The sequence below is a fragment of the Lampetra fluviatilis genome, chromosome 62 (assembly GCF_964198595.1).
Source record: "Lampetra fluviatilis chromosome 62, kcLamFluv1.1, whole genome shotgun sequence".
Classification (NCBI taxonomy): domain Eukaryota; kingdom Metazoa; phylum Chordata; class Hyperoartia; order Petromyzontiformes; family Petromyzontidae; genus Lampetra; species Lampetra fluviatilis.
This window is the reverse complement of record NC_136336.1, coordinates 5,386,416-5,439,300: the sequence shown is the minus strand read 5'-3', so window position 1 is coordinate 5,439,300 and position 52,885 is coordinate 5,386,416. Positions and strand designations below refer to the sequence as shown.

Here is a 52,885-nt window from a genome sequence, read left to right as displayed (position 1 = left end):
CTACACGTGTAGTAGTAGCTAGCTAGTAGCTACTACTACACGTGTAGTAGCTACTACAAGTAGCTACTGCATATGTAGCCACTTGTAGTAGCTACTACACGTGTAGTTGTAGCTACTACATGTGCTGTAGCTATAGGCCCCGCACTTTCAAGGGCCCCGCGCTAAATGCTTTCAAGCTGTCAATTCCGGTTCAGTGATTCCGCACTTGCTCTATTACTATAGTACCATGCCGCCTTCGACTTGTATGAACGACTGGGTGTTAGAGGTTAGCGATTTGTCGTATCATCTGGCTGTATAGCGAATGAAAAAATACAATTACTTTACTATGCAAGTTAAAAATGTGTGTTTTAATATGTATGTGTTTTGTTATTTCGGGCCCCTTTTTAACATAATATTCTACAGGCCCCACACTAGCTTAATCCGGCACTGCTGGGATGTGTTTTTTTTTACTTTTCTCTTGAATCGATGCAGCTTTTACACCTTCTCTTGCTAGGAAGGATAAAAGACGAACCTTATTTTTTTCCCCTCCACCCTCCATCGTTGTTTGATGCTGGCAAAAAGGTCCCAACGATAGATTCGTCGCTGAAGTTACATGACACTTCCCAGAGGGCCGTGTGGCCGATGGCTTGTGAAAGGATTATTATATTATTGGGTCTTTCGGTAAAGTCACGTAGATAGGTTCAAAGAAAATAACAAAAAACTACGACGTTTCGATCGCAACACAAGCGTTCGAAACGTCGTAGTTTTTTGTTATTTTTTGTTATTTATATTCTTAGGTTTTTTCGGTAAAGTCACGTAGGTAAAACATCAAAATTAATGAAAATAAAATAAAAACAAAAATCACGACGTTTCGGAGGCAACACAAGTCTCCGTCATCAGGTGGGACCGTCATCAGGTGGGACCGTCACAGCCGAATTAGCTGCATCAAGATGCATCAAGATGCAGCTAATTCGGCTGTGACGGTCCCACCTGATGACGGAGACTTGTGTTGCCTCCGAAACGTCGTGATTTTTGTTTTTGTTTTTATTTTATTTTCATTAATTTTGATGTTTTACCTACGTGACTTTACCGAATAAACCTAAGAATATGATTCCTTGCAGTCACGAAAGCTTCAAATCTAGAATTTTGTTATTTAGTTTGAACCAATCTACGTGACTTTACCGAAAGACCCAAACAATATGAATTCCTGCAGTCACGAAAGCTTTAAGTCAAGATTTAAAGGATTATTATGATTTACTTCGTGGAGAGATTAATTCACGGAGGAGAGACGCGTCATCTGCTTATTTGTTTTGTATATTCAAATTGTCCAACACGGAAAGGAACGGCACCAGCAGTTATTTTGTGACGGTGTGGAGGGTCACTTGTAGAGAAATATTTCTTAAACTTGGCTTGATCACGTGGTTGAATGGCGCCTGTTGTTGTTGTTGTTGTTGGTGCAGGCTGCTCACGGCAACCTTAACACGATCAATATTAGTCATAATACACGGGGGGGGGCAGTTTAGATCGCGTAAATATAAAATGTTTCCCAGATGTTTTACTCAAATTGTTAATGTTGTGGGTTTACTCTCCAACACAGCGGTGTGCTGAAGTAGCAGAGCTGTCAACCCATCACGGTGTACCCCGTGTTCTTGTACAGGGACATTGGCTTCTCAAGCTCACACGGCGTACAGCCGTTTCAGTCCGGGCAACAAAACGAGTCTATTTGTTTGTGTTTCTCCCTTGTGATGTGACTTTGTAAGATGAACGTTGAGCTGTATAAGGGACACGGGGTGACCAGTGAGGTCTGACTTGGTCTGTTTAACACGTAGGCTGGCAAATTGCCCGATGATGCTGGATGCAATTACCAGCGAAACGTCGTACTACTCAAAAATTGTAAATGTTGTGGTTTCACGCTTCAACACACCGGGTGGGCTAAAGCAGTGAACTATTTGTATTTTTCTTCTTGGTTCTTTCGGTAAAGTCACGTAGACTTTATGATGAATCCCTGCAGTCACGAAAGCTTTACATCGAAATATTTGTCTTTTATCAACGTGACACTTTTTTTGCTGATCGGCCGTGTCGGGTGGTGGAGGATTACGACACATTTATAAATAACGCGATCTAACCCAAAAACGTTGATTATGAACTGACTTGGTCTGTAATAAGGTTGGAGCACTGATCAGGGTTTGACAGCTATAAATTAGCCACTAAATTTGCGCGTTTAGCTCACGCGCATGACAAACCTTACTAATTGTCCGTGCCGGGTGGCGGTGGGCAAACGACACAACATGCAATGTGCGGGATCCAACCCATGCAACCTCTGTGTTGCGATGAGCCTTCGACGCTTCACGTGGCCTCGGAGTGCACCTAGCCTGGCACAGGAGCCGTAGCGACGTGACGGCTTTTGCTGTTGGTGGCCGCAGCGGTGGTCGCAGCGGCTAGCTCGCCGCTGCCACCACGAACTCAGCGACAACAACAACAACCGCCATTCGCCACTAAGTGGCGGTGACGTCACCACGACGCTTGTGCCAGGCCAAGTGCACCTTGAGGCCACGTGAAGTGTCGAACGCCCGCTGGCAGGAGGTCACGGGGCAGACCCAGGTGCCACGGGTCGACTGACTGAGATGACTGGCTGATGCACCACCTGTGCCCCCTACTGTGCCAACTTGCTGTGCTTTAGCCACCCGGCGCTCCGCTCGTTGTTGTGAGCGTCGCTCCTCCGCCCTCCGTTGTTGTTGGAGGGCGACTGCCTCCAACTGCCCAGTAGCGTCCTTCACGAGCCTCCTCCACTGAGGCCGATCTTGACACCGCTGGTACCAGTCATCGGCAAGTCCACTCAGCTCCACGTCCTCCTGTACCACATCACTCCATCTCTTCTCTAGCCCGTGCCGCGCCCGTTTAGCCCCCTCAATCCGGCCGAACAAAAGCTGTTTAGGCATGCGGTGGCTGGGCACTTAGCGACACCACCACCACCACCACCACCCCCAGTTCGATTCCCACCCACGACCACCGATACCACCGGTGAAGGTGATCTGAAGCGGGCCCGGGGACCTCCTCTAGGTCCACTCGGCCTCAAGTGAGTCGCTGCTGCGATGTGCGGTGAACATCGCCACTGGGGGGCGGGGGGGGAGACAAAGGCGGCCGGGCGTGGTGCCGGCCACCCACCCCCCTCGTGTGCCGTGCCGGCCTTCATAGGTGCTCGCTAACAGCACTTGCCTCCAAATAGTCCATTGCGGCTATACGGGGGAGCTTTGTCTTTTGTACAGTACACACACGGTTGTCTGAACCGGTCCTAGGCATCACCTAGGTCGACTCAGCCTCAAATGAGTACCTGGCGTGCGGCAAACATCGCCACTGGGGGAGACAAAGGCGGCCGGGCGTGGTGCCGACCACCCACCCCCCTCGTGTGCCGTGCCGGCCTTCACAGGTGCTCGCTACTCGCTAACAGCACTTGCACCCAACACTTTTTAAATCCTTTATATTAAGTTCACTTGCTTGCTTGCTTAGGACCGTGCAAATCTTTCAGTCGTTTTTTAACCCACTTCCCGTGATCCAATCGAGCTGACATTTTGCACACATACTCGTTGTGCGTGACAATTTATTTTCGTGAAATTTTTTTTCCAAAATTTTACACTTTTTAGGACATTTTTTTTTTATATTTAATTACCAATTGCTTAATGGTGTCAGGCATTCATCTGACCCATAGGTGACAGCCATCTCAAGCCAGAGGACGAGAGGACTCTAGCCGCCACGCATATAAAGGATTTATAGTGAAAAACTTTGTTTTTACGGGTTATACTTGTTTTGTTTAATGAATGCTACACGGCGGAGGGGGGGTCAGAGTGAAATGTCACCTTGTGTTCGCGTACGAGGCTGCTCAAGGGGCACCCTTTCGTTTTACCTCGCGGATGAGACTCGCCTCCCGAGCCGGGCAGGTGGAGCAGCCGATGTCCCGCTCGATTCGGCGAGAGTCGCACCGGCAGCTGACGCCGCTCGGAGGTTCCCTCCGCCTCGGGACCACGTGTACGTCCCCACGACTCCGTGTCCCCGTTGCTCGAACCCGGGCGCGAACCGCGAACCGCGAGCAACGCAGCGAGCAGAGCGAGGAGAGGGCAACGCAGCGGCATCGCTGCGGCGGTGGTGGTGGTCGCGGAGAGCCACGTGCTGCGAGGGGGACCTCTTCCAGGATGGGACGGCGAATTATTGGGTTCGAGCGCTGCTGTTATCCCTTTTGCTAAGGATGTTTCACTCGAGGGCGACGATGTTGAAGATGATGTGGTCACCCCCCTTCCGCCGCCCGCCCTCCCGCCCGCTTTCTGTCACTCCACTGCTAGACTGAATTCGCTGAGAGTTTTGAGTATTAATCACCGGTAGTAAAGCTAATTTAGAGCCTTCTTGGGGTGGACTCAAAATATCAGAATGTTCCGAGAAGTCGATGTTATATTATCGATTTGTTCGTGCTAAATATCCGATGTCTCGATGGCCGTGCAGACGAACGCCTTTCGAATTTGCATCGTGATATCACGAGTCGGGTAACGAATGCGCATTGTAGATGTGGAACAGAATACGCTCTAGAACGACTCAATGAACATTATCAATACTTGCTCTATGTGTATACAATACAGCCCATGCACACAGTGCTCTACATCAGATCTCTGTGTGTACAGGGGTATCTACGCAAACATTACTGCAGGCTGCCAACAATCAGTACTCGCCGTTTAAGACGCAGTCGTACATGGACACAGTACTCTACGATACCACGTAGTACATGAACACCATTCTGCAGTCTACCATATACATGACAACACGACTCTATACTGATAAATATGTAGAACTACGAGTACAATACATCACTCACAGAACACACAGTACTGTCGAGTACTCGGAAGAACACACCACACTAATCGCAATGCTACATGGAGGTCACACAGTACTCTTCAAAAAAAATCTATACAAACCACAGCCTATCATGCATCGAACAGACACAAAAGCTCTCTGTGTACGAGAGAGAACACGCACACAGTCACACAATCTACATCGAACATAGAACAACAATGCTGCTGCTGCTCCTACGACGACTCTGCAGTCTGGCTAATGCAGGATACGCAGACGACACAAGAGACACACACACACAGAGTTTTCTCTTCGCTAGAATCACATCTCTCCCCGCCTCCACCCCACAGTGCCTACTGCCCCACCAAGGCACCGGGGCTTGGCTGTATAAGGGGCCTCGTTAATTGCAGGGGTGGAGAATGGTTGCGGTTGGGTTCAGGGCTTTGCGAAGGGCAGAGTGGGCGGACGAGGTGGGGGGGGGTGAAGCGACGGCTCCGTGTGGAGTCGTGGGATTTTTTTTTCTCCACAAGAATTGACTGCCCCGAGGTGGCGATTTTGGCTCGCAGCGGCCATGCGCGCCAATTACATGCCAGGGCAGTGAGACTGGTGTGTGTGTGTTGGGGGGGGGGCCCATTGGAGCCTCGAGCCAGACATTCTTAATTTTAATGTAAACACTCATCAAGGAGCTAAAAACCATCGTCATGTGAGCTTTGGTCATCCTTGCAGCAGCAGCGGCGGTTTTTGGCTCGGCCATCGAACAAAGACGCGCTGTTTCACCGCATCGCACGGCGCTTTCGGATGCGCTCCCGCGGCCGTCTGGAATGCTCTTCCTTCCGAAATTAGGGAGTCACTGGGGCTGTGCAACTTTTAAATCATCATCTAGAAAGAGAGCTCATTTCATGAGAACGATTTTCTGTGTTTAGTTTGTTGTCCTAGCCCGCTCACGGTTGGCTACGTACGGTGCGAAAGAAGTTCAATGTGCATACATAGAGGAGATGCAGACGAGGTATCTAGAGATGGATGGAGTGAGATGAGAGACGGGTGATGTGGATACATGAGAGAGATGTAGACGAGAGACAGAGATGGAGTGAGATGAGAGGAGATCGACGCAGAGAAGAGAGACATGAGGAATATGCAATTGTTGTATTTGTAATGCTGGATTGCACTCAGTCGGATTTAAATTCGGGCTCATGTTTGGTTCACCGTTATATTCGGGGCTGAAGCGTTTTGCGAAGTTTTCTTCTGCCCGGCGCCGCCAGTGAGCCCAAGCGACTCCACAGAGGACAGGGGCCAATTTTTAGCTGAGCGATTTGAGCCCCAACTCAAAAAAATTGAAATCCATGTGGATACTATACAGATCACTCCTCTACTTACGAACGAGTTAGGTTCCAGAGGTCTGTTCGTAAGTCAATGTGTTCGTAAGTCGATTCCAAACATGTTTCACGGCGTGCACACTAAACACAGGAAATGGCTTTAAAAGTTGTGTAATCTCCTGTAGATTTAGATGCCACCGGTTCTTCATGTGCTGCAGATGTAGATGCCTTCACCGCCATCTATTGCACGGTGGTTGAGCGTACGACTCTTTGTCCGAACGAGCAACTGGACATATGGACAGGTTTGTTCGTATCTCTGAAAGTTCGTAAGTCGAATGTTCGCAAGTAGAGGAGTCCGTGTATTTCACACAAAAAAAAAAACTTTTCACGTTTGTCATTAATACTGTGGCCTTAAAATGAAAAATATATAATAGGCAACGTTTCGGGAAATGACCCTTCTTCATAGCATGCCCAGAGAGATGGCATATATTATAAGAATTGGAGACCAGTTTTTAATTAGACGTATGAAGTTACTTATTAGTGGTTATAGCGTAGCAGACAAATCCTTAAATAATCTGCGGACAATGGACAGCCGAGTGGCTCAGTCGGATCGCTGCTGAGATCCTATAATTGATTCTAGATTTGAAGCTTTCGTGACTGCAAGGATTCATACTCTTTGGTTTTTTCGGTAAAGTCACGTAGGTAATTTTTTAAAATTAAAATTAATAAAAATAAAAGAATAAAAATCACGACGTTTCGGAGGCAACACAGCACAACACGGAAGCTTGTGTTGCCTCCGAAACGTCGTGATTTTTATTATTTTATTTGTATTAATTTTAATTTCATTTTTTTACCTACGTGACTTTACCGAAAAAACTAAGAGTATGAATCATATAATTGAGTCCAGGCACTCACCATTATTTAGCCGCAGGTTTCTCAAGGCTAACGAGTGGATAGTGTCAGCCCAGTGACAAACAATTTATCACCATAATTGTGGCTTGCCACTAAACTCGACACATTTCTGGCTCCGGCTGGGGTTCATGGAAATTAATTCTTGGCTTCATTGTCACGCGACAAGCCACATCGACATCGAGTGTTGGAACAGAAGCCATTTGATAGGACCTCCCATCTAGTTTCTGTGATATGACACGACACTTTTCGTTGAAACTCGGACCCAGTTCATCTTCTTGGTTCTTTCGGTAAAGTCACGTAGAATGGAAATGATAAAATAATTAAATAAAGCATAATAAAATAATTCTCACGACGTTTCGGCCACAACGCAAGCAGCCGTCCTCAGGTGAAGACCAGGTCTGTCGGGGAGACAGATGAATCCCTGCAGTCACGAAAGCTTTAAATCGAAATTTAAAATCGGACCCAGTTCTTGCAGAAAGGGCCCCACGCCCTGTAAACATCGGGCGGTGTCACCAGCATTCGCTCAAGGAAACACCGAATGGCAAAACGGGTTCGAGTTTGCTCGTATAAACAGGCGTTGTTGGGCTGTGTCACGAAAGGGATTCTTTTACGTGGATGATGGACAGATATTACCTTGCAAGAGGTGCCTCTCTGACATGACGCAGGGTTACAATGCTGTCCGCGGGACCTCAAAGTGTAGCTCCCCTTCTTCACGTGGCCTGGCGCTAATAGCACAATTGGAATATAATTGATGGGGGAGGGGGTGGTGGGTGGGTGGGTAAAAAGACAAACAACATTCACCGCCATCGCCCCACTGAGCAAATGGGACCGTGGGTAGCCAGTGTTTAGAGAAATGTGTGAGCAATTAGCTCATTAGACTCTGTCTCAGGCGATATATACCGTGCCCAGTGCACTCACGGTGTAAAGTGTAAGCGATGTCGTGGCATGCAAAACAGAGATATGTAGAAATTTCCATTTGTCTGTTCAAACTAGTCATGGGCATGTATGCATGTATGTTTAACTTCTTTCGCACCGTACGTAGCCAGTCGTGCTGATCGGAGGTGCGGGTGGTACTTGTTTCCTGTTTACGCCACGGAGTCAGTTGTGGAAATTCCACATTCCCATGGCGAGAGTAGATAGGCAAACCACGGTGCTGTAATTTGGACTTGGAACGCACACGCTGGTTTCTGCAAGTCATTCACATTGAAAGATATCATTGTTGTCGATCTGTATATGTGCTTTATAATGATTTGTGTATTCCCAGAAGTTTGACTATATCTCAAGGCTGCAGTCGGGAAACAGTGGCTCCAACGGCAGCTTTGTGAGCTCCAACACCAAAAGTGAAAAGAATGAAAGCGCCAGAACTTGTCTGTGGTGAACAGGGACAACTCCAGATTCGAGCCCTACCACAAATAAAAAACAACCTGCCTCTAGCACTAACCCTACCCATACCCCTAGCAACGTAGCCAACCACCCCTAGCACGAACCCTACCCCTAGCCATAGCAAAGTAGTCAACCAGCGTCTAGCACTAGTTCAGGGTTGGGCAACCAAAATAACGAGAGTATTTTTTCGAACTTGATAGATAACGCCTCGATATTTCTAGAGCCACAATGCAATGTGGTCGCCAGGCCGTTCTTAAAGAACCGCATGCTGCTCCGGAATCATAGGTTACTGACCCCTGCCCTTGGTAAACTGGACTCCTATGGTAAACTGTACTTCCATGGTAAACTGAACTCCCTTGGTAAACTGAACTCCCTTGGTAAATTGGACTTCCATAGTACACTGTACTTCCATGGTAAACTGAACTCCCTTGGTAAACTGGACTTCCATAGTACACTGTACTTCCATGGTAAACTAGACTCCCATGGTGAACTGAACTTCCATGGTAAACTGGACTTTCTTGGTAAACTGGACTTCCATGGTGAATTGAACTTCCATGGTAAACTGGACTTTCTTGGTAAACTGGACTTCCATGGTGAATTGAACTTCCATGGTAAACTGGACTTCCATGCTAAACTGGACTCCCATGGTAAGCTGGACTTCCATGGTAAACTGGACTCCCATTGTCAGGGTTCAGCAACCAAAATAACATGGAGAGCCATTTTTTTTCAAATTCGGTAAACCCCCCCCCCCCCCTCAATATTTCAAGAGCCGCAATGCAGTCCTTGAAGAGCCACCGCATGTGGCTCCAGAGCTGCAGTTTGCCAAACCCTGCACTCGTTCTACCCCTAACCCTAGCAAACTATCCAGCCAACCGATAGGACTAACCTTGCCCCTGACGAGCCAACCATCTCCTAGTTCTACCCCTAACCCTACAAATTATCCAACCGACCTATAGGACTAACCTTGCCCCTGACGAGCCAACCATCTCCTAGCACTCCCACGAAAACGAACAAACCAGCCGTCCAGCCAGGAACACTGTCCTCTACCCCTTGACCTTAGCCCGAACACTCCACCCACCTCTTGATAATATAACTTAACTCTTTAAAACGTCGTTGCTCCAATTTCACGTTTCACTTTTGCCAACGCTCTCCTCTTTGCGCGATGGACGCAGCGGGGGGGGACCGTGGAGCCCACAAATCCAGCGATCGGAAACAAAAACTTGTTTTTTTTAATTCTTTAGGTCCTTCGGTAAAGTCACGTAGATACAAATGTTTTATAGAAATGTCACGACGTTTCGATCGCAACACAAGCAATCGTCATCAGGTGAGACATATCGCGGGAGAGCTGCTGAGAATATAATTATTTTGTGTTATTTTTACTATCTTACGTGACTTTATCGAAAGACCCAAAGACCATGAAATCCTGCAGTCACAAAAGCTTTAAGTCAAGATATAACTTGGTTTTTTTTGTTATAATGACAAGAATAACATGCCGTTCAAGTCCCCGCGGGAGGTTAAAGCTTCCACCCCTCCTCGCGATGGCCCCTTTCGTGCGTGTCGCTCATAGCGTCCCCGGATGGGGTGGTGGTGGGGCAGAGGGTTATGCCCAGGTCTTTCCTGTTGCCGAAACAGAAGAATAAGAAAAATAATACGACAATGGAAAATAATTCTTAGCACATAGCGATACGCTTGCAATAGAACACAACTTATCGTCTGAATCCTCGAATAGCAATCCATCGTCTGATGCATATTGCTGATATAAAGTTAATTGCAGTCGGTCTAATTCACTTCCTATCCCATGAGGGCACGTTTGATAATATTACCATAATAACAATGTGCGGGAATTGCACAGTAAAGAATTGGTCAGCTCAATCAGATTGCCCTTGTGGGGTACAGGGGCAGCAGTGTGGAGAGGTGAATCACGGAGCGGGAGATGGTTTGCACAAAATATATTTTGGCGAACAAAAAAAATGTCCCTTGATTCGTTGTGTGTTTGGCCAATCATCAATGTAAATTTTAAAAAATGCAAAACTGAGGGGAATTTCCAAAAAATATTTTTTTAAAGCAATCAGTACCAGACATTTCAGCTCTGTGGGCGAGAGGTTGATGTGGTATTTCGTTTGCATCGAGTTGGAGTTTTTTTTGTATCGCGTTTTAATTTTACAGAGTGGTTCTTGAGGTTTTGCTACTCTGCTAGAAATCACAGCGGTCACGACGAAGTGGTGAGTCGCGGAGCGGGAGATGGTTCGCATGAAATATATTTTGGCGAACAAAAAAATGTCCCTTGATTTGCTGCTTGTCCAATCATCAACGTAAATAGCAAATTCTAAACTGAGGGGGAATTAAAAAAAAAACTTTTTTAAAGCAATCAATCCCAGACATTTCAGCTCTGGGGGAGGAGAGCTTGATGTGGTATTTCGTTTGCATGAAGTTGGAGTTTTTTTTGCATCCCGTTTTAATTTTACAGAGTGTTTTTTTTTAGGTTTTGTAACTCCGCTAGAAATCACAGCGGTCATGGATGGCATTGCTGTATGACTAAAGACATCATCATCGGATTTGTTGATTTCGTTCCACAAAAGTTAAGTTTGGTCAATGACTTCGTCAAGGAATTGGTCTCTTGCGAGTAAGTGGGTTACATCATCAATTCCATCCCAGCCATAGGAATGTGGAAAGTTTAGCGTTGGCTCGAGGCCACCGGCAAAACGTATCCCTCGTATCGCGCCGATTTTGACTTGGCATAGCAGCCCCATTACGCGTGGCTCTCTCGCCAACTCAAACGGCCTTGGGGCATGAGCGAAACTTAAATGCCGTACTTTCAGTGGCTTTTAGAGACCATTTTTTTTATCAGTCAAACATCCGTGTCTAATGACATGACAAGCCGTTTCCAGGCACGGGCTTTGCCCAACAATAATGAGCTCGACGATGACATCCAGCCGTAAACAACAGTCGCCTCGGGCCAAATGTTTACGGATGTAATGTACTTGTAAGGCATTGTAGTGCAGTGTCGGAGTCCTCTGGACCAAACGAGAATCTGCAGGTGTTGCGATGGCTTTCTCATCCATAATCCAAGATCGCATTGCACTGAACATGGATGGGGTGATGCTCATCTTCTGTTTAAGGTCATTCATTTTAAATGTCTCTCCAGAATTGGATCATGTTTATTATTTAACTTAGGGGCCGTCCATAAATGACGTCACGTGATTTTTGGACGATTTTTGACCCCCCCCCCCCATCGTCACACGGTGTCACAAAAAGTCAGACCCCCCCCTCCCTCAAATATGACGTCACAAAGCTCTGCCCCACCCCCCCCCCCCATTTTTTTTTAAACATGCTTCAAATCGCTTTAAACTATTGTCATTGTAGTGCGTATTTAATGTGGCGCTGCACTCTGATGTTGTAGGAGAAAACATTTACGAAAAAGCCTATTTAATTAAGTAGAACGTGTTGTCTACATTTATTTAAAGTTGCGCATTTTGATGTGACGTCACATTTCTCACCCCCCCCCTCGTCACACATCGTCACAAATGTCTGACTCCCCCCCACCCCAGGTGTGTGACGTCACTTATGGACGGCCCCTTAAACATGTGTTTTTTTTCACGTAATGTTCAACATTCGGACCATGATCGATGTGGCTTTTTGTCCGTGTTTGGACCACGTATTCCTCGAGAAATAATTGTGTTACCCGTTGTCTCCCATAAATTAGCTCAGTTTGAATGGGCTCTCGGCCGGGTTTACATTTCGGCTGTCCGCATAACGTGAGCGATACAATCCACGTACTCTCAGGACGTAAATAACTCTAAAATAAGACGCCTTTTCCACCTGAGATGTTTTAGGCCACTGCTCTGTTTGCTACTCGAACACAATTACAGTGGAACATCGATCATTATCCGGCCGCTTCAGGGGGTGTCGGATTTTAAAAAAACGTCAGATAATAACTAAACTATTATTTAAATAGCTTATTTTTGCAAATTCTTGATTGACATGTGTTTTAGGCGTTGTGTGTGTGTGTTTTTTGCGCTTAAAATGTGTTTATTCTATAAAATTGGCATAAATAAACATACGAATAGACAAGAAAAATATTGTCAAAAGTTACCGTTCTAGATTTGAAGCTTTCGTGATTGCAAGGATTCATACTCTTAGGTTTTTTTCGGTAAAGTCACGTAGCTAAAAATAATAATAAAATAAAATAATAATAAATGAAAATAACTCAATTAAATCACGACGTTTCGGAGGCAACACAAGTCTCCGTCTTCAGGTGGGACCGTCACAGCAAAATTTCACTTGATACAGTAAATTTAGCTGTGACGGTCCCACCTAAAATAAAGAAATCACGACGTTTCGATCGCAACACAATTGGTCGTCCTTTTTTTTGCCTGATGACGACCGCTTGTGTTGCGATCGAAACGTCGTGATTTATTTTATTTTATTTCTACCCACGTGACTTTACCGAAAGAACCAAAGAGTATAGATTCCTGCAGTCACGAAAGCTTCAAATCAGGGAAATTGAATTTGTAGGTCCATACGGCGTACAGCCGTTTCAACACGGCAAAGAAAAAAAATCATATTTTTGTCGATTTGTTTGTGTTTCTCCCTTGTGATGGGACTTTGTAGAATGAACGTTGACATTTTTAAGGGATACGGGGTGACCAGGTACGCAGGATTTAACACATTGTCCTGCGGAGGAAGCTGGTAGGAACGTTGGGTTGCTCGGTCAATGGCCTGCAGGGTCAACGGCGGCGTGGTGTATTCCGCAAATATGCCCGACTGTGAGGGCGGGCACAGGCCGGCGTGAGTAGGTTAAACGTTGAGTTTTATAAGGGCACCACGGGGTGACCAGCCCCTCCCCACCCAGCCCCCACCCAGCCCCACCCTCCCCACCCAGCCCCTCGCCACCCAGCCCCTCCCCACCCTCCCCACCCAGCCCCTCGCCACCCTCTACATAACAAAAGGCTCAGTCCCTTTTACACGCACCTTTACATCAGCCGCACCCAGTTTACACAACAAAGGCTCATTCCTAGCAGCGTGCTTCAGCCGCACCGAACCTCACAATAATAATATCCAGGGCCTACCTTGGCTCCTCCCACCCTCAACCAGTATATATACAAGGACTGTTTTCTTGGAATTTCTCTTACTTGATACAGCTATCGTGCTGTGACGGTTCCACCTGAAGACGGACGCTTGTGTTGCCTCCGAAACGTCGTGATTTTTATTTTACTTTTATTAATTTTAGTTTTAATTTTTTACCTACGTGACTTTACCGAAAAAACCCAAGAATATGAATACTTGCAGTCACGAAAGCTTAAAATCTAGCCCTCATGTTCATTCGTGGGTTTACACATCTCGGTGGTTCGATACGGTGCATCGCCCTTTTCCCAGCCGAGACGGCTGACTTTTCACATGGGGGGGGGGGGTGATGTAATATGAGGATGCACCCGGCGGTAACTGGACGATGGTGATAGGTTCTGCCAGCCTCAGCCCACAGCCAATGGGACGTCGAGCCAAGGGCGTGGCCCTGGGGCTGCATAGCAACATCTAGAAGGTTCCAGGGGTGAGGCTTATGATTGGCTGCGTGGCATCACGTGAGCCAGGTTATATAAGGGGTGGAGAGTGACAGCTCGTGGTCAGTGTGGAGAGGTTCGAGGAGAGAACACATCTGCGCCTCCGGCACGCCAGTGGCCACGTGGCAGGCCGGAGGCTGTCTCCCGAACGCCGTTAGCCAGCGGTGTGAGGGAGCGAGGAAAGCGAGCGAACGCCACGCTCGAGTAACGGGAGTAACGGGGAAAAGGAACCCAGCGGTGTGAGAGAGCTGTGTAAATGAAGAAAGAATAAAGACAAGACAAGAGATACGATATCGTCCGGAGTCGGTTTATTACATATACATACCGACTTTCTACTGGCACATCCGAGACAACGAGCCGTCGACGGACAAGCCCCCCCCCAATCCACCCGGTGCAGCTCAGTTGTACGGTGAAAAATAGAGGTACAAGTGTGGCGGGGGGTGGGGGGGGGCGGATAATCAGGCGGGTGCCATTTAAGAGGCAGGTCGACGGGCAGGGGGGGGTGGTGGGGGGCCTCGGCAGGGATCGGAGAAAAGTCGAGCGATGGGTGCGAGTCGGTCGCCACTCGGCTGGCGGAACTCGTTGAACCAGGCCTCAAGCGAACGTCTCCTGACAGACGGCCCTGCCCCCCCCGTCCGCGAGCTTACAAGGGGCGTGTCACGGCGTTGGTCTGCGTTCCGATCCGGCGGGCGTCGCCTTCGACTTCCCAAAAAAAAAACTCAAATCCCAGACGGGAGCGGCAGCCCGTGGAAGGAGACCTCGGAGTGGTTGGAGTTCGGGAAGAGCGGGTTGGAGCCCTGCGAAAAGGGGGAAAACGCAGATGAGCGGCGAGTTCGTCGGGGAAAACGGGACAAACGGCGCACAGTGTCGCGCGATGAAAGAGGCCGGTCTGTGTGCGGGAGTGAGTAAGCGTGGGGTGGTTTCGAATGCCGAGCTTGTGGACGGCAGGATGTGTCAGCGGCCGACGCTCGTGTGTGAAAGGTACTGTCCGGGCCGAGCGAGAAGCTTGTTTGTTGTAAACACTGCCGCCTAATTTGAAAAAAGTGCTAACGTTAAGAAATTGTCTTGCTGTGGTTTTCACACCTGATGATGATTGCTTGTGTTGCAATCGAAACGTCGTGACAATTAATAGTTTTATTTTTATTATTTTATTATTTCCCTTCTACGTGACTTTACCGAAAAAAACAAGAATTTGTTTACCACCTTTCTTGTACTTTGCACCACTATCGTGTTTTAATATTGTTTGTTGTTGTAACCTTCTTACCTGCCTCAACTGGCTCATCGGATTCCTCCAGCATTAACCAAAGATTCCGATTCGGATTCTGATACGTACCGCGCCCCACTCGGCGTGCATGCGGTTGTTCTGGAAGCGCGAGAACGCGCGCCGGTCCTGCACCGTCACCATGAGCTTCCACGCGAGCAGAGCGGCGGCCACGACGCACAGCACCGCGTTTGGCCTCGCTCACGCCGTGGGCGCACACTGCGCGACGACGCACCGGGGTCGACAACACGGGAGACAGAGGAGTTTATGAAGTCGCACGGCGGTACTGTCGCGACGGGATATTAACTGCCTCGCCTGGTATGCGGGGGGTCGTGGGTTCGATCTCGACCCTGACGCCTGCTGCTGTATATTTGAAGTTTGCGTGTCTCTCTCATCATCATCATGGTGGCTAGGGGATGTTAACTACCTCGCCTGGTGTGCAGGAGGTCGCGGGTTCGATCCCGACCCTGACGCCTGCTGCTGTATATTTGAAGTTTGCGTGTCTCTCTCATCATCATCATCATGGTGGCTAGGGGATGTTAACTACCTCGCCTGGTGTGCAGGAGGTCGCGGGTTCGATCCCGACCCTGACGCCTGCTGCTGTATATTTGAAGTTTGCGTGTCTCTCTCATCATCATCATCATGGTGGCTAGGGGATGTTAACTACGTCGCCTGGTGTGCAGGAGGTCGCGGGTTCGATCCCGACCCTGACGCCTGCTGCTGTATATTTGAAGTTTGCGTGTCTCTCTCTCTCCCCGTGTTCACGTGGATTTTTCTCTGGGTCCTCCAAGATGTTAACTACCTCGCCTGGTATGCAGGAGGTCGTGGGTTCGATCTCTACCTTGACGCGGAGTTTGCGTGTCTCTCTCTCTCCCCGTGTTCGCGTGTATTTTTCTCCGGGTCCTCTGGTTTTTCCCTCCACGTTTAGAATCAACGTGCGTTCAGAATATTCGGCTGCTGTTATAAATTTCCACGCGATAAGCCACTTCGTTGAGCTATCATCTGTGATAGCTAGGTCTCTTCTGAACACGCCCTATAAAGCACTGTGGGGCCTTACCTGCCAAAATAAAATTAGTTTAGTAGTTTATCAGTAAGGGAATCAGGCAGGTGTGCGACGGTGCTTGCGGTGCGACGTTGGTTGGAAATGTGCTCAGTGGCGGTCAGTGGCTTCCTTTTCACTCTTATATCACTACTACCGTGGTTATCATTCCCACGAAAATCACTCCTTGATCGCTCCGCACATGTTGAGGACTCAAGTCCACCAGACTGACTGGTGCCCCATCAACCCACGTCTATGCTCCCAGCCCTTCAACAATACCCGCACTGACCAGCGTGCCGCATACGGTCAAACAACCTCTACGACCCGCTCGGCATGGCGAGGCCCTCATCCGGTAGTGGATTGGTAAAAAAAACTTCCGTATACAGTAAAACCTTGGATTGCGAGCATAATTCGTTCCGGAAACGTGCTTGTAACCCAAAGCACTCGTACATCAAAGCACTCGTACATCAGTTGTGATCACGTGACGCTCGGCAGACAAAGCGTACACACGTACTGCTCGTATTGCAAGACCTCGCTCGTTTATAAAATTCATATTTATTTTAAAAAATGTGCTCGTCTTGCAAAACACTCGCAGACCAAGTTACTCGCAATCCAAGGTTTTACTGTATATATATACACGCACATGTACCGTAAATACGAGTACGATCACATGGTGAGCGCTCGTGAAGACTCCGGACGGGTTTACCTGGCTCCTTGAGCGCAGCCAGGACGGACTTCTCGTCAGAGTCCTCTGTGTAAGTGAACGACATGATGCAATCGTCCTGAGTCTTGTAGCTGCAGGCCACGGCGTCCTTGTGACTCTCATCTGCATCACCAACACACGGGGGTGCGCAGACGCGCCCGCCCGCTGCGTGAAGTCAACGGCGCATCGCAGATCGCCGCTGCGCAAGCGACGCGTGGACGAACCGTCGCGACGCGAACTCGACGGCCACCCTCGCGGCAGGGAGCGGCTTTTGGCTCGCCCATCGAACATGAAGAAGGTCACTGCATCGGGTGGCGCTCTCAGATGCGCTTCCGCGGCCGTCTGGAACGCTCTTCCTTCCGATATTAGGACCCCACTGGGAGCTAGCTATGCACTTTTAAATCATCTGGATCGAAAACGAATTTCTTTAGAACTGCTTTTGGCGTTTAGTTTGTTGTCTTTCGGCCCCGGACCTCCGATAAGCACGGTTGGCTATGAAATAAGTTAAAATATACGTACGTACATACGTGCATACGTGTGGTTACCGAGCAGTCTTGGGTCTTCAAGACAAGTCTCCTGGGAATCGACACCCGCTCGAGACAACTTTCTAGGCTCTCACATCCCTGAGAGTGACATCCGGGGTGTGGGCTTGGGTCTGAGGACTTGGCTTGGAGCCACCAGCCTTGACCAAGGCCTAAGCCTAGGAGTGGTCCCCAATCGCTTGTCCACAGACCACCGGGGGGGTCGGTCTGAAAGGTCGTGGGGGATTGGTCCGTGGAACTGCCCAACGATTCGCAGACCGCATTCACGGCTCGTCAACACGGCTGGCTCTCGGCTACATCTGCCGATTCCTGGCATTCATCAAGAGTAGGTCTAAGTTTAGAAATGTGCGTTATCGGTGCACGGAGGCATGCGGAAATATTTTGAGGGTTGACGGCGGTCCGCACCTCCAATTAGCACGGTTGGCTACGTACGATGCAAAAGTTCAAAGTACGTACATACATGCGAGGCCGGGAACCATTGGTCTAGAGCAGGGGTGGGGAACCTTTTTTCTGAAAAGGGCCATTTGGATATTTATAACATCATTCGCGGGCCATGCAAAATTAAATTCACGTTGCTATGAAAAAAGCGCCTCGATTTATTGAATTTCGAGTCGTGCGGTTGCCTTGGCAGGGCCAGACGAAATGATTTCGCGGGCCTCATACGGCCCGCGGGCCGGACGTTCCCCACCCCTGGTCTAGAGCACGTGGCCTTGACTGGTCTTGACACTGGCTTCGGGCGCACAGTCACCTGGGCCTTGGCTTCAGCCTGAGCCTTGTAACCCCTGGTCCTTGATAGGCAAGACTGTGTACTGGGGCATGCAGCTCTGCCTATAGCATGCAGCCCAGCAGACATTACTCAGCATTGTCTTCGTGTTGTTCGTCTTTTGGCATCCTTTGGTCTAACACTGTTTAAGAACTACGCTCTCAAGAAAGCTGTTCTCTGGTGTGGACCAATCAGTTTCAAAGACAATGCATAAACTACCAGAGCAGGTTTTATGTTTGCATGTTCACTACAAGTTACATGTGAGACCTCCTTTACCAGTGGCAAAATATACTGGTAAAGGAGGTCTCATAGTGTAAATGCTTACCCCGAGCTCTAAATACTCTGATAGTGCACTGTTTTTGAGTTGTGCGCCTTTTGGCGTCATCTGGTCCAACACCAATGGAGACTAGGCTCTAAGGAAAGCTGTCTCGGGTGTGGACCAATCAACTTCAAGGACAGTGCATATCATTACCATTATCAGAGTTGTTTCTTTTTGTTTGCATTTTGACTGCTTGTGTTGCGGTTATTGCAAACATGATGCCTTATATAAAGGTGTCAGTTTTGTACCAGTTTAAAGGGTAAAAACCTACTACTATAAGTTACATGTGGTCAATGAAAACATGATTCCAAGTAAAAGATTTCAGCTTGGTGTTTTAACATCTTAACACAACTGTTTTATTGCCAAAAAGGGGTAAAACCTATTCTTATATTTTGATACTGGCAAGGGATGTCCCATGAATATGTGCATCGCGTGCGTGCGTGCGTGCGTGCGACGGACCTATCGTCTCCACTTGCTGGATCTCGTCGACGCACATCTGCGCACACGAGCCGTCCTCCCAGAGGCGCCCCCGCTGGAACAACCGGCACTCGACGCACTCCCTGTGAACACGTAGCGTCCGACCAATCACAAGCACGAAACCGCCCTCCGGAATGCGCACCGTTTCAACCAATCAACACATTCCTGCGGAGGGAGCTGGTAGGAACGTTGGGTTGCTCGGTCAATGGCCAGGGTCAACGGCGGCGTGGTGTATTCCGCAAATATGCGCGACTGTGAGGGCGGGCACAAGCCGGCGTGAGTAGGTTAAACGTTGAGTTTTATAAGGGCACCACGGGGTGACCAGCCCCTCCCCACCCAGCCCCTCCCCACTCCACCCAGCCCCACCCCTCCCATTTATGGATGCACGACGGACGGACACAATAATCCCCTGTGGGCTGGTGGAACCAGGAGGTTCCTACCAGTAACATCAGAGTCTGTGTTTGGACTGGAGGAGGAATCAGATGAGCCAAGAAGCTCTTCTGCAACAGATGTCCAGTATGGGAAGGGTCAGCGAGTTACAACAGCAAAAAAAACGCGATAAGAGTGCAAAATAGAGAAAATGGTAAGCAAGTCACTAAATACAAGCAAATAATAAGTTTTGACTTAAAACTTTCGTGACTGCAGGAATTCAAACTCTTCGGTTCTTTCGGTAAAGTCACGTAGATAGAAAATAATACGATAAAAAGAAAACAAATATAATATTAATAAAAAAACAAAAACTCATGACGTTTCGATCGCAACACAAGCGGTCATCATCAGGCGAAGAGAAAGGGGGGGTGATGATGATGACGACTGCTTGTGTTGCGATCGAAACGTCGTGAGTTTTTGTTTTTTTATTTTATTTATTTTATTATTTTCTATCTACATAACTTTACCGAACGAACCAAACAATAATTTAATTATCAAGAGTGGGCACGCCAAAAACAACAACGAAACAGTGCCAGACCACACCAAGAGAACACACAGTAAGTGTCCACTCAATAAAATAGCACAAAAAACACTGAACTATCTCTACACACGGGGTAATGATCAAAACGTATACCACCCCACCCCCACCCCCGCCCCCACCCCCGCCCCCACCCCCGCCCCCACCCCCGCCCCCACCCCCGCCCCCACCCTCGCCCCCACCCTCGCCCCCACCCTCGCCCCCACCCTCGCCCCCACCCTCGCCCCCACCCTCGCCCCCACCCTCGCCCCCACCCTCGCCCCCACCCTCGCCCCCACCCTCGTCCCACTGCAGAAACCCCGGAGACATGCCGGTCATTTTTGTCACATTCGAGGCCGTTGACACGAATAACAACGTGGGATTTTTTTTTTTTAAACGTCCGCTGGGAAGTGCGCGGCACGGCGTTTCCGGTGAATACTACCACGGTATTAACCCGCCGGGTGGCTCAAGCGTGTGGCTCGCAATCGCAAGGTCGCGAGTTCAAATATCCCGGTCAGAGGGGGTCGACTCAGCACATCATGACTCCTCCGAAGCCGATTAAAATAAGTTAACAGCGATAAAAAGCTGTTGTCCTACGCATAAGACTCGCAAACTCCAAATATACAGCAGGAGTCAGGGTCAGGATCGGACCCACGACCTCCTGCATACCAGGCGAGGTAGTTAACATCTCCTAGCCACCGTGGTGATGATGAGAGAGAGAGAGACACGCAAACTCCAAATATACAGCAGCAGGCGTCAGGGTCGGGATCGAACCCCAGATCCTCCTGCACATCAGGCGAGGTAGTTAACATCTCACCAGCGTGGCGCTTGACTGATGGGGGAGGTGGTGGGGAGGGGGGGGAGAGTGGGGGGTAGGGGGAGGGTGTTGGGGTGGGGGTGCCCCGTGGCGTTACTTTTTGATGCTGCAGGCGTTGGGGCACGTGGGACAATTCTGGCAGACGTCGCCAAAAGTGTCGGGCTCTGTGCACACGCAGCGGCCGCACGAGCACAGCCCCCGGCCGCTGCAGAGCCGCCCGTCGGCGCCCAGGCAGGCCTCCGTGCGCGTCGTGCAGCTGCAGCTCTCGCCGACCCAGTCGGGGCGACAGCGGCACTCGCCGCAGTCGCAGTGCCCGTTGCCTGGGGGGGGAGGGCAAGAGAGAGGGGGGGGGGGCGGACGACGAGCGTCAGTTTAACACGTAGCGGCAGGCTTTGGCGACCAATATTATCCATGGTGTCATTCACGTGAATAGCATCCCGTGATGCTGTACGTTAATTACGTATAATGACCAAATCCCATATATACATACTCTTAGTTTTTTCGGTAAAGTCACGTAGGTAAAAAATGAAATTTAAATTAATAAAAAATAAAATAATAATAAATCAGGACGTTTCGGAGGCAACACAAGTCTCCGTCATCAGGTGGGACCATCCTTGCAGTCACGAAAGCTTCAAATCTAGAACCCATGTATACAGCACACTATCAAGCAAATTCAAAAATGAATTGAACAAATTAAGATGTGACACCAAAACAGAAAGCGCAAGCGTCCGTCACCTGATGACGGATGCTTGTGTTGCGCCAGAAACGTCGTGATTTATATTATTTTCTACCTACGTGACTTTACAGAAAGGAAAGAACCAAAGAGCATGGATTCCTGCATTCACGGAAGCTTCCAAACAAGATGAAAAAATATTATCACAATAGGGAAATGAGTCTACGAGGTCGACACATCCCAGACCATGATCCCAACGTCCCAAGGAAGCCAGCAAATTTAACACGGAGGGCTTTCACAAACAATATTATCGATAAGAGGTTTTTGTTGTTAGGTTAGATCGCGTAAATATAAATGTGTCGTTAAACCCGCCACCACCCAACACGGCCAATTTGTAAAGGTTTGTCACGTAAACATAACGTGCCGATTAGTTACTAGTTCAGCACACCGGCGTGTTGGAGAGTAAATCCACAACATTAACAATTTGAGCACCATGAAGTTTCGCCGGTAATTACAAACACGACGGGCATGTTTCGGCATCGGACGTTCCACGCTCACAATCCTCACCGACGATCCGGCGCTCCACTTGGAGTCTCACTCGTCTCTCTCTCGCTCATACCGGCAAGGCAGTCAAGGGTCCTGGATCCCCACTACGTCTACTGAGTCTGAAACGAGGAACTCGTTAAGGTGTGAAAATTACACTGGTCAACAAAGAAAACACTTTTTTTCTGGCCTAGACTTTTGCAGCTGTTCTAGACTAAATTCAGGGTGCTGATTCCAAATCTGATCTCAGATTTGCTTTATCACATCTCATTTTTATGCTATCGGCATACCCCATTTTCATTGATTTTACCCGAAATTAACTCTGTCACTTATGATTGCAAGTTGTTGCGAGTCAGTGACTGCATTAGTGTTAAAATATGGTGCTGTATTTTTAGGATAGTGTGTTTATAATATCATTTTATGTAGATATCCACATTTATTTAATATTTTTCTTCTGCAGTTTTTATTAAAAATGCAATATTTGATATCTCAAAAACCTAATGTGATACAACAACTGATGCCAGATTTAGAATCAGCACCCCAAAATTATCTTAAAACCGTTAGAATACCTTATGCCAGAACAAGTGTGTTGACCAGTGTTATCAGCACAGGCAAGACTAAGACGTCCGGCACAGTGCTGACCACACGAAATCCTCGTGTCGTTGTGCCATCCTTGACAGGCTCTCGCTCACAGCACTTTGCCCTTCCAGCCTATGCAGGCTACATGGGAGGGGTGGGCGCCACGGTGGTGAGATGCTACCTCTCTCGCCTTGTATATGTAGTGGTGGTGCGGACGCGCGCCCGCAGTGAGAGATCACGGGGCGGCGCGGGGTGCGTGGTTGGGCACGCCGATGTAGGCGTGGTGTTGACGCGCGCGCCGAGAGTGAGAGATTACGGGGCGGCGCGAGGTGCGTGGTTGTGCGCGCTGACACAAGGTGGGAAAGAGGATCGTGGGCAGCGCGCAGTGATTGGTCAACTGGGGTGGGTGCTCTCAGCGACGTCCGCATGAAGGACTATAAAGGGGGACGCGCGGGAGCACTCGGGGAGTTGTTAACCAGTCGAAGACCGAAGACGGAGTTCAGAGGTAGGCCCTGAGACCCCTAGTCCCGCTGTCCTTGTGAAGGCCGGGGCCCTGTGTGGCTCGGAGGCGAGACTGTGGGACCCGTGGTCTGACGTCCATGTGGACCGAGACTGTGGGACCCAGAGTCGAGACGGACACCCCGGCTGGGTGTGTTCCGAGAGGCTACGGGGCGTAAGAGCCCGTGTGGGTGTAGCCGGGGGAACCCCGTGGGTTAAGGCTGGAGTTAGCCACCCGTGTAATATAAGTTGGTGTTAATAAAAGAGTGTGCTACCCGTAAGGTCGTCTCCCGCCAAGTTCCTACATTACATATACAAGAGATCGTGGGTTCGACCCCGACGCCTGTACATTTGGAGTTTGCATGTCTCTTTCTCCCAGTGGTCTCATGTGGATTTTTCTGCGGGTCCTCCAGTTTTCCCCTCCATGTTTAGAATCAACGTGCGTTCAGTGTATTTGGCCGATGCTTTGAATTTCCACGTGATGATAAGCCACTTCGTTGATCTATCATTTGTGGCTCGGTCGCTTCTGAAAAAGAGCTACACAGCTAAATGGCCTTACCTATTTTTCGATTTAAAGCTTTCGTGACTGCAGGGATTCATCTTCTTGGTTCTTTCGGTAAAGTCACGTAGAAGGTAAGTAATAAAATAATTAAAATAAAACATAATAAAATAATATAATATAATAAAATAATACCTTACCTAGTAAACAAAAAAAATAGTTTATAATTTAGTTTATGTCTTGTGTGTATGTGCACGCACACACACACGCGCACGCACGCACGTACGTACCGGAACACAGCAGCCCCTTGTGACGGAGGCACGAGAAGTTGTCGCACTCACAGAAGGCCCCAGAGACACGGCCAAACTCGCTGGCGTGGCACAGGCACTGGCCGCACACGCACTCCCCACGGCCGCTGCACGGCAAACTGCGCTCCCTCATGCGGCACGCCGAGTCCTGCCGTCGGACACAAAGACAAGGGGTCCCCCACCCCAACCGTGGAGCCTTCGCAGAATGTACGGGGGGGGGGGGGGGGGGGCAAGCGCTATGAGCGTGCGGCACCTGTGAAAGATGGCACCGGTAACGAGAGGCGGTGTGGGTGGCCGCCGTCACGCCCCCCGACCGCCTTCGTCTCCCCGGTGGCGATGTTTACTACACATCGCACCAGGTGCTCATTTGAGGCCGAGTCGACCTAGGTGGAGGCCCAGGACCAGTTCTGATAATAGTCACTCGTGTTGGCCGTGAGCGGGAATTTAACTTGGGTTGCCGGGTTCGTTACCGCTTCCCAACAACGACAACAACCGCCATTCGGTGACGTCGCTCGTGCCAGGCTATGTGCATTCTGAGGCCACGTTAAGCGTCGAAGGCTCGCTGGCAGGGGGTCACAAGACAGACCCAGGTGACCTAGACGACTGGCAGATGCACCGCCTGTGCCCCCCTACTGTGCCAACTTGCTGCGTTTAAGCCGCCCGGCGCTCCGCTCGTTGTCGTGGAGGGTGACTGCCTCCAACCGCCCAGCAGCGTCCTTCACGAGCCTCCTCCTCCACAGAGGCTGCTCTTGACACCAACAAGACCCCCCCCCCCTCCTCCACCCCCCCCCTCCTCCCCCCCCCCTTCCTGGCGAAAAGTTGCACACCATACCAGCGCACTCCCGGACGGTCCCTGGCACTCGCACAGCTCCCCAGTCCTGCCGGGGTTGCAGCGGCACAGGCCGCAGGAGAGCGAGCCGTACCCCCCCGAGCAGTGCGGGCTGCGGGGTACGACGCTCGCCTCGCAAGCGCAGCCGCACCGCACCAGCGCCGTCACGTGCAGGCTGTCGCGGAAGCCCACGGGCTTGATCGTGAAGTTGCGCTCGTAGGAACGCGCGCCGGGGCCCACGGCGGCGCCGCTGGTGCCAGCGCCATCGCGGGGGCATCCACGCGCCTCCGCCGTGACGGTGAAGCTCACCTGAAGTGGGACGACACGCAGCGGCGGCAGCGGCGGCAGAAGTAGCAGTGATGATAAAAATATCAAAAGGCTTTGTATGTACGTACGTTGAACTTCTTTCGTATCTCGATTTAAAGCTTTCGTGACTGCAGGGATTCATCTTCTTGGTTCTTTCGGTAAAGTCACGTAGAATTGAAATAATAAAATAATAAAAATAAAACATAATAAAATAATTATTTTATTATTTCAATTCTACGTGACTTTATCGAAAGAACCAAGAAGATTCATTTGTATCGTACGTAGCCAACCGTGCTAATCGGCTTTACACTTGCCGGCAAAAATACAGGAGGTGTTAAGCTGTCTAATAGGCACCTCTATCCGCAAGGCATCATCAAGTCTGCACGAACCACGCATGCTAGTGGTAGAATATGCAAACAGACGTGCTTTGATAACAACGTATGCATTGTCTTTGAAACCGAGTGGCCTACACCAGAGACAGCCTCCTTCATGGCCTAGTCTCACCGGTGTCAGACCGGAGAACACCGCCAAAAGGCGAACGGCACAATGAACACGCAAATATCAAAGCATCGATGGCTCGGGTGGAGCAGTTGCGGGGTCCCATCGATGTAGAGATTATTTAGTTGGAATATTTTACCCTTCGCGCAATGTGAGAACCGGTTTAGTCGCGGGTGGCTGCTCAGATTCGAATTCGCAATCATCTCACAGGTGCCGGCATAGCCCTCCGACACGGTATTAACAGCAAAAGATCATCACGTTCGTCAATAGCGCTGCGCCGAAAGGAATAATATATATAATAGGTGAAGTAGTGGAAAATGGTCATTCATCATAGCCAGCCTGTTGCCCAAAGACGTTTCTAATCGTCATGTATATTTTCAATTCTGGGGCAGTGTTATTGCCATTTGTGCCTGCACACCACTGCCAACGGCAGTATCGCACGATAACAATGTTGACGAATGTATCAGTTAGGTGGACCACCTGACTGTCCAGGCCTTTTTTTTGGCATGGCACCGCCTCCTTGTACTAGCGGCGAGATTAATCCACGTACTGAGGTTTCATAAGAAAAAAAAAATCCCTATTAAGGAACTGGCCAGGCATGCCAGTGGTGGATCATCTTGAGGGTGGGGCTGGGCTGGTAACCCCGTGGTGCCCTTATAAAACTCAACGTTTAACCTACTCACGCCGGCTTGTGCCCGCCCTCACAGTCGGGCATATTTGCGGAATACACCACGCCGCCGTTGACCCTGGCCATTGACCGAGCAACCCAACGTTCCTGCCAGCTCCCTCCACAGGAATGTGTTTGCGCTATCATTTGTGTTTGTATAAATGGTTTATATACTTTAGCAATTTGTACTTTGTAAGAGAAAAGATACCTTATTTTACATATTTAGTTTTCCTCTATTTGGCACTCCAATCGTGTTGTATTGTTTGTTGCCGTAACTTTCTGAGCCACACCTACTCGGCATCTGTGAAAAATAGCTTCATAGCTCATCGGATTTCTCCAGGATAAATAAAGATTATTATTTATTTTTTCATCGTAAAGATTATATGCAGAAGATTATTTCATATAGGCACATATACAACCCAACAGAACATTTCAGTTATCTCCCTGAGAGACTCACTAAGCGTGAGCACACGGGAACAGCGACGATTTCAATCGCTAAAATACAAAGGGTAGATTTGAGACAATGGAACCCTAGATTGTCACAGCAGAGATGATGAAGTACTTTCCAAAAAACACTGAGCTACACGTGACGCTTCTGTGCCGAAACACAGAAAACCCCGGTGGGTGATGGATGGTTGTTGCTATGACTCAACGGCATCAAAATGTATTACGGTGGTAATGTTGAAACGACGTCTTGATCAGGTTTCAATGCTATTTTGTGTTTAACCGGGTGTGAACGCAACAGGCTCGTCTCTTCTCAATTTGCAAGTCACCTGGGGCATTGATTCACCAGCAGCGGGTGATGATTGCCGTGCGTATAATGTAGCCACAGTCTGACCTTAACAGTCGTGAACAAGGCCAAGTAAGGTGAAGCGCACTCGAAAGAAGGGAACCCGCGTCAATTGTGTGAAGGAAAGAGACTAAATGAGGTAAGGACAAAAATAAACCCGCTAAGGGCCACCGATTCTTCAAGATCATTCCTGTGAAGCCAAGTTGAAGCAAGGCATCCCTTCACTTCTATATCAAATTACAAAACGACTGTTTTTTTTTAAAAAGCTCTGGTCAAATGACCGTTGATAAACGACATCATTTAAAAGAGGTATCCGTGAGCCTTTCCTGGATAAACGCCAATACTATTATAACAGTTACGCGTGCCTCGACTCCTTCACTGCGTGTGACATCGGGCGGTACCGCACCACGTCACCTACGTACGTCTCGACCTGTTTACTGCAAAGCGCCGCAAGTCGGCAAGCCGTGAGGACACGCAAGCATCACCACGGTGTCACTCGACGAGTGTGACGTTGATAGCGGCACAGATCAGCTTCTGCGGTGGAAAAAAATCCAGCTGACGGTCGCTGACCCACGCTGGGCTGGTCCGGCACAGGACCACAACAAACTAACGCACAAACTAACGCACAAAAAGCAGTGGTAAAGAAATTCGTTTGTCAATATAGAGGACTTAAAAGTGCAAAGCTCCAGTTGCTTCCTAATATCGGGCGCTCGAGACGGACGTAGAAGCGCATCTGGAAGCGCGTAATGCGGTGACCACCTTTGTTCGATGGGCCAGCCGAAAGCTGTTGCGATGGATGAACGGAGACCGCGTGATGGTTTATCGCTCCATGACGAGCTCAGCAAGGTGTTGTGGGTCACTTGAGACAAGAACTTTCTGTGTGTAATGAGTGTCACCTTGAAACGTATTTGTTCGGCTACAGGAAGCCAATGCAGCTCAGCGAGCACTGGAGACGGACACGATGTCAGACCTTGCAGTACCCCGTGACAGAGAATATTGCACACGCCGCAGCCTGATAATGTTTTTGGCAGACGTCCCGTAGAGCAGTGAGTTGGAATCGTAAGTAAAACTCAGTTTTATATATATAGCACGTTTCACGCAAGACCTCACAGCGCTGCTTTACAATATAATCCCAGTAGGAAATAAAACCCTGAAACATTAAAACTAAAAGGAAAACCAACCCTACACAGACGGATACGCAAGAGAAAATAAACGCGGTTTTTCAGACGAGCGCCGAAAACCTCGACTGACGGGACCGTCCCTAACGGAACCGGGGGAAAAAGGCGTTCCGCAAAACGACGACGCCAGACCAGCGCAGGCTCCGTCAGCCATTGAGCGCAGATTTTCGTAGCGGGACGCACGGCGGGACGCACGGCGGGACGCACGGCGGGACACAAGCAGGAAACGGGCACGCACGGCGGGACGCACGGCGGGACGCACGGCGGGACGCACGGCGGGACGCACGGCGGGACGCACGGCGGGACACAAGCGGGACACGGGCACGCACGGCGGGACGCACGGCGGGACGCACGGCGGGACGCACGGCGGGACGCACGGCGGCTCTCACCGTGTCTCTCACGCGGAGGCCTCCGCACTGCCGCTGGCCGGGCCTCACCGTGCCGTTCTGGCACACGGCCGTGAAGGAGAGCACCACGTCGTCCGGCTGATCGTACACCTCCAGCTCGACCTTCGAGCGGATCTTCTGCTCCCGGGGGAGGAGGGGGGGGGTGGTGGGGAGAGAGAAAAGGAGAAGCGAGGACACGAGACAAAGACGTCGTCGGAAATGAGCACGACGGCATGACAAGCAACCACGCCACGTCTCGCTCGTCTTCCACAAGCTTGCGCCCCCCACCACCCACCACCACCACCACCCCCGTACGTTCAAAATGTGTATTCTTCGTTCTTTCGGTAAAGTCTCGTAGATAGAAAATAAAAATAATAAAATAGATGTTTTTTATTATTATTTATTTATTTCCTATCTACGTGACATTACCGAAAGAACCAAGAATAAGAATTCCTGCAGTCACGGAAGTTTGAAGTCAAAGTTCAAAATGCGCTCTCGGCGTCGCAAGATGCGAGAATCTCCATTGTAACTATCAAGAATGAGCGGTGCCGCACTCCCCTTGCCGTTCATAATGAAGGTTTTTGTGTCGTAACCCTCCACCACCCGACACAGCCAGTAAGGTTTGTGTCACGTAAACAACGCGCCAATTAGTTTACTACCTCAGCCCACCGGTGTGTTGGAGAGTAAATCCACGACGTTTACAATGCGAGCAACGTGACGTTTCGCCGGCAATTACACCCAACGTCATCGGGCGATTTGCCAGAATAGTGAAGCAATCCACCAGCTTCCGGTCTTAAATAGAGCACGATGACGTCATGACTGAACCCACCAGGCGTCGGGGTTAGGATCGAACCCACGACCTTCCGCGTACCAAGCGAGGTAGTTAACATCTCGCCACCATGGCGGGATACACACCCCCGTTTCTTCTCTGTCCAGTCTGGACGCTCAGGCTCACAGGGCGCACGAACTTGGGACCAAATGTTCGTAAAAGTCTCCACTGCCCCCCTTGCCCCCCCCCCCCCACCCCCCAGGCACCCACCCCCTTAACTCGCACGGAAATATCCCCGTGGCTTTCTCAGTTACCACGTTTCGCAGCAGCGAGAAGAGGAAATCCAAATCTCACGTTTCCCCACCGCCAATTGTGCTGCAGAAGGTTCAGGTGAACGCATCTAGAGGTGACTTAGTGGTCAATCATTCCTGCCACACTTAATTTATGAATATGCACCGATTACAGAGCGCAATTGCACTCTGGTTGGATGCATAAGAGTATAGTTCATTCATTCACAACGTTTCACCTTCAATCAATTCTAGATTTGAAGTTTCAACCTTCAATCAAACTATCCTCGAATACGGCTCTGTAGAGCAGCGCTCGAGATGGAGGTCCTTCCGCCAGCAGTGGCAGGAGAGAAACATTGCAGGGATGTGCCGTATCTCTGTTTTTGAAGCCAAAAACAGAGATATACCATCACACACTTCTGGCTCATGCTTGGTGACGTTATACGGTGTAGGTGTCTCCCCCGTTGAGCGAGCGCCTATAGCTTCATTGGGAGTGTGTAATTTGCGTAGCAAAGTTCCAGAACAGTCATGAGCACCATGTGCTTTTGGCATCGCTCGGCCCTTCCCCATCTCCCCAGCGAGGTCCCCCGCACGCGCGCTTGCGCCTGCCTGCGAATGCGCTCGCTAACATCGAAGGACGTTTTAGTCATCGGAAGCATCTGGTGAAATGATGGGGGATCGTCATTCCTCGCCAGTCTACACGCCACAACCCCCGTATATCCTGTTCCAGGTCGGAGTGAATCAGCGCACGCGGAGGAAGGCGCGAACCGACGAAGCGGTTTCGCAGAGTTTGCAGAGGCCGAGCGAAGGCCAACCCCCCCCTTCCCCTCTCACCCCACCACGGTGCAACCTCACGTCGTGCGCAGGTGACCGCCGTTATACCGGCTCTCTCCGTCCGGGAATTTGCCGTCTCTCACCCAACCTGCCGAGCCATCGATTTAAGTTAAACGAGTCATGATCTGGAAGTCACGATACGTGCTTTTTCTAAATGCAGTCTTATTTACAACGTTTTTCATGTTTGTTTCCTTTGGAAAATGTATTGAGCTCATTAACAGTGCATTAACATGTCGCGGTGGCTAGGAGATGTTATCTCCCTCGCCTGGTATGCAGGAGGTCGTAGGTTCGATGCCAACCCCGACGCCTGTTGCTGTATATTTCAAGTTTGCGTGTCTCTCTCTCTCTCTACCTCCACGTAGTCAAGTGGATTTTTCTCCGGGTCCTCCGGTTTTTCCCTTCACATTTAGAAACGTGCATTTAGAGTATTTGACTGCTTTGAATGTCCACGTGACAAGCCACTTCGTTGAGCTACCAATTGTGATGGCTAGGTCGCTTCTGAAAAAGAGCTACATAGCTCAGTGGCCTTACCCGAAAAAGTAAAACAAAATATCCATATTCTTGGATCTTTCGGTAAAGTCACGTAGAAGGGAAAACAATTAAAATAAGCTGCTGTGGTTTTTCACACCTGATGATGATGATTGCTTGTGTTGCAATCGAAACGTCGTGAAAATTGTATTGTTTTATTTTCATTATTTTATTGTTTTCCCTTCTACGTGACTTTACCGAAAGAACCAAGAATATGGATCCCTGCAGTAACGAAAGCTTTAAATCGAAAAATATTTATAGTTTTTATAAATAGTTCATATACTATTTTTTTTTACATACCTGAAAAGGTATAACAAAATATAAAAACTTTTTTATAAATAGTTCATATACTATTGCTTGACATAGTTAATTTAGTTTCTTTTTACAGTTTAACATTTCACGTATGAAATATAATCGACATAACTCGTGTGTAAAGAATACCCCGTTGAAGAGCGGCAGGACGAGGACCGTGGCTTAACACGAACCCACAGATCGTCACAACGGGGAGCCCAAACTCTCCGTAACAAGAGTCATGACTTGCGTGTGAAATCACATTCTTCACAGAGATCCGGAGCAACGGGAAATGTTACAAATGCTTGAAGTCTCCTTCAGCCAACACATGCCATCCGTTCCTATGAAGTCAGCCTCCTGTATGTTGGTCGGCAATTGGACTCGGGTGTCGTTTTACAGTGAAACGTCTAAAAATATGCTTCTGTCTGAACCCGTTTCAAGGTGAAAACTTTGGCTAGACAGAAGAAAAAACACGTGGTTATTAAAGTTACCGAATGATCTCTCAACGGTATTTTTTTTAACGATTTTTTTATGTATTTTACCAGGTAAGGCCCACTGAGCAATATACAGTGGTACCTCGGTATAAGTCGTTAATTCGTTCCAGAAGGTAGGACTTATACCGAAAATGACGTATACCAAACTAATTTTTCCCATAAGAAATAAAGGGAAAGGAAATAATCCGTTCCAGAATATAAGAAATGATATTTTATGTGACATATTATACATTAATGGGGTTGTATAAAATAATTTAGACACTACTTATTACTAAAATGCATACATAAATTAAAATGCATGAATAAATTAAGGGTTGTGCACTGAACGAGATCTACTGTACAGGCAGACTGAGGAGTGGCGCTTTGTTCAGTCGTGAACGGGGTCTACGCGGGTACGCGGTGACTCATCACGACCCATACAAGGTCTAGCAAGCGCGTCGTATCCCAAGCAAGACGTCGTATCCCAAGCAAGACGTCGTATCCCAAGACATTTTTCTCTCGTCAAAACACGACGTGTACCAAATTCGACGTATTCCAAAGCAGTCGTATACCGAGGTGTGACTGCAGCTCTTTTTCTAAAGCGACCTGACAACAATCCACAGCTCAACGAAGTGGCTTATCATGTGGAAATTTATAGCAGCCAAAAATTAGTCTAAACGCGTGATGTCAATCCTGAATGTTGGAAGGAAAAGCCGAAGGACCGGGAGAAAAATCCAAGCGACGACAGGGAGAATATGTAAACTCCAAATGTACAACAGGCGTCACAGGGTCGGGATCGAACACACGACCTCCTGCATACCAGGCGAGGGAGTTAACATCTCCTAGCCACCGCGGCACCCCTGGGTGTACAGATGCATCGACTGACACCGATTATTACCGATTCCCAGGCTAACGAAACGAGTGTCACATCTCGTGTGCGAGCATTTATGTTTTTTCGATTTGAATATGGTGTACGCAGTGTGTTAAAATAACCCCCCTCTAGCCAATAAGGGACCACTAGATTCAGTAAAATGTTGAAAAAAAGAAGAACCAAATTTTCAAAGGAATCGCCGCCCTGACTGGTGACGATTCGTCGAATTGCGAGTTGGGCAAACCATGACACCACCACACAGCAGTACTCTGTTTTTTTCGGTAAAGTCACGTAGGTATGAATAAATAAATAAACAACTAAATTTAATCACAACGTTTCGGAGGAAACACAAGCTGCCTCCAAAACGTCGTGATTTTATTTAGTTGTTTATTCATTTATTTATTACCTACGTGACTTTATCGAAAAAAACTAAGAGTATGAATCCTTGCAGTCACGAAAACTTCAAATCTCGAACCCCACGACTGGCTGATCGTTGGACTGCCATTTATTCCGCGCATGCTCACCTCTCTGAAAGTAACGCTACTCGGCAGTAAACGGCAAGACAATTAATCCTCGGCGTGAATCAAGTCAGCGGTTTCTCTGGTGAAAGAAGAAGGAACTAAGAATGGATGTCTGACACCACACCGCACCACATGCAGCGTTTGCTCTAAAACATGGCCCCTGTTCCGTTTTCCTCTTTGTCACGTCCCCAAATGTTACTCTCCTCGAGCTCTCGGTCTCATATGGAACGTTTTTTTCATTCCGACACCATTCCTAACTTCTGTTTTACGCGTGGACTTTTCACGGCCAAACATTGAGAATGACAACTATCGCCGTCTTTCGGGTGAGATCACCGTGTAGGTTACAATGAAAAACTTTTACCAAATACCCTCCCGCGACAGCCGACACAGCCAATCAAAGTCAAGCTGCCACGTGAAAGGCAGATATTACGAGCGATTTGGTTTTTCAGGAAAAGTGGGATTTTAAAAGCCACACGCAATGTTAAAAAAGCTACATGCCTCCGGTTTCGCTGAAAAACCAAGTAAATTGGCACATTTTCCCATCACGTAACAACTTTATTTCATTGGCTCTGTCAGGTGGTGGAAGGTTACAGTTAAACATTGTGACATTGTACACTACGCAATGATCTAACACAAAATAAACTAATATGAATCGCAAAGCCCTGTGTGAAGAGAGGAAGAGTTCGCCTTTTGGCGTTCTCTGCTCTGACACTGGTGAGACGAGGCCCTAAAGAAGGCTGTCTCTGGTGTAGGCCAATCAGTTTCAAAGACAACGCAGATATTATTTTCAGAGCATGTTTCTTTGCATGTTCACCACAAGTACGTGTGGTTAATGCGAACCTGATTCCTTGCAAAAGGTTTCTATTTGGTGTTTTAACATCTTAACCCCTCCTGTTTTATTGCTAGAAAGTGTAAGGCGTATTGTTCTTTTTCATGCACAGAACTCCAGTAGAACCTCGGAGATCGAACGCACCAGAACTCGAACTGATCGGTGTTCGAATGATATTTCCGAACATTTTTTTCCCCGGAAACCGAACGAAATTCGGAGGTCGAAGGGCCAATCGCGACTTGAAAGAACCTGTACGGCTGAGACGCGTTTGGCCAGCGTGCATGACGCTTGCCCAGACAAAGGTTTACCACCTCCTCCTCCTCACCACCTTCCACTCAAGCCATCAACTCTCCTTACTACAGGTAGAGTGAAGTTCAATGTTCATTTATTTCATTGATTCCAAATATTTATTCCATTTATTTATTGTGTTTTTTATTTTTTTGTGTGCTTTTATGCATGTAATTACTGTAAATTCGTGTAAAAAATCTTTATAATGAGATATTTCTTGTGTCTGGAACCAATTAATGTCATTTACATTCATTCTTATGGGGAAAATGAAGTCGGTGTTCGAACAAAATCGGTGTTTCGAATGTCCTTCGGGAACGAATTAAGTTCGATGGCCGGGGTACCACTGTACTTTGGAGATCCCTTCGAATGCCCTGTTATGCACACTAGGCGGCAGCAACTTCCCCATCTGCACCGGTACACAGCGATGTTTGTTCCATGACATTCCAACCCACTTTTTCAGTTCTCAGGAGGCTGGAATTTAAGCCGAACTAAGCACAGAACAATATGATTTTATTCATGGACGCCGGGATATGAACACGACATATTATTGAGGTGAGCGGCTTTGCACTTGGAATGTTGCGAGTTTAAATCCCTGACAGGGGGTTTGACTTGGCCCATCACCCCGGCAGGGTCGATAAAATAGATACCACTTTGTGGTGACATCAACAGTGGTCGTGCTATGATATCACTCGCCCCCCGTCATAGAAACGAGGAGTTTCACCACCGTCTTAGGGCTGTAAACAACGGATGAGCTCCACCTCCATGCTCATTTGAGCAGAAAATCACTTGGATCAATGCAGCGATACAGAGTGGTGCAGTGGTCGGAGCGTGTTACTTCGCAATCACAACGGCTGCCAGTTCAAATCCCAACCGGCGTTATCCGACCCCATCACCACTCCATGACACACAAGTCACATTTTGTCAAGTGAATTAACCCCTGCCATAGGAATGAGGAATTTCCACCACCGGCTCTGGGTTGTAAATTGCATACGATCGTCGACGAATACGTTTTCGAGCGAGTTAACCGCTTCGATTGTCTGCATATATATAAATATATATTTTCACACACACACACCAGTGCCGCCGACTCTTTTTACGGTATTATTATGATTACACGCGTTCTCCCGCAGCCCCAGAACCGAGGCTAAATATACTCCGCAGGAGGAACCATGGAGACAGGGGGCACCGCGCACCACACAAGGGCAACACTGTCGCTCCTCCGCACAACAACAAACATCTCCCCCGGGGCCGACTGACTTCGGAGTGCGTTGGCCGTTCCTGCATAACGGCAAGGCCCAAAATTTCCAACGGTCGCGCACATCGGGCGGCCGACTGAGTGGCGGTGGCGGCGTTTACCGCCGATCCACCGCTTCCTACGAAGTGGCAGCTGACGAGACGCCTGGAGGCACGACGCAGCTGCAATATTGGGTTGTCTCAAGAAGGGTCCTTGCCAAGTCAGGGATATAACTGCTGGTGGGGGGGGGGGGGGCACAAGCTGTCGAAGGTGGTCTTACTTCAGGGACAGACGGCAATCATAATAATGATGGGAATAAAGGAAATCGATTTCAACATATTCGTCAAAGTTGAGTTTGTTATTGACGAATTTTTTCAACATAAATACGTATGGAATATTCGTGCTTGCGTACGACGCTGCCAGGGCATTATGTAATGTAGCATCTTTTGTCAAAAAGATGACCACAAAAGTAGTTCAGAGGATGATTCGTGTTATCTCATATAATCATGATCATCAGCCATCTGCTGCTGGATGAAGGCCTCCCCCAAGACGCCAACACTTCTCACGATCCCGCAATGTGATAATCAGCCTAGCACCTGCACGCGAACTGATTCCATCGCTCCATCTCCATGTAAATCTGCTCTCCCAAGTATATCATATGATACCGTTTGTTTTTTATCGCTACGTGGCGAAACGTTTCCCACTTTGCAGGTCTGAAAAACCACTTTGGAAATAAGTTCCGTCAGGTATTGCTTATCCAGGCCATTCTCCTAACACATGGGGGGGCGAGATGAGTTGCTTTGCCAGACTTCGGAATAGAGTTGGCACAATTGGAAGCAAAAAAAACTACATTTTTAAAAAATAACATTTGCTCAGAAAACATAGATGAAAAAAGATGGGGATATGAACGCGATTCTAAAGTTATGGGGTTTTGATGACCACAGCGTGACATGGAGAGCAACCCCCCCCCTCCCACATCCAACGCAACAGCTGTTTTTAAACACCGAGGCAGCGAGCAGCTGACAGCAGGGTGGGTGCGGCAGTCCACAGTAGAAGGGGGCTGCTGTTTATCCAACAGCTCGCATAGCCCGCAAGACTTCCTTAAGTCTCCCCGTCCGTCCACAAAGGGGTGAGGGGTCATCGCGCCTTCCAGTCGGCTAGCAACAAAGGCGCCCCCCCCCTGCCCCCCCCCCTGCCCCCCCCCCCACTCTTCGGGAAGATGCGATGAGTACGTTCTTGCACAGCGGCCACGCGGGCTGAGATCCGCCGGTCAATAATTCTCTGCACTGCTGCGTAACAAACCCCGCGCCCCCCACGCCCCCCTCAAAGCGTTCACGGAAATTCTACAGTGACACACTCGGGCGGCCGGACAGAGAACAGGAGCAGCTGCGGTCAGGTCAAGCCGAAAAGTCTGGTCGCGTGAAGAGTCCAGATAGCTGCGAAAGGAACATGAAAAATGCACGCGGCAGATAAACAAATTGCAACCGTCTGTATATGCCCGTGTGTAGTGCGCGTGTGTTTTACCGTATGGACTAAAAATAAAATAACAGGAGAGTACTGTGCGTTGTCTACTGTGCTGGTGAGTTGGTTGGTTGAGTGGTTGAGGGTACATCGGTCTCCCCCATCCCCCACAACCCCGCCCCTCCATCCCCCTAACCTTCCCCATCCCCTCCATTCCCCACTACCCTTCCATTCCCTACCACCCCACCCCTCCATCCCCCACAACCCCTCCCCTCCATCCCCCATAACCCACCCCTCCATTCCCCACCACCCATCCCCTCCATCCCCCATAACCCTCCCCTCCATTCCCTACCACCCCTCCCCTCCATCACTCCTTCCCCCACCACTAATATATTGAGTGTATTTAATACACGCTTTCACACTAACACACATATTTTAGACTTTATACACTACACTATACAATGTGTTGCAGTGCATTTCATTACACATCATCGATTGTGTATATTAGTCTATTTATTTCGATTTAAAGCTTTCGTGACTGCAGGGATTCATCTTCTTGGTTCTTTCGGTAAAGTCATGTAGAAGGGAAGTAACAAAATAATAAAAATAAAACATAATAAAAAAATTCTCATGATGTTTCGACCACAACGCAAGCAGCCGTCCTCAGGTGAAAACCGGGTCTGTCGAGGCGACAGCGTCTGCTTGCGTTGTGGCCGAAACGTCGTGAGAATTATTTTATTATGTTTTATTTTTATTATTTTATTACTTCCCTTCTACGTGACTTTAACGAAAGAACCAAGAAGATATATTAGCCTAAGCAAATATTATGGACAATATTTAATTGTATTTATTATTTTCTTCCATTGGATAAACTGTGGATTTATTTTATTTTAATAATTTTTATTGGCCAATACAGTCGAGCTAAGTGCGAATTCCAGGTAGCCAAGTGTTCCAATTCATTGCCAAGTAGTCATTGGTTCTTTCGGTAAAGTCACGTAGGTAGAAAATGTATTATTATTTTATTATTTCATCTCGACCTACGTGACTTTACACGAAAGAACCAAAGAGTATGGATTCCTGCCGTCACGAAAGCTTCGAATCAAGATTAATTGTCAAGTGTTTTACCCTATGTAACATCTATGAATTGTAATAATCCCAATTCATAGTCGCTCGTAAGAAGGGATGCGACGAAAGCGCACGTCCGTAACTCCAGGTCACCACTATTACCGTTCCCATTTCCCGCTAATGACGAGCACAATCACTGACAACTTTCACTCGGAATCGCATTTTCCATGCCACAGTGGGCCAGCGGCAACAAACGCGTGCACGCTGCACACACAGGCACAGAGGTCTCTCTCTCTCTCTCATCCGAAACAAAAACGCTTGCCACAAATGAACCACGATACCTCGCCGATATCGTCAAGGGGCGTAAACCATCGCGCAAAATCTGGTCATCGTCGCAGCAGCAGCGGCAGGTTTTGCCGAGCCAATCGACACAAAGACGGTCATCACATCGCGCGTTTAACTACCTCGCCCCTTATGCAGAAGGTCGTGAGTTCGATCACAACCCGAACACCCGTATATTTGGAGTTTGTACGTTCTCCCCGTGGTCGCGTGGATTTTTCTCCGGGTCCTCTAATTTTTCCCTCCAAAATGTAAAAGCATGCGTTTAGAGTATTTGGCTGCTATAAATTTCCATGTGATAAGTCACTTTGTTAAGCTATCATTTGTGGCCAGATCGCTTCTGAAAAAAAGAGCTATAAAGCTCAGCGGGCATTAACTGGTAAAATAAAAAGTTTAGTTTTCAGATGCGCTTCTGCAGCCGTCTGGAACACTCTTTCTTCCGATATTAGGAAGCGACTGGGAGCTATCCACTTTAAAATCTAGATTTAAAACTCATATCTTTAGAACTGCTTCTTGCGTTTATATTCTTAGGTTTTTTCGGTAAAGTCACGTAGGTAAAAAATGAAAATTAATAAAAGTAAAATAAAAAAAATAAAAATAAATAACTTTTATTAATTTTAAATTTTTTACCTACGTGACTTTACCGATAAAACCTAAGAATATGAATCCTTGCAGTCACGAAAGCTTCAAATCTAGAATTCTTGCGTTTAGTTTGTCGTCCTTCGCCCCGCACCTGCCAAAAACACGGTTGGCTACGTACGGTGTGAAAAAAGTTCAACATACAAGCGTGTCGTGTGGTGTGGTACACACGTTGTACGCGGATACGATGAGCTCGATGACATTGCTGGAGTCGTTTGCGAGGATCCCAACTGTGGCGCCCGGCAGAAGCTCCGTGTAGTTCTACGCACGCACAGAAACACACACACACAACACTGTGGTTAGCTATTCACACATAGTGCAGCCTTTACAAATGGATCCATCGACACCGGTACAAGCTCTATTCTTTTAAATTTCGATTTAAAGCTTTCGTGACTGCAGGAATTCATCTTCTTGGTTCTTTCGGTAAAGTCACGTAGAAGGGAAGTAATAAAATAATAAAAATAAAACATAATAAAATAATTCTCACGACGTTTTGGCCACAACGCAAGCAGCCGTCCTCAGGTGAAGACCAGGTCTGTCGGGGAGACAGCATCTGAATGAAACACCACCATGCTTGGAGCGTATATTTTAGCATGTTTATGGGAAATGCAGATATGTGTAATCACATATCTGCATTTCCCATAAATATGCTAAATTCCTCTTGATATGCAAATTATTTTGTCAAGGCGCTCTTCTCCTTCGAACCCAGCTTAAATAGACGCTCCAAGCATGGTGGTGTTTCATTCAGACGCTGTCTCCCCGACAGAACTGGTCTTCACCTGAGGACGGCTGCTTGCGTTGTGGCCGAAACGTCGTGAGAATGATTTTATTATGTTTTCTTTTTATTATTTTATTATTTCCCTTCTACGTGACTTTACCGAAAGAACCAAGAAGAAGCTCTATTCTGTTCTTGCGTATGATGAGCAACGCGCCCAGGAGATAAACGCCAATGTCAAGCGAGGTCTGCGAGCCACGAGAGGGCTTCAGGAGAGAGTTTGTGTGGTATTTCTGCTATTCCACCTCCCCTTCTCCTCCTCCGTTGAAGGAGCGCAGACTACATTGGTGTTACGACATGGGTCCGTGGTTTGGGCTGTGTGGCTACAATCGCACGACTGACTGTGACTTGTCCATTCGTGAAAGAGATGTGCGCGTCGGCCTGTTGATGCTGCGATGTCGTTGATGGTCACACCAGCAGTGTCTTTGAGGAGGAATGTCAAAGCCAGGAGTTGCGATGGTTGGGGTCTCGAATCATCTGCTTGTCCTGTTCCAATATGATCGTACCCGTCACTCTTAACCCCTGCGTGTTTTGAGATCTAGGGTATTGTGGCAAGGCCACGGTTAGGCGTGCCACGGTGGTGGTGGTGGTGGGTCCATCTGGAAGCCTAAACCGTAATCCATTCGCCGTGATTTGAAAAACGTGGTCGCAACAACGACGCCATTCATTTGCACCTTTTTAATATAACGACGGCGCGCACGCGAATATAATCCATTAGCACGAGGAGAACTAAGCTACTGCGGATGATGCTGAAAGCCCTTCACCCTCCCCTACCACACCCATAATACCCCCACCCACAGTCTTATGTAACCCGACCCCAGGAAACACAAGCCCCTCCACACCATGGGCTGCTGTTGAAATGAAAGGCACGACACACCTGCCTCATCTCCCACCACCGTGAACAACTCAAAAGAGGTTCAAAGAGGACTTAGTCCAGGACTGACTTTATAAAGACAGCTGCCTGTGGCCTTGTCACACCGGGGCGTGTGGAGGTCTCGTCGGATCTCGGAAATGAAACGGACCGAGCCTGGACGTGCTTTGGATGGATGACCACCCATGCCTAATTAATAATAAACAAATATATATACAGTGGGCGACGTGTTGGGCAATGCCCCCTCCTTCAGAGCACACCAAGAAAGGAAATTGCCTGAAACGTCGTCCTTTAATTATTGCTTTTGTTTGAAGCAGTGTCACTGACGATTGCGTAGAATTTCCGTGCGTTATTTGTGCTCGTGCACCAATGCCATCGCAGCATCGCCAAATAATTTGCTTAACCGTGCGTAAGAGGCTGCTACGGAGCTACGTGGTGGGCATCAAGCATTGTTGTACTGTGCTTATATGCTCCCGCGTCTACCCTGCCCACCTTCACAAATCCGCAATGACCTTCTGACCTTTGAGACTGTGCTCAGCAACTATGATTAAAAATTATAGATTTGAAGTTTTTGTGACTGCAAGGATCCATACTCTTTGTTTTTTCATTCATACGCTACAGTAATTTTGCTGGAGCAGTCACACCTGATGACGGATGCTTGTGTTGCTTCCAAAACGTCGTGATTTAATTTAGTGGTTTTATTTTAATTTTATTTTGTTTTACAACTACGTGACTTTACCGAAAAAACCAAAGAGCATGATTAAAAATAACAATGCGGGCCACATCTCAATCTTTTGCACAGGAGTGGGGGAGACAGGCCATTGGAAAGAGCTGAACGCAACGATGAGAGGGAGGCTGGTCGGGATTCATGATGCAGATGAGAAGAGGGATGAATTGAAATACAAATGTCATGGAAGACATTGGGGTGGACAGGGAGTCAGTCATGAGAGCAGCCACTCGAAGGCAAATGTCAATGTGCTCTTCAAGGAAATAATGTATTGTCATTATAAACCTTGCCTGCCTCGCCAAGTCTCGACTCTTTATCAAGAGGGTCCTGTCAAATTTGCACAGCAGACAACGTTGCTTCTGCTGTGCGCGTGATCCCAATTGAGTCATTTGCGGGTGATGTTTCAGCATTGGGATGAATGGTCAATACCAGTTAGGCGGCATATGATTAACAATGGGAGAAAAACGGTGAACTCAGAGGAAACCAAAGCAGAACACGGGGGGCAGAGAGAGAGAACATACAAACTACGCGCAGAAAGGTGCCCGAGTCGAGAATTGAACCCCATGCCCTCCTTGCTGTTGGGCACATGCGTTACCACTGCGGCACCCTGCCAACATGTACACAGAGGAGTGACCACGCACGGAATAGATAATAGGGGGGAGAGGTGGTGGTGGTGGTATCTACAAGTGGCACTGAGCACTGAAGCAGAGAGGGCACGTGGAGGGGAGCAGATTAGAATAACACGCGGACCAGAGGTACCCAGACCTTACCTTGTACAGACCAAAATTTGGGGTGGTCACGGCAAAAATTAAGTTGATGTTGTTTTCGGCCAACTTCTCACCGAGGAACCCCAGGGAGGGGTAATCCTACACAGAAAAAAATATTTTACGAAAAAATATAGAAATGCGGGAGCATGTGAAACTCATGCAGCAGGAATATTTAAGTGAATGAGCATGCATCACTGCCTCCGGCTGGCAGACAGTAAAAACAGACCTGCAGTCAACCGTAATTACAATTAGAGCAGCATTATTACGACGTGATATTATAACCGAAATTACGTCCTGATTGCAACACATTACGAACTACAATTGTAATTGACCCCAGGTCTGCCAACTGGGAGCATTAATGAACCACGCCGACACACAGTCCAACCGCGAGCAGACACGGCACCAGATTAGCAGACAGTCCGAACTCTGTGTGTGGGCACGGCACAAGGCTGTGGGACAGCCCAGCCGTGTGTGTGTGTGGGTAGAGCACAAGATTAGTAAACGATAAATCTTCAAGTGGACCACCCCAATACTGAGTGGGGTAATGCAACAGGTTGGCACAGGCCAACCGTAATTGGGTACTGCACCAAGCTGGCACCTCCGATTTCACACCTCCAATTAGCACGACTTGCTACGTACGGTGCAAAAGAAGTTCAATCTACAAACAGTCAGACTGACTGTGAGTGTGTAATGCATCAGGTTGGCACAGTCCAAATGTGTGGGTACTGCACTAGGCCGGCACAGGCCAGCCGTGAGTCGCTAATGAACAAGGCGGGCGCAGTCCAACCGTAAGCACCGCCGCTGGCTGACAAACAATCCAACGGTGAGCGTGGGTATCACACCAGGCTGTCGGCGGACGAGTAGCTGCCATTGTTGTCGAGGTGGCAGTGCCCGTCGTGGGGCCGCAGGACCCCACCGAGCCGGCCGTCCAGCGCCAGGTGCGAGGCTGCGTCGGTGGCGAACACCAGCAGGTGAGACGCCTCCTTGCGCCAGCCAATGCGATCCTGCCGGGGCACATTGGGCACATTCCGCGATTGCCGGACTCGTCCAGCACAGGTTGTTGGGGCAAGTGCTGTTAGCGGAGCTCTTAGGAAGGCAAGCACGGCGCACGAGGGGATGGTGTGGCCAGCACCATGCCCGGCTGCCTTTGTCTCCCCAGTGTTTTATAGATGACACCAGGTACTCATTTAGGGACAGGTTTACCGACAGAAGGCAACAGAACTGGGTTCAGACAATCGCCACGAATGATGGCACAGCGCACGATTGTGCCACCACTCCTCCTCACATCTAGCAACAAAGACAAAGATCCCCCGTACAGCCTTAACAGACGGTTGGGGCAAGGGCTGTTAGCGAGCACCTTTGAAGGCCGGAACGGCACGCGAGGGGGTGCGGATGGCTAGCACCACGCCCAACCGCCTTCGTCTTCCCAGTGGCCATGTTAACACACTGCACTAGGTACTGATTTTCGGCCGAGTCGACATAGGGGAGGCCCAGACCAGTTCAGATAATATAATCGTTACTGGTGTTGACCGTGAGCGGCAATCAAACTCGGGTCGCACGGCTCACAGACTTAAACTTGGATGTGTCATTTTTACATACTTGCCGTACGCTCGGGAGAGACGGGCAGACCAATGTCCCAGAAAACTCTTGTGAATGAGACTCACCCGGGCCTCTTTCAGTTCTCACTACTGGGTTAAACAAAAATACACTGTAAACTTGAATTTGCTGCCAAATTAAATTATTGGCTTGAAGGCATCTCCGTAAGTCTTGCGACGCAAGTGCTTGCTTTTGCTTGTGGTTTAGAACGATTCGTGTAATGATTCAATGATTCTCGTACTCAGGATACACGTGTAAAAATCGTTTCCATAAGAGCCGGTTATTCGAAATTTATAAAAAAATGACATGCTAATTGCAAGCGAATGTTGCCTGTTGGCTACTGAAAATAATGAGAGCAAAACAGGATGGAACACAGGAGACGGAAGAAGCAAGCCAAGACGGTACAAATCGGAACCCTGAATTGCGACAATTCATCGAATCGCATCGGGTCAGCGTATAATTCTACGCCTCATTTTAAACGCATTTCACCCGACTGCGATCAAATGGAAGTTATGAAGATGCACTGAGCACCCACAACATTATACAGCTCGTGGAGGTTAGGGAGACTAAACGTTGATGGTATTGGCACGCATTGAGAAGAGACAAAAAAAACACATCATTGGAAAAGTTATGGGGGTTAGAGATCGGCAGACTCGCGCAGAGACACACACACTCACACAGAGACACACAGACTAGAGGGGGATATGGAGATGCCACTGGCGCACGGCAAATGGCGGAGAGTTGGACAGACGGTGAGAGAGATGGATGCGGTGAAACAAGATACGATGACAGTGGATGTGATGAAAGCAGAGGAACGAGGAAAGAGCCACAGAGATTAAGAAGATTCCAGCAGCGGCCCCAACGCATTCGTGGGACTTCTGGCTGAGAGTAAAATGTAGGTCAACGGGAATGATGTATGTACAGTAAAATCTTGGATTGCGAGTAACTTGGTCTGCGAGTGTTTTGCAAGTCGAGCAATTGTTTACTATATATTTTAACTTGATAAACGAGCGAGGTCTTGCAATACGAGTAGTATGTACAGTATACGCTTTGTCTGCAACTGAGCCGATGGTTCTTCTTTCTCTCGCTACGGGATTGTGGGTAATCGTCTCCCATGCTCGGTCTCAGTCGGCGTGCCTCACTCGTATAGTCAACATCCGTGCGAGCGTACACTGTTTACTATAGTGTTGTGGCCACGTGCGTGTGCGCAAAGCATTTTTTAATTTTGTGTCCAAGTGTAGTGACTGTTCTTTAGTAACTGTATTGCAACAATGGCCCCCTCCTCCTCTCGTCTCTCTCGTCTCCCTCACACCAGCCACGATTAAATGTAATGAATAAATGTGATTACTTTATATCAAATTTAAATAATAAAAATATATAAAGGTATTTTGGATTAATAATTTTTACGTGAATATTTTTGAGTTGTGCAACGAATCCATCGGAGTTTCCATTATTTCAAATGGGGAAATCCGCTTTGATATACGAGTGCTTTGGATTACGAGCACGTTTCCGAAACGAATAATGCTCGCAATCCAAGGTTTCACTGTGTCACGCTCCGTGCACACGACAGGAGTGAAAAGCAACGTAATTAAATACAAAATTAATTATTCATAGAAGTCAGATTCATCACGCTTGGGAAAGGCAGCCAGAACAGCAACAAAAGCGTCCCAGACCACGCCAAGATAACCCCGCACGAGACGGGGCATTAAACATTGACCTGGCGAGTGAACATCGCGCGCGTGCGTGTGTGTGTGCGCGTCGTGGTGACGTCACCGCCACTTAGTGGCAAATGGCGGTTGTTGTGGTTGTTGTTGTTGTGTGTAACCGCACTGGGGCGCAACGCACCCCACACACCGCGGCCTGCATGATGGCATCGAAGCCACCCTCTGGGGCGTCCTTGTTGCGGGAGACGTTGAGACGCTTCACCTCCTCGTTGAAGCGGTCCACCTCGTCGGTGAGCGAGAGCTGGTGGCGGAATTCGAACGACGGCACGCACTTCGGGAAGCGCTTGGACCTGCTCGGTGAGAACATGGGGCAGCGGGGGGTGGGAGGGGGGTGCCACCTGTCACTCAACCGAAGTGAGAAGAACACGGCAAATAACGTGGCTCCGTGGGCTTCGTTTTGTTTAAAAATTCCCAAGATTGATGCCAATTGGGCTGTCGGGATGACGTCATGAGACATGGTATCCACTCAGAACTATTGGAGGGCAACTTTGGGCCAGTTAAGTGCAGGACCAATTTATGTAAACTTCAAATCTAGAATGCGCAGTCATTGTTTGTGGCTCAGCACTAAACGAACAGGTAACAGCTAGAAATTGATACAATGACGCTTAGCAAAACGGACGATATGACGGTTGCTGTGGACGTTAGCCCGTATGATGTATCATAATATATTAGCATATCGTGGCCACCCCACCAACTACACTGAGCCACCGGTCGACCACTACAACCTTTACTCAAATCCCACCACGTGAAAAAATAATGAAACAAATCGATAAGAGTGTTAACATCAAAGCGTTTGCACGAATTCACGCACCGTGAGGCAGGCCTGGCCGGAATGGGCATCCTGTTTCATCCTTTGTTCCGTGTCCACCGAGAGGAGTGCACACGCGTACGTACGTACGTACACACCTGCGTGCGTGCGTGCGTGCGCACTTGCGGCTTCTCACCCGGCGCAAGGCTGGTGAAGGTACGCCGGCGCCGAGAAGGCGTAGGGAGAGGCCGGTTTGTCAACAAACGAGCCGAAGCCCAGACGCAGGTTGCTGGTGAGTCCCGCCATCTCCGCCGCCAAGCGGGAGCCGAGCAGCTGCATGGTGGCCAGGTCGTCGTGCATGGACAGAGACAGGTCCATCATGTAGTAGATGTCCACCGGGTAGTCTTCCACTTGGCGAACCCGAACTTCAAAGCTCACGGGGTCCCCTGTTGGTGAGGTTGCGAGATCAGAGACGAGTGTTTAGAGCAGAGGGGAGCGCAGACACTCTGGGTATCGTGGGTGTCCAAACGGCCAATATGTATATATCTCTAAACGTCGCAAAGAGACACCAACAAAATGTGTAAGTAAAAATTCCACCTTTGACTATTCATACTGGTAGGAACCTCCTGGTTACACCAGCCCACAGGGGATTATTGTGTCCGTCCGTCCGTCGTGCAGGGAGGGGCTGGGTGGGGAAAGGCTGGGTGGAGAGGGGCTGGGTGGGGAGGGTGGGGAGGGGCTGGGTGGGGAGGGGCTGGTCACCCCGTGGTGCCCTTATAAAACTCAAAGTTTAACCTACTCACGCCGGCTTGTGCCCGCCCTAACAGTCGGCCATATTTGCGGAATACAGCACGCCGCCGTTGACCCTGGCCATTGACCGAGCAACCCAACGTTCCTACCAGCTCCCTCCGCAGGAATGTGTTTTGACTACTTGTGTTGGTGAGGTCGTGGGATCACAGACGAGTGTTTAGAGCAGGGGGGCGAGCAGCCACTGTGCGCATCGTGGGTGTCTGGACACGCAGAATATGTTTAAACGTCGCAAAGAGACATGCACAACGTTTTAAATAAATAACTAAAGATGCTCGAGTCATTGTTTGACTACTTATCAACAAAGTGATATGTCTACTTTATTTTACGCTTGTAAACAATGTTCTTTCTAAACAATGCACAATGCACCAAGCGATTTCCCAAACTGGTGAACATTGGGAGATGCCCACCGGCTGTTAACTGCACTTAGCAAGTGGTGGAATTTACATTCTTGTGACAGGGATGTGGAAACCCACAGCCCGATTATTCATAACTTCCCACAAAGTGGTACTCATTTGATCAACTCTAGACGGATGAATAGCCGAGTCAACCACCAACTGAATGTTTAATGCCCGGTCTTCCCAATGCCAGCTGTACTCCAACCACATAGCACGTGGCCAGACTGACAGCAACAGGTGGAATAAGATTCTTAATGAGCATGGTGCGTGCGGTAGAGCTGGGACGTCCACAACCATCCAACACCATCAGGGATAAGACCAGGCCCTTGGGAGGGAAATTTAGGGCCACGGAACATCACGTGTGGGAGCCCCCCCCCCATCACTTCGCATGAAATATAAAATCAAATTCTTTGTATTTCATGTAGAGGCCCGCAATGCCCTGAACTTGGGGCCCTGGTGCAATTATTTCACCTCTCACCCCGCCCCAACTCTCATCAGACCGTGGACTCACCGGGCCGCAAGTTCAGAGTCACGGCTTGCGGCGACTGCTGCACCACAGCCGCTAAACCGTCGCCGCCGCCGCCGCCGCCGCCAGCTGCCGCAGTGTCCAACTTCTCGCTCAGCGGCCTATCCTTCGTGATCGACCGCCGGCTTCTGGGAGCCTCGATCTGCTCGGCGGGGCAGCCGGCCTGCAGGAGGCGGTGAACCAGGTCACAGCGTGACAGGCCTCCCGCGGGGCTGCCCCTGAACTCCTGCGCGAGAAGGGAAAGGAGAGTTTAGACTGAAAAGGGATTTGATCGGCTCAAGTTCTTGGGCTCTTTACGCCCCCAACTTTGGCGCTTCAACGGGACGGAACGACGAATCGGAAGTAACGGGCCATACGGGAGGGCGTGTGGCACAGTTTGGCGCCAGCTATCGTAGAGTGCAGCGGTCGTGTCGCTACAGTTCTCTGCGGTGAATACAATGTCTTTAAAAGCAGCGAAACTACTACGCCTCTCTTATTAAAATTAACGCTTATCGCCTGCACGTTCTGAGATTCGGCGGTGAACGGGACACCCACCCTGCAACTTGCAGACGTCTCGGAACGGGAAAGGGTCAAGTGTCTCAGAAACTCAAAGAACCTTCCATAAAAATCTCATCTCAACCATTCCAATGCTCTGCTGCAGTCTAGCCAAGAGGCCCCCCCAGTGGCAGCTGTCCCTGTACAGCAGAAGGTATACGCAGCATGTGTATTCATTTGCCAGTAGGGGGCGATTAACGTAAAAAAAAACACTTTCGCTGCTCACTTCATACTCTTTGGTTCTTTCGATAAAGTCACGTAGGTATAAAATAACACGAAATAAATTAAATCACGATGTTGCGGGCGCAACACAAGCGTCCGTCATCAGGTGGGACAACAACAGCAAGAAGCAATTGCTCAAGTGGGCAAAAGGGCTGCTGTAACAAGAGGCAATATAGGTAAGAGAGGGGGGGGGGAGGAGCCAGCAGCCCTTTTGCCCACTTCAGCAATTGTTTCTTGCTGTGGTTGTCCCACCTGATGACGGACGCTTGTGTTGCGCCAGAAACGTCGTGATTTAATTTATTTTGTTTTATTTTATACCTACGTGACTTTACCGAAAGAACCAAAGAGTACGGATCCCTGCAGTCACGAAAACTTCAAATCTAGAGATGCTCACTTCATGTTGGCACCAGCCACAATCCGGGTGCAACAGCAGACATTCCTGGCATGAATCGGCCCCTCCGAACACACACGGATTCGACTCAACCGCTTGTGCGCCATCTGCAAAGACACACACAGAGCCATGTGTTGATGTTCGTCACCATCACAAACTGTGGTCTATCCCACTGTTCAATGAAGAACAGGGAACAGGCTCCTCATATACTGTCAAGAACCCTCGTGGCCTTTCAAGAAAACGCAATGCATCCGACTCTTGGTACGTGGCATCCTCTCATCGCTCCATCTCCACAGTGGTCGTGTACCCAGATAAGTTTGCTCGTTTTGCCGCCAAATTTGTCCCGTCTCATGCCTAACTTCCTTTTTTTGTAGTCGATATTGCATGGGACTATGAATAAAACCCCAAAACACAGGAAGTTACAACAACAGAAATGGGACGAAATGCAGACGCGTGCAAACAAACGCACGCAGACAGGACAAATGCTCGAATCTCCAATGCTACAGGAGGCACCGGCGCACGGATGGGAGGAAAAAAAAATCAGAATCGTCACACTGCTGATGTCACAAACTAGCGCAGCTACAGGCCCATGCAAGGCCGTAATTATAATATATATTGAGGGGGACACATCCCACACAACCCCCCAATATTCAAATATGTTCAAAATGTCCCCCCCAATATATTGCTATCAACAATATTTAAAAAAATCTATGCTATGTAAATAAAAACTATTTTTGCTAAACCTTAGCCACAATATCTGGACTTGTCTTCATATAACAATGCATAGATTTATGTTCATATGATTCTGGTTATGGTTATACTTTATAAATCCCTAATCTCTGCCATTATATACAATGAAACAAAAAAAGGTAAAAAAAGAAAAAAACAGAGCAATGTAATACAATACACTATTTGACATTATTGTAAAAAAAAAAGTCCATCCCACGTGTTAGTTTTTTATATTTTAGGCAGGAAATTTGTTTTCAAATTTAGTTTTTTTCTGGGGGGGAAGATGTGGTCCCCCCAATGTTGACTCTATGGCTACGGCCTTTGGCCCATGGGTTTATAAAAGCAAATGGCAACAGATGCCAACGATTGTACACCCCTGCAGCTTCATTGGCGAGTGTCATCCCAGTAAACAAGCAACCCTGGACAAACTTTGGCACGTGATTGAACCGTTGATCCATGTTTACTGTGTCATTATGAAATCCTTGGCCGCATCAGCCGCGATCAATCCACTGCTGGGCGAAGGCCTCCTCCAAGCTGTACCCATCTCTCGCAGTTCTGAGATGTAACAAGTAAACCCGTAAAAACAACGTTTTTCACTATAAATCCTTTATATGCGTGGCGGCTAGAGTCCTCTCGTCCTCTGGCTTGAGATGGCTGCCACCTATGGGTCAGATGATTGTCTGCCACCATTAAGCAATTGGTAATTAAATATTTAATTTGTTTTCCCTAAACAGTGTAAAATTTTGGAATTTTTTTTTTCACGAAAATTAATTGTCACACACAACGAGTCTGTGTGGAAAATGTCAGCTCGATTGGATCACGGGAAGTGGGTTAAAAAACGAGCAAAAGATTTGCACGGTCCTAAGCAAGCAAGCGAACTTAATATAAAGGATTTAAAAATATATTCGCCTGTGGAGGACGCGGGGATCGATCCCGCGACCTTTGGCATGGGAAGCGAGGGCACTACCAACTGCGCTACTCCGCCACGGCCTATGGAGGGGTTACGCTCTGGGTTCTTACACTGTGACGTTCAGCCAAAGCCATGAATGAGTTCTATTTGAATATATGTAAAATAAAAAATTTTTGCCTAAAAAGTGTAAAATTTTGGGAATTTTTTTTCACGAACATTAATTGTCTCGCACAACGAGCCTGTGTGGAAAATGTCAGCTCGATTGGATCACGGGAAGTGGGTTAAAAAACGACCGAAAGATTTGCACGGTCGTAAGCAAGCAAGCACGCAAGCAAGCACGCAAGCAAGCAAGCAAGCACGCATGCAAGCAAGCACGCAAGCAAGCAAGCACGCAAGCGAACTTAATATAAAGGATTTAAAAAAAAGAAATCCATCTCATCACCTGCACACGAGAAGATTTCAGGCGCTCTATCTCCTCGAGCAGTAGTTCTTAAACCTGGGGTGCACGCACCCCCTGGGGGTGTGACATGCCCTTTCTGGGGGTGCGAGACATGGCCAGACATGCAAACTCCAAATATACAGTAGCAGGCGTCAGGGTCTGGATCGAACCCACGACCTCCTGCATACCAGGCGAGATAGTTAACATCTCACCACGGGGAGAGAGACACGCAAACTCCAAATATACAGCAGCAGGCGTCAGGGTTGGTGATCCAACCCACGACCTCCTGCATAGCAGGCGAGGTAGTTAACATCTCCTAGCCACCGTGGTGATGATGATGATGAGAGAGACACGCAAACTCCAAATATACAGCAGCAGGCGTCAGGATCAGGATGGAACCCACGACCTCCTGTATACCAGGCGAGGTAGTTAACATCTCGCCTAACCCTGGCCCATGTGTTTACTGTTAACCTCCATGCTTTTCGGAAGTCCCAGGAGCTTCCCGCTCAATCGAGCATGGAGTTAGTGATCATATCCCGTTGAGACGGCGAAGGAAATTCCACATTTCTTAGGCGGGAGGGAAGCGAGCAATTCCAAATAACAATAAACCTTTGTGGTCATTTATAGGAGTTATGCATAAGTAAATAGTGTGTGTAAAAGTAATTAAAGTGCACATTACTTCATCAATATGTACATATACCGTCATTATTGTTATTGATGTACGTTATGAATGCGCACTAAGTATTGCTGGATTTGTGTGTTCATAATTGCATGAGTTCCTAACGTGTTAATGAGTTATTCATGTGTTTGTTTACGAATGGGTTTATTATTGCATAACTAACGCGTTAATTATATGCTAAACATCAAATTAAGAATGTTTATTGCATTTATCAATTAGTTACTGTGCTAAGAAGTTATTCATGCGCAAGTTATTAAATCAGTTGCCGTGTTTATTAATTGGGTTGCGTGTTAACCAAACACACGAGTTACTAACTTTAAAAGTTACTAACTTTAAAAGTTACTAACTTGTTAGTAGCAAGACACCACTACTGTACTGTAAGTGAGCCACACACGTGTTATTGATGTGCACTGTACATCAGTCAATGCAGTTGTTATCAAACCCCTAGTCCCACGTTAAACATTGACAGCATCATCATCATCATTATTCTCATCATCATCATATCGAATAGTGTTACACTCAGCGGCACAATGTACAAGAATCGCACCTTTCAACAGCGGCAGCAGCAGCAGCATCAGCAGCACCATCAGCTGTTGTTGTTGCAAGGCAGCAGTAGCAAGGAGACCCATGTCTCTTTAACACCACCACCACCACCAACAACAACCACCACGAGGATGATGGAAGAAGAAGATGATGATGAAGAGGAGGAGGGTAGCTCAAAGCCACGACATTTCACACGACACGGGGCTAGGACGAGGTAGGAGACGAGGAGAAGTGGTGGTGATGATGGTGGTGATTTAGGGGGGAGCGCACCAGGGCGGATTTGCGTCACCAGACAGGAGGCTCGCACCCCCCACAGCCAGAAACCACCCCCCACCACCACTACCCCCCCCACCACCACCCCCCCCACCACTACCACCACCCCCCCCCCCACCACCACTACCCCCACCACCCCCCACCACCACTACCCCCACCACCACCCCACCACCACTACCCCACCACCACTACCCCCTC

The 52,885-nt window shown here is 48.5% G+C and overlaps 1 protein-coding gene and 1 pseudogene across 2 annotated transcripts in view; both read right to left on the bottom strand.

Annotated features, from left to right (window-relative positions):
* Positions 1–4,255, bottom strand: part of LOC144951505 (uncharacterized) — a 6,904-nt gene extending 2,649 nt beyond the window's left edge. Inside the window, exon 1 of the mRNA XM_078881830.1 lies at positions 3,881–4,255. Coding sequence (XP_078737956.1) covers positions 3,881–4,106 — 226 coding nt within the window. The 5' untranslated portion in view covers positions 4,107–4,255. The remainder of the gene's footprint in view (positions 1–3,880) is intronic.
* A 10,026-nt stretch (positions 4,256–14,281) lies between these two features.
* LOC144951413 (integrin beta-5-like) lies at positions 14,282–52,674 on the bottom strand (annotated as a pseudogene). Its single transcript, XR_013640477.1, has 16 exons — positions 52,419–52,674; positions 49,118–49,221; positions 47,953–48,193; positions 46,433–46,682; positions 45,610–45,778; positions 43,011–43,172; positions 42,172–42,267; positions 39,200–39,289; positions 28,603–28,737; positions 24,778–25,083; positions 23,928–24,093; positions 20,943–21,165; positions 19,065–19,165; positions 16,985–17,104; positions 15,312–15,458; positions 14,282–14,775 (listed from the first exon to the last, which is right to left on the bottom strand). The product of XR_013640477.1 is annotated as an integrin beta-5-like (transcript).
* Between the last annotated feature and the right edge of the window lie 211 nt (positions 52,675–52,885).